Source organism: Netta rufina (assembly GCF_964035555.1).
Source record: "Netta rufina genome assembly, chromosome: W".
NCBI lineage: Eukaryota > Metazoa > Chordata > Aves > Anseriformes > Anatidae > Netta > Netta rufina.
Genome location: NC_140139.1, coordinates 11,344,000 through 11,407,139, shown reverse-complemented (window position 1 = coordinate 11,407,139; position 63,140 = coordinate 11,344,000). Strand labels below are relative to the sequence as shown.

At 49.0% G+C, this 63,140-nt stretch overlaps 1 pseudogene across 1 annotated transcript; it reads right to left on the bottom strand.

The window, feature by feature from the left end:
* Window positions 1–26,320: 26,320 nt before the first annotated feature.
* Window positions 26,321–36,526, bottom strand: LOC311220901 (dual specificity testis-specific protein kinase 1-like; annotated as a pseudogene). The gene is made up of 10 exons (XR_014619369.1): window positions 36,290–36,526; window positions 30,389–30,510; window positions 30,234–30,282; window positions 29,948–30,094; window positions 29,736–29,818; window positions 29,332–29,422; window positions 29,051–29,134; window positions 28,572–28,661; window positions 28,276–28,426; window positions 26,321–28,082 (listed from the first exon to the last, which is right to left on the bottom strand). The product of XR_014619369.1 is annotated as a dual specificity testis-specific protein kinase 1-like (transcript).
* Window positions 36,527–63,140: the final 26,614 nt, after the last annotated feature.

The window sequence follows — 63,140 nt, the reverse complement described above, 5'->3', positions numbered from 1 at the left end:
AGTACTGGAGACAGGAAAAACATTGGGAAAGCCCAACTGGGAAACCCCAGCTAATAAGTAGCCCTTCCCTTGGGGATGTCAGGCAGAAGGCAGCTGTCATGCTCAGGAGTGGCTGAGCGAGCACTCAGCCCAGCTGATCCGCATGTGTGGGCTGGGGGGTTCCTAAAGCCTTGTTGCTAATCTTGTGGGCAGCAGGGCCTGCCTCTCTGGGTGGGCAGGAGCCAGGACTGTCACCCAGCAAAAGCAAGGGCAGGGAACGAGCAGGACACAGTGTCAAAACACAGGCGAGAAGGGAAAGGAGCAGCTGCTGGAGCAGAACACAGGCTGGAAGGGACCACCCCTGGCAGCACCAGTCTGGCTGTAACAAATCCTGCTAGCAGCTAGCACCAGGGATGGGATCTTAGGACAGAAAAGTCCAGGCTGGGAAAAAAAATAACAAGGAGGAAAGCCTGGCTGACTTCAACTAGTGCCTTGGCAGCATCTCTGTGGCTCTCCAGAAGCACTGTGACCATCACTGTGAAGACACCGCCTCGCCCCCCTGCTCCTCCCAGGGCAAGGACAAGTCTACCACAGCATCCCAGGGCACAGCGATGCTCAGGGCTTGGCTTACCTTGTAGTCATAGGGGATGACCAGAAAGACCTGGTGACATGTGAGCACCACGTTTTGCCCCAGCAGCTTGTAGACCATCCAGGTGCGGGGGTACAGTCCATGGTAGAAGGCATAGTGGCTGCAGTAGCCCCAGTTCCAGCCCTGCAGTGTGCTGGGTCTCTCCACGGACAGGACCTGCTGGTAAACTGTCTGCCCCTTGCAATGCAGGCACAGTGTGAACTGGGGAGGAAAGGAGCACAGGGGGATGAGATGAGCCCAGCTGTGAAAGTCTCAGCAACACAGGCTATGTGCAGCATGCAGCCCCACACTGGCTCTGCTCCCCGAGATCGGCATTTTGGGGAGCAGGTGCCACAGAGCCCTACCTGGTCAGCGATAATCGTCCCATAGTGGTATTTCTTGGGGTTCAGCTGCCAGTGGCAGAACTTGCCACGCGTGATGGTGCCTCCTCCAATCCCGCCCAGCGGGCAGCCTGACAGACACAGGGATCAGTACTCCCCTCTTCCCGGCCGCCTCACCACCCCCTCATGCCTCGGCTGCCCCATGCATCTCCCTTCCCACCCAGCAGCACCCACCTCATTCCCCACACAGGTGCCTGCTCCCCAAATTGACCCTGACAAGCCCCTGCTGCTCCCCTGTGGTACAATTGCCTAAAGTAACTAGGAAAATAAAACTAACATTCACATTTTAAAGAAAATGTACAGCATTGAAGAGGCTTTCAGGGTAGGGCGTAGCTGCATTACCTGAGCGTTCCCTAGGCTTCCAACCTTAGATGCTATCGCGCTGGGGGAACCTGCTGTGCTAGCTCTAAGGAACAGTATGGAGCGTAGAGTGGAGTGGAGACACCACGGCTAGGCTCTGTGACCAGGTGGGGACTCAATTGTTCTTGTGCACACCGAGACCGATAAGCCACACTTTTTGCTACCTTGAGCCAAGGACCTGTCATGTTTTGACAAATTCTGTACCCTAGTGTACTTTTGCTCATTATAATATCATTATAATACCAAAACACACCTCCATCTCAAAAGCTACCCGCCTCCAAGGTGCGACCACCCCTCACTGAACATGCACTCTGAATTTCTCGGAGACTATTACCTTAAACGGAGACAGGAGAATTTTTCACCAATCACACCTAAGATATGCTTGACCAGAGTCACTCAAGGTCCACCTAAAAGATATAAAATAATATAAATTGGCCTAAGAGAGAGGGGATGTTGGGGAAGATACCATCGTTAGGGAAACTTAGAAATCTCTATAGAGTCTTTGTGCCTTTTAACGCGTTAATTTCCAGGCTGTGCACCTGTGTCACCTGTGTATTTCATGCATGCTAGCTTGCTTTTGCAGACAGTAACTATTGCTGGCAATCCAAAGAACCTGTGTACTTGTTGCTGTAATAAATTGCACTTGATTGCATTGTTCCTAGTCATGATAGTTCTCATTAAACACGACTAGAGTAAGGGTGGTTATATGTTATTGGTGAATCCGTGACCGTGGTAGTTCAGTGCTCTGAATCCGACCAGACCCCTAACGGTTAATACGTTATTGGTGAATCTGTGATTGTGATAGTTCAGTACCCTGAATCTGACTGGACCCATAACAGTTAATCAGCTACACCCCTTAACGCGACACCCCCTCCCATTTTGCCTGCAGGCTTGGGGAGGTGCCCCCAGGGTCTCCCCCACCAACGGGGCGGATGCTGCCATTGCCTCCCACACCACCCCGTGCCTGAACCGGAGCTCACCATAGATCTGCTGTAGAGGGACCGCACACAAGAAGTCAGTGAAGGCAGATTTCTTCTCTACGCAGGTTTTCTTGTACCACCATCTGAAATACCTGGAAGGAAACCAGAAGCAGTGAAAGTGGGTAGGTGGCAGCGATGCATGGCAGAGCCAGGCAGCACCCATCAGATATCTCTTTGACAAGGATCCAGCCCTGTATGACCAGGCTGTGTTCCTCAGCAGTGGATTACTACTGCTGAGCCACCCTGAGCCCAATGTGCCAGGCCCTGAATGAGCAGACAGAACAGACACACAGCCACTGTCGTGCAGCACCATGCAGAACAGGGGCAGCAACAGGGAAAGACTTTTCCAGCAAATTTAGGGGCAATGTCAACCTGCTCCTTGGTTTGACTGTTTAAGGCCAGCTTTGCTGGTGGAGGTCAGAGGCACCAGAACTGTCTCGTCCCATCCCACTGCTGCTATCTATGGATGCATCTGCTGCTATTTTCTTGGCAGCAGCAGCCCCGGTTCAGCAGTGCGATCCCCCAAGGAAACGTGTCTTCACCCAGCGCCCACCCAGCTGCTCCTCAGTGGGTTTCTGGCTTGGGGAGAGAAGGAGCCCACCCAGAGCTGCTGCTGCCACAGCCCAGAGGCACCCAGCCCTTTAGGAGTGGGGTAGTGGGGGAACTCATGGTGTCGTCCCCCTCCCCCAAGCAACTGTCCCAGCAGCATGTAGTGGAGAGGACTGGAATTTTACAAGCAGGAGAAAGCAGTCCTGCTCTGCACCACAAGCCATGCCAGGTCTACAGGGCATTGCTTTTCATTCAGGCTATGGAATTAAAACCTGTCCAGGCACCCTGTCCTGGTGCTCTGTGTTTGAGCCACCAGTGCATCCTGGTATGCATGGAGCTACAGAGCCCTGCAGGGCTGTACAGGAGCTACCCTGTGAGCACCAAGTCCCACCTCAAGGCTGGCAGCACCCTGCTTTGCATCCTCTGAAGGTCCAGGATGTCCCCTTACGAGAACCTGCTGGGACCCCATGGATGATGCAGGAGCTTTCCAGATGCTCCAAGCCATGGCAACCTTCAAGAGCACCCTGCAGCATGTCCCCCCTGGGCAAGAGGAAGAGATCTCTATTAATTTGACGCCTACACTGGGTGAGGCCACCCATATTGTGCGGCAACACCCGGAATTTAATCAGCTCTGTGGTTGAACACACCCCAAGCCTGCAGTATGTCCCCTTCCTGCTGGTCAGCAGCACAAGGAGTCCAGTGCTGGTGAAAGTAGCTTCAGCCATGTCCTCAGGGCCAATGGCTTGACGTGGAACTTTGTGCTGTTGAATGAGACCTTTGAACCCTGTTCTGGTTTCAGCTAGGACAGAGTTAATTTCCCTCCTAGTAGCTGGTAGGGTGCTATGTTTTGGATTAGGATGAGAAGAGTGCTGATAACATGCTGATGTTTTAATTGTTGCAGAGCAGTGCTTACACCAAGCCAAGGACTATTCAGCTTCTCACTCTGTCCTGCCAGCAGGCAGTCTGGGGGTGTAGCAGGAGCTGGGAGAGGACAGACCCAGGACAGCTGACCCAAAATGGCCAAAGGGGTATTCCATACCATCTGATGTCATGCTAAACGATATATAGGGGTGGTTAGCCAGGATGGGGGGGGGGGCTGGCTGCTCAGGAATAAGCTGGGCATCGGTCAGCGGGTGGTGAGCAATTGCATTGTGCATCACTTGTTTCGTACACATTATTAGTAGTAGTACTATTATCATTATTTTTATTATTATTATTGTTATTATTCTTATTATTATCTTCCTGTCTTAATAAACTGTCTCTATCTTAACCCACAGGCTTCATTTTCCCGTTTCTCTCCCCCATCCCAGAGAGGGAGGGGGAGCGAACAGCTGTGTGGTGCTTAGCTGCCGGCCAGGTTAAACCACATGTGCTGGGTCTGTCTGAGCTGGAGTCACCTTTTCCCTGCAGCAGCCCACACAGTGCTGTGCTCTGTACTCGTAGCAGGAACAGCACTGATATCACTCCAGTGTTGTGTCTATTGCTGCGTAGTGCTGGCACAGCATCAGGACTCCCTCCAAGCCCCCAAGAGCCAGCAGGCTGGGGGTGGGCAAGTGATGGGGAGGGGACATCGCCAGGGCAGCTGACCTAAACCAACCAAAGGGATATTCCCTATGAAAAGAGGGGCTCTCGTGGGGGAAGGGGCTGTTCTCCTGAACAACCATTATGTGTTTTGAGGCCCTGCTTCCCAGGACGTGGCCAAACATCGCTTGTTGATGGGAAGTGGAGAATAACTTTTTTCCCTTTATCTCTGTGCTTCCGCACGGTCTTGTGTTTTTTTTTTTGTTTGTTTCTTTTCTTTTTTCCCATTCCCTTTCCCTTTAATTAAATAATTCTCATCTCAAAACTCGAGCTCTTTGTGTCGTATTTTCTCCCCCTTCCTCTTTGAGGAGGTGTGGTGGTTTTACTCAGGTGGGCAGCCGAGCTCCACCACAACCGCTCTCTCACTCCCCCTCTCCTCAAAGAGGAAGGGGGAGAAAATACAACACAGAGAACTCGAGGTTTGAGATGAGAAAGGTTTAATTAAAGGGAAAGGGAATGGGAGAAAAAAAAAACAGAGACAAAAGAAGCAATCAGTCCGCGCGGAAGCACAGAGAGAGGAAAAATTATTCTCTACTTCCCATCAGCGAGCGGTGTTCGGCCACGTCCTGGGAAGCAGGGCCCCAAACGCGTAGTGGTTGTTCAGGAGGAACAGCCCCCTCCCCCACGAGAGCCCCCCCTTTTATTGCTGAGTGTGACATCAGGTGTTATGGAATATCCCTTTGGTTGGTTTAGGTCAGCTGCCCCAGCAATGTCCCCTCCCCATCACTTGCCCACCCCCAGTCTGCTGGCTCTTGGGGGCTTGGAAGGAGTCCTGATGCTGTGCCAGCACTATGCAGCAATAGACACAACACTGGAGTGATATCAGTGCTGTTCCAGCTACGAGTGCAGAGTACAGCACTGTGTGGGCTGCTGCAGGGAAAAGGTGACTCCAGCTCAGACAGACCCAACACAACTTCCACCCCTTATTCCATAACATTTGTGTCACAATCAGGTACAGTTTAGTATATAGATGTTCTCATCACCATTGTTTTCTGTCCATTGAAGCATTTTTATGTCTGTACTTCTCTTTATTCTATAGGTCTTTTCCCAAAATGCTCATAAAAACTGTTGATGGTTTCGCCTTCATCTGTCAAAGTGGTCACTCAGGGCAGGCGAAGTTGGTTTTCTTGACGCCAGCACCAGCTTAGCTCACATCAGTGTTGCACTTGCCCGGTTCCTTGCAAAGTTGACCTGTCATTGGTTCTGCAGTGTCCTCCTACAACACATAACTTGGATGACAGATTAATTTTCTCCCAGTGTTAAATCTCCTTGAGGCACACACTTGATATCCCCATCTTTCTGCATTACCCACCAGGTATACCCTGGTCCTTGGGCAAAGACAATCCCACGAGTGGGTTTGCCTTTTCCCGAGGCAGGGGCAACCCACACCGCCTTCCCCATCCACTTCCCCACACGCACTACAGGGACTTTAGCTTCTCCCACAGTGTGTAGGGGTTTTGTTTCAGCAGGACCAGGACGGTTTTCAGACCCCCTGTTGTTAACTAGCCAAGTGGCCTCTGGTAGATTTATATCCCAATGTTTCCATGTCCCAGCACCCAATGCTCGCAGCATAGTTTTTAACAGTCCATTGTACCTCTCAACCTTCCCAGAGGCTTGTGGGTGATAAGGGATGTGATACACCCATTCAATGCCATGTCTCTTGGCCCAGGAAGTGATCAAATTGTTTCGGAAGTGACTCCCATTGTCGGACTCTATTCTCTCCGGTGTACCATGTCGCCACAGCACTTGCCTTTCCAGGCCCAAGATAGTGTTTCGGGCCGTGGCATGGTTTACAGGGTATGTTTCCAGCCACCCAGTAGTTGCTTCTACCATGGTGAGTATGTACCGTTTGCCTTGGCGGGTTTGTGGAAGTGGTCCGATGTAGTCAATCTGCCAGGCCTCACCATATCGAAATCCAAGCCATCTCCCCCTGTTCCAGGGAGACTTTACCCTCATGGCTCGTTTAATTGCAGCACAGGTCTCACACTGATGGATAACCTGTGTGATGGCCTCAATGGTCAGGTCCACCCCTCGATCACGAGCCCATCTATATGTGGCGTCCCTCCCCAGATGTCCTGATGTTTCATGAGCCCATCGAGCTACAAACAGTTCACCCTTATGTCCCCAGTCCAGGTCCACCTGAGCTATTTCAATTTTTGAAGCTCGATCTACTTCTTCGTTGTTCTGATGTTCTTCGGTAGCACGATTCTTAGGCATATGGGCATCTACATGACGTACCTTTACAGCCAGGTTTTCTACCCGGGCAGCAATATCTTGCCACAGGGTAGCAGCCCAGATAGGTTTACCTCTGCGCTGCCAGTTGTTCTGTTTCCATTGTCGCAGCCACCCCCATAGCGCATTTGCCACCATCCATGAGTCAGTGTAGAGATACAGTACCGGCCACTTTTCTCTTTCAGCAATTTCTAGGGCCAGTTGTATAGCTTTCACTTCTGCATACTGACTTGACTCACCTTCCCCTTCCATGGCCTCCACAACTTGTCGTGTGGGACTCCACACAGCAGCTTTCCACTTCCGATGGCTCCCTACCACACGGCAGGATCCATCAGTGAACAACACATATTGCTTTCTGTCTTCTGGCAACTCATTGTATGGTGGTGCCTCTTCAGCACGCGTTACTTCTTCTGTCGGTGCTCCGAAATCCCTGCCCTCTGGCCAGTCCATAATCTCTTCCAGGATTCCCGGGCGATTGGGTTTCCCCATTCGAGCCCGCTGTGTAATTAACGCTACCCATTTACTCCACGTAGCATCGGTTGCATGATGTGTAGTGGGGATTTTCTCTTTGAACATCCAATGTAACACAGGTAGCCGTGGGGCCAAGAGAAGTTGTGCTTCTGTACCAACAACTTCTGAAGCTGCTCTAATCCCCTCATATGCTGTTAATATTTCCTTTTCAGTTGGGGTGTAATTGGCTTCTGATCCTCGATAGGCCCGGCTCCAGAACCCCAAAGGTCGGCCTCGAGTTTCTCCTGGGGTCTTCTGCCAGAGGCTCCAGGTGAGCCCATGCTCCCCAGCTGCAGTGTACAGTATGTTTTGCACAGCTGGTCCAGTACGGACAGGCCCAAGGGCTACTGCACGAGCTATTTCTTGTTTGAGTTGTTCAAAGGCCTGTTGTTGCTCGGGGCCCCACTCGAAAGAGTTCCTCTTTCGAGTCACTCGATATAGAGGACTCACAAGCTGACTATAGCCTGGCACATGCATTCTCCAAAATCCCACAAGACCTAGGAAAGCTTGTGTTTCTTTTTTGCTAGTTGGCGGAGACATAACTGTTATTTTGTTGATCACATCCGTCGGAATGTGGCGACGTCCATCCTGCCATTTTACCCCCAAGAACTGGATTTCCTGTGCAGGTCCCTTGACTTTATTCTGTTTAATGGCAAATCCAGCTTTCAGGAGAATTTGAATTATTTTCTTCCCTTTCCCAAAAACTTCTTCTGCTGTGTTACCCCATACGATGATATCATCGATATACTGCAGGTGTTCAGGAGCGTTCCCCTGTTCCAGTGTCGTCTGAATCAGTCCATGGCAGATGGTAGGGCTATGTTTCCACCCCTGGGGCAGTCGATTCCAAGTATACTGAATGCCCCTCCAAGTGAAAGCGAACTGTGGCCTGCATGCTGCTGCTAGAGGGATAGAGAAAAATGCATTAGCAATATCAATTGTAGCATACCACTTAGCTGCCTTTGACTCTAGTTCGTACTGGAGTTCTAGCATGTCTGGCACTGCTGCACTTAGTGGTGGTGTGACTTCATTCAGGCCCCGATAGTCCACTGTTAGCCTCCACTCGCCATTGGACTTCCGCACTGGCCATATAGGACTGTTAAAAGGTGAATGAGTCTTGCTGATCACTCCTTGGCTCTCCAGGTGGTGAACTAACTCATGGATAGGAATCAGGGAGTCTCGGTTGGTGCGATATTGCCGCCGGTGCACAGTTGTAGTCGCAATTGGCACTTGCTGTTCTTCAATCCTCAGCAATCCTACAGCAGAAGGGTCTTGTGAGAGACCAGGCAGGGTAGACAGCTGCTTAATCTTCTCTGTGCTCAAGGCAGCTATGCCAAAGGCCCACCGGTACCCTTTTGGATCCTTGAAGTACCCTTTCCTGAGGTAGTCTATGCCAAGGATGCACGGAGCCTCTGGGCCAGTCACGATGGGGTGCTTTTGCCACTCATTCCCAGTTAGACTCACTTCAGCTTCCAATATGGTTAGCTCTTGGGATCCCCCCGTCACTCCGGAGATAGAGATGGGTTCTGCCCCTTGGTGGCCTGACGGCATTAGGGTACACTGTGCGCCTGTGTCCACTAAAGCTTTATATTTTTGCGGTTCCGGTGTGCCAGGCCATCGAATCCACACAGTCCAGTAAATCCAGTTGTCCCTCTCCTCTACCTGGCCAGAGGCAGGGCCCCACTAGTCCTGGTCGGAGTATCTATCAATTATTTCTTCCAAACGTGAAGCAGAAATCTCTTCATCAGGGTCAGGAGTAATACTATTCCTTCTACTGCCTCTGGGGGACTGTTCAACAGAAACTGGGGCAGCAATCCTCCTAGGGGCCCTCTTTGTTGCTGTTGTATCTTTCCGTAGCTCACGTACCCGAGCAGCTAGGGCCGAGGTCGGTTCACCATCCCACTTCCTCATATCTTCCCCGTGGTCACGTAAATAAAACCACAAGGTACCTCGTGGTGTGCGTCCCGGATTCTCCCTTGTTTGAGCTGGGGACTGCTGGCGCTTGATGGCCGAAAGATTTTTCCGTTTAGGTGAGGACGAAGCTATGTGTTCATCTAACCGTTGGGACAGTTTCTCCACAGCTGAAATGCAGCCCCGTACTGGGGGAGAGAGATTTTCTTCATATTTATGAAGCTGGTTGGACACGGTATCCACAGTTGGCCCCATCCCCTCGTCCCAACCCATGACTGCCAGTGTGCTGGCATGTGTTGGGGGTGCAGCTCGTACAAACTTCCGCCACATGGACGCTGTGCATTGCACTTCATCGGGGTCTTTAGGTGTCTGGGCGTTGTTTAAATCACTATAAAGCATCTCCAGCACAGCTAATTCCCGCAGCTGCTGGATGCCCTTATCCATAGTGGTCCATTTGTTTACTTGGTAGACAATATCCTCTTTGTGGGGATACCTTTCTTTCACTGCTGTTAGGATTCGCCTCCAGAGGCTGATAACTTGTGCCTCTCTTCCAATTACTCTATCAATGAGTCTTTCTCTAGAAAGGGATCCCAGCTGCTTGGCTTCGTTGCCTTCTAGCTGTTGGGTATTGGCCCCACTATCCCAGCATCGAAGCAGCCAAGTGAGGATGTGCTCACCTGGATGGCGACTGAAGTCTTTCCGTATTTCTCGCAGCTCACTCAGAGATAGAGACCGAGTAGTTTCTGATTCATCTATGATTTCAGTCTCTTCTTTGCGATGTTGCCGTGATAACGCTGCTTTAGAGCCACTTGCCTTTTCCTCTTCTCCCTCATCCGTAGAAGGAGCTTCTTCCCTTACTAAACGACCTGATCTCCGTTTCCACTGTTTCGTCTTTACTACAGGGGCGACTGATACCATAGATGGTCGGTCCTCTAGGGTGGTCACATTGTGTGCTGTCTCATTATCAAATTCAGGAACCTCCCTATCCCTTTGAGGGTGCTGGGCAATGTTAATTGACATCTGATAGGCGTAAGCCAGACCCCAGCAGAGTGCAGCCAGCTGGTGGAGTTCTCTAGTATTGCCAGGGTCAGGGCATACGTCTTTCAAACATTCCACCAGTTTTCTTGGATTTTGTACTTGTTCAGGGGTGAAATTTAGAACCATTGGGGGAGAAAACCGTGATAGGTACCTGCCCAAATCCCCCCACACACCTTGCCACCCACAACTTTGTCTGGGGACAGGTCCTTGAATAATATTCTTAATAAATTGCTTTACTTTGGGGAAGATGACAAACACTAGACCTAGTGATAGGAGGATAATATCTGACCAGGGGTATCCAAGATACTGAAAGGCTGCTGTAATTAGCCCACAGGGAGAAAAGTAGAAGGCACTGTAATTCCTAATATTTTCAATAAGATAATCTCCAGGAGACCAGGAGGATAACAATGCCGGGTTTGAATACCAAACAAAACTGAAGGCCAGTATGTTACAGCACAACATGATAAAAAAAACAAGCACAGACTTCAACACTTTCTCCGATCGGATGTAAAGGAAAAAAGAAAACAGAGAGTGGGCTATATACAACATATCCACACAGAAAAGTATTACCAGAAAACCGAGCATTATGACTACCAATATGTTAGTTGTAAATACTTCAATCAATGCTATTGTTATCTCAACCCTCGAGCCCCACGTTGGGCGCCAAAAAGGACTGTGGTGGTTTTACTCAGGTGGGCAGCCGAGCTCCACCACAACCGCTCTCTCACTCCCCCTCTCCTCAAAGAGGAAGGGGGAGAAAATACAACACAGAGAACTCGAGGTTTGAGATAAGAAAGGTTTAATTAAAGGGAAAGGGAATGGGAGAAAAAAAAACAGAGACAAAAGAAGCAATCAGTCCGCGCGGAAGCACAGAGAGAGGAAAAATTATTCTCTACTTCCCATCAGCGAGCGGTGTTCGGCCACGTCCTGGGAAGCAGGGCCCCAAACGCGTAGTGGTTGTTCAGGAGGAACAGCCCCCTCCCCCACGAGAGCCCCCCCTTTTATTGCTGAGTGTGACATCAGGTGTTATGGAATATCCCTTTGGTTGGTTTAGGTCAGCTGCCCCAGCAATGTCCCCTCCCCATCACTTGCCCACCCCCAGTCTGCTGGCTCTTGGGGCTTGGAAGGAGTCCTGATGCTGTGCCAGCACTATGCAGCAATAGACACAACACTGGAGTGATATCAGTGCTGTTCCAGCTACGAGTGCAGAGTACAGCACTGTGTGGGCTGCTGCAGGGAAAAGGTGACTCCAGCTCAGACAGACCCAACACAGGAGGGAGGAGTGAGAGAGCGGCTGTGGTGGAACTCAGCTGCCCACCTGAGTAAAGCCACCACAGTCCTTTTTGGCGCCCCACATGGGTCTCGAGGGTTGAGATAACAGTAGAATTGGTTAAAGTATTTACAACTAACATACTTGCTATTCAGAATGTTCGGTTTGCTGTTAATATTTTTCTGTGTGACTATGTTGTATGTAATCCGTCCTCTATTCTCTTTTTTTCTCTATATCCGATCAGTGAACGTTTTAAAATTTGTGTTTGGTTTCTTCATCACACGGTGCTGTAATATACTGGCCTTCAGTTTCGTCTGGTACTCAGGCCCTGCACTGTTATCATTCTGGTCTCCTGGAGATTATCTTTTTGGAAATATTAAGAATTACACCACCACCTTTTTCTCCCCTAGAAGTCAATTTGTGAATAATATTGGGAGTGGTGCCTTCTTCTTCTCTCCCTGTGGGCTAATTACAGCAGCCTTCGAGTACCCTTGGTTGGATGTTGTTATATATGGAGTTGTTATAAATGAAGTCTCAACTCAATCTGAACTTTGTAATATTTATACTTATAAAAGGTATAAAAGGCAAGTAAAGAGCGCTGGGCATGCAGGGAGTCTACGCTCCACCAACACGCACACACGAACATCAAACATTCTAAATATATAGAACATTGCTTTTACATACTAAACTCGAGTATGCCTATACATACGTACAATCAGGAAAGAACAATCCTTTAAGTTCCATGACTTACTAAACCCGAGTATGTGATTAAGGAGACGTTGAGGAGGCAAGGATAATAGACATTGGGGAGGCAAGGACAATCCCCAGATAAGGAAGCAGCAGATGGACAGAGAAACAAACGTAAGGACTATAAATCTCGAAACTGGACATTGGAATTCATGACAAAGATACAACAAACAGAAGAATTAGCAACAGCCAGCTCTTGCAATTAAGAAACGTGCCAACTCAGCAGAATCCTGACCAAAGGTGAAAAGTACACTGTGAGGAAGACTCGGGGTCTTCCTCCCAAAGACCCCTGCCCGCAATTCTTGGGAGGCTCTACGCAGGCGCAAGGTGCCAAAAAGCTAATTAGCATGAGAAGCGAGGGAAGGCGGGGATAGATAATGAATATGTATAGGCGCTTGTAGAATATTGATAGATTGATTGTATAAATTCAAGACTGCTTTCCGCTTTGGGTATGCACGATAGGTGGAGAGATCCCCCGTGCATCCAGCACTGCAATAAAAAATATACCACTTAAAGGAATTTCGGCTTCGATCTTTGAATCATATGCCTATACATATGTGCAGTCAGAAAAGGTAACAAACAACCCTTCAGGCCTTATGCCAGACAGTGAGGGAGCTGCGGGCTCCTTTACTGATCCGACTGCTACGCCATCGGCACCTCTGCTGCTACAGCCATCAAAGGCTTTTGCTGTTACACCCCCTGCTGACCTGGGCGTGCCTTTTGACCCAGGCCTATTGGCCTTGAAAAGGAGATGGATGTGGAGGAATGGTTAAGTGAAATAGGACATGTGGATGTTGGGCAGTTAGGAGGCAATGGGCTAGTGAAGTACCGTACTCAACTCACATGAGTCTGGGCACGTACGCAGCTGGCTGAGAGCCAATCGGGCTCAAGGACACGATGCCCTTGAGCGATGGGGAAAGTCCCTAAGGCGGGACGGTAGCTAAAAGAAGGAGGAACTAACTGAAAAGAGCGGGAAGTGTTAGCCAATCCTGAGCTTAGTTTTTGCAATATGTATGAGTTGATTATGTTCGAACTAGATAAAAGGCGACTGAGCTATCCATTAAAGTTGAAGTTCATTGTTCACTCATATTGAGCGTCTGTGTCTTCCTTCCGTCGACAACAAATTGGTGCCTGAACAGGGACCGGTCTGAACGGGATTTGGACACTGCTGGCAGTGATCCTGGGCCACGGTTGGACAGATTAAGGGAGGATCCGGTTCTGCAACGCAGCCCAGGTGGTGGAAGGGACAAGAATCCCCGCACCCGCGTCGGGAAGGTGAAAGGGACGTGGAGTCCCCGCACCCAGGAGAGGATCCCGCCGGTCACGCGTCGCCGAGGTCTGAAAGGTGAAAGGGACAGGAGTCCCCGCACCCGCAGCTCGGAAGGTGGAAGGGAGTCCCTGCACTCGGGATGAGCCTATAAAGGGTCCCGCCGGAGAAGCGCCGCCGAGGTCTTTGCAAAGGCTGCAACTGTATATATAAAGGTATGAAAGACAAGCGGCGTATGATCTGCTCAAATGCTTTTTAGAAAAGCGGAGCATTTTAGATATAGATTGTAAAAAAGAATTACCAGGATTATTAGCATATGGAGTAGCGCAGGGTTGTTTTATCAATCCTGATACAGTTTTTGAACAAACAGAGTGGCATAAATTTGGGGACAAATTGTTTGATGAAGTTATTAATGAAAATAAGGCTGCTAAAAAAATTATTGAAGCCTTGGAGAACAGTCACTAGCGCTTTAGCTACACATCAGGCTGAGCAGAGAGTCGCTGCTGCCGCTACAGAGCGACTGGGATTGCCGGGAAGTGCTGGAGCTGGGCATTGCCCACTGCCGCCTTCAGAGAGAATGATAACGCTGCCTCGGGGCTACGGGGCAATGGGAGCCTCCCCCCCCCCTCAGTCACCGCCACGAGCAGCGCTGCGCTTGGAGTTCCGCGGAATCGAACGGCAGCCGACCCTCACCGTGTGGCGAGTCGGCACAGAGCAGAGGGACGGACATCAGGACCCTGCAGCCTGTCTGACATAACCATGGAAGCAGCGGCGGCTGTGCTGCTTCTCTCTGGCATGTTTTTGATCTGTGGAGACCGTGCATGGCAAGGAGTACCAGCCAATGCTTTTGGAGGACTGTGTTACCTAGGGCGACTCACACTTTTTGCTCCAGATTTACACTCGTGGCAGAACTCGACAAGGAGCAGAAGAATTAAATGAGAACTAAAAACTTTGGGTTCTGACTGTAATGATGATGTAGAATTGTGGGGTCCAGCAGAAAGATTCTTTGCTTCTTTGGTGCCTGGTGTGGGAACTGCACACGCTTTGACTAACATTAATAAGCTTGCTTGTTGGGCTGTTAAACAATCAAATGTAACAACACAAGTTCTTTCTGAAATGTCACAAGATATGGAGAGTCTAAGACATGCTGTATTGCAAAATAGGGCCGCTATTGATTTCTTGTTGCTGGCTCAGGGACATGGGTGTGAAGATGTAGAAGGAATGTGTTGCTTTAATCTTTCCGACCATGGTTAGTCAATTCACGGCCAGTTGAAATAGTTAAGGGATCATACTCAAAAAATTGTAGTACAAGATAGTTGGTTTGAAGGTTGGCTTAAATCTGTTTTTGGGAACATGGGTTGGATGGGTTTTCTTAGTCAAAGAGGGACTTTGCTTTCTACTTATAATTATATTGATTATAGTTGCTGCACGTATAATCTTTAACTGCCTAACTAAGAAACTAGAGCAACTCACAGAGAAGGTATTTGTAGCGCAAAATAAAAACAGGGGAATTGTGGAGGAATGGTTAAGTGAAATAGGACATGTGGATGTTGGGCAGTTAGGAGGCAATGGGCTAGTGAAGTACCGTACTCAACTCACATGAGTCTGGGCACGTACGCAGCTGGCTGAGAGCCAATCGGGCTCAAGGACACGATGCCCTTGAGCGATGGGGAAAGTCCCTAAGGCGGGATGGTGGCTAAAAGAAGGAGGAACTAACTGAAAAGAGCGGGAAGTGTTAGCCAATCCTGAGCTTAGTTTTTGCAATATGTATGAGTTGATTATGTTCGAACTAGATAAAAGGCGACTGAGCTATCCATTAAAGTTGAAGTTCATTGTTCACTCATATTGAGCGTCTGTGTCTTCCTTCCGTCGACAACAGATGGATATGCTTTTCTTCGATCTGGGAAGAATGGGATACATAAGGCCCGAAGACCGAGTTGCTTGACAACTTAAAGCGAGACATATTGTTCAAAAGGAATGGAAAATGGAGACTTGTTTGTAGTCAAGAAAAGGAATGGAAAATGGAGACTGTTAAGTTATGGAACTTAAAGTATTGTTTGTTACCTTTTCTGATTGTACATATGTACAATACTTGGGTTTAGTATGTAAAAGCAATATTCTGTATATTTAGAATGTTCGATGTTCGTGTGTGCGTGTTGGTGGAGCGTAGACTCCCCGCGCACCCAGTGCTGTTTACTTGCCTTTTATACCTTTTATAAATATTCTTTTATAAATATTACTAAAGTCAGATTGAGCTGAGACTTAATTTATAACAAGGGGAAGCTCAGCGCCAGGGAGAGCACCATGACCCTGCTGTGTTCCTGCATGGCTATGCAGGAGCGATGGAGCAGCCCCAGCACCTCTAGGCAGCCACAACATCAAGGCAGAGACACTGTTTTTTGGGGATGGGGTGGTTCGAAGGCTGAAGCTCTGCCAGGAGATGCAGCCCCCCCACCCCCACCCCACCCCCCCAGCACCTGCAGCCTGGCAGACGCCTGAGCTGTGGCCCCATCCCCAGACTGCTTACCCCTCAGGCTGGCTGCTCTACCGCGGCAAGTGCCTCTTCATCTTGTTGGAGATGTGGGATGACAGCAGAGCGGAGTGTGAGAAATACTTTCAGGTCCTGGTTACCAAATCCTGGAGTCGCTGGACCATGCGCTACAGAGTGGTAGCCGAGGGCTCCATTTGGAGGGGCCAGACCTGCTGAAGCATTGGATGGTGCAAGGGTCATCCCCGGAGCACGGCGTGGTGGCACAGGATGCTGGCACCCCTAGGTTGGAATGGGGCATCAGAGCTACTCAGCTTTGGTGGGGAGATGAAGATACAACAGCCTCTAAATGCCATGGAAAAGCTGCTGTCCCTTTTGCTCCTTCCCCAGAGCTTCCTGAAGAACGTGGACACTGTGTACTGGATCGGGCTGCAGAAGAGCAGCCTGGTACGGCTGTCTGGAGGAAGGGGAGTTAGGCAGCAATGGGATCACAGATGCCTCTGGTTCTGGGTGGATGGCTCACTTTATGAACAGTACCCATGGAATGGCTGGGCTAACACCTCCTGCCCAAATCCCTTTTCCTCCAGCGAGGCCTTAAGAAACATTTTAAATAGCACCAGTACCCAGTGCCTGGTGTGAGCACTGGGCAGTGGTGTGCTGAGATGCTCAGAGGCCATGCAGAAGGAAAGCCGAGCTTCAGAGGGCTCATGCAAGCAGGAGGCAGCAAGAGAGAACAAAGGGAACTACAGGTTTTATTTGGGATCTAGACAAAGTGTTTGAGCACCACCCCTATCTCCCACACACCTCCCTGGTCCTCCTGGAGGGGGGAAATCAGAGCTTCCCACCTGTGGGGGTATGGGGCTCCTCCCCACCACGTGCATCACCTCCCTGGCACGCCACCGCTTCCTCTTGAGGTGTATGAAATTGATGGGGAGGAACGGCTCTGTCTGGCCAGGTGCCCAGCCCCTGCTTGCCGCATCCTCGGGGAGCAGGGGACTCTCCCTGCCACCCCAAAATGTTGCTGGCTCTGGCTGTCGGCAGCTTCAGCAGAGACTGGATGGGGCAGTGACAGCCCCGACATGGTGTTTTTCCATACAGGCCATGGCACTAGAAGCTGAACAGGTCCTGTGCCATAATAAGCCGTGGGAACATCAAACCAGCGCCACATGAAGGTCTGGATGACCTGCACCTCCAGATCTGTGAGAAGGCGGCAGGGCTGAGCTCCCTTTTCAAATGACAGTGGCCACTGGCCCCAACAGCGTTGCACTGAGCTCAGCCTGAGTCTGCCCAGCTCTGGGGTGTGCAAGGAGGGGCAGCAAAGGTGGAAAAAATGTGGGAAACCCCATCCCTGGGAGCTGGCCTGGCCCCACTGAGCACGTATCCCTCTGCTTTCCCTCACAGAACCCGCAACCCCCTCTGCTTCAGCCCTGCTGTGCCCCACACTGGAGCCTGCCCCATGCACATCAGCCCCCTACTGTGCTGCAGAGCCCTGCCACAACCCCAGCTGAAGCGTTCCAGCAGAGCAGCATGGCCTCACAGCTCAGCCCCATGCCCGCATGAGCAAGCCCCCACAGCCAATGCTGCCACCCTGCAGCAGCCCCAGCCTGGAGGCAGAAGCAGGGGATGGCATGACTCTAGCCTGCCTCTGCCAAGGTGCTCACTACACCGACGTTTAGGCTGGAGCCATCCTGGCAGCAGCTCAGTGCCAGGTTTCAGGCAGTCATAGAATCATAGAATCATAGAATATCCTGAGTTGGAAGGGACCCTTAAGGATCATCAAGTCCAACTCTTGACACCGCACAGGTCTACCCAAAAGTTCAGACCATGTGACTAAGTGCACAGTCCAATCTCTTCTTAAATTCAGACAGCCTCGGTGCAGTGACCACTTCCCTGGGGAGCCTGTTCCAGTGTGCAACCACCCTCTCTGTGAAGAACCCCCTCCTGATGTCAAGCCTAAATTTCCCCTGCCTCAGCTTAACCCCGTTCCCGCGGGTCCTGTCACTGGTGTTAATGGAGAAAAGGTCTCCTGCCTCTCAACACCCCCTTACGAGGAAGTTGTAGACTGTGATGAGGTCTCCCCTCAGCCTCCTCTTCTCCAGGCTGAACAGGCCCAGTGACCTCAGCCGTTCTTCGTACGTCTTCCCCTCCAGGCCTTTCACCATCTTCGTAGCCCTCCTCTGGACGCTTTCCAACAGTTTCATGTCCTTTTTATACTGTGGTGCCCAGAACTGCACACAGTACTCGAGGTGAGGCCGCACCAGCGCAGAGTAGAGCGGGACAATCACCTCCCTTGACCTACTAGCGATGCCGTGCTTGATGCACCCCAGGACACGGTTGGCCCTCCTGGCTGCCAGGGCACACTGCTGGCTCATATTCAACTTGCTGTCTACCACGACCCCCAGATCCCTCTCTTCTAGGCTGCTCTCCAGCATCTCATCGCCCAGTCTGTACGTGCAGCCAGGGTTTCCCCGTCCCAGGTGCAGGACCCGGCACTTGCTCTTATTGAACTTCATGCGGTTGGCATGAAGTTCCATGGCACCAGGCAAAGCATTAGTTCCCAACCCTATTCGCATGTGTACTGGAGTCCTTGGGTGGTCATCCAGCGTACTCTGGTGGTCTTTTGATGAAGGCGTAAGTCTTCCTCGCTGCTAATCTTCTGGCCCTTCCTGTCTTTGACAGACTTCAGCAGTCAAGCCAGTTCTTGCTGGTTCCCTTATCTATGCATACAGTCTCCCTTATCTTTGGGGTCGTTAACATACAATTGTGCTAGCTAAGACCTAGGAATCAACATCCTTTTTCTTGTTCCTTGTCTCAAGTCCCCCCTTTTCTTTATCCTAAGGCAAATTCTTTTGCTTATAGCACTCCTTCTTGATTCAAAGTTTTCATAAAATTCTTACCGGTTTCTACATGGTGCTTGATTCGGTTACACTTCCAGGTTTCATAATCATCTAGTCCTTTTATACAGCACCAAAATGCACACTGTACTAATACACAGGGTAAGAATACTAGTATAAGCAAGATCAATATTCCTATAAACAATTGCTTAAGCCAAGAAAAGTTGGGTAACCAAGAGGTCAGTTTGTTCCATAATTCTCAAAAACCTCACAAGGTGTCATCTTGAACTACCTTATGTAAGATCTTGGTCTTTTCCAAATATTTTTTGAGATCAGTCTCAATTCGTCCTGCCTCATTTACATACATACAGCAACAAATATTTATTAAAGTGCATACTCCCCCTTGGGAGGCTAATAAAAGGTCTAGTGCCTAAAACGTTCTTATTGATTTGTTCTAGTTGCTTGCCCAAAACTATAATATGTTGTCATAAATATTGGTTTCCTACTTGCGTTAGATCTTCTCTTTTGTATGGCATTTGGTAAGGCCTGCCATACAATATCCCAAAGGGGCTTAGTTTTTCCTTGGTCCTAGGCCTAGTTCTAATTCTAAGAAGTGCCGTGGGTAGCGCCTGATACCAATACATATTGGTTTCTTGACAGATTTTAGCAATCTGTTGTTTTATCAAATGATTAATTTTTTCCACTTGGCCACTTGCCCCTGGTCTATACAGAGTGTGTAGTTGCCAGTCAATCCCTAGCACTTTGCTGACTTGTTGGGTCAGTTCTGCAGTGAACTGTGGTCCCCTGTCAGATGACATCACTGAGGGTACACCAAATCTCACTATAATTTCATTCTCTGGCTTTGTTAGTTCTACATGGGAATGCTCCCGGCCATCTGGAAAAGGTGTCTGTTAGTACCAATAAGCATCTAAACCCCTCTTTTCCTGGGAGTTTGAAAAAGATCAATTTGCCACTGTTTCCCAGGAACATTTCCCTTCCCTATTGTTCCCATTTGGGGTTTGATTCCTGTCTGTGGGTTATTTTTAAGATATATGACTGGCACTGTTTTGATACCTGTCTGACAATAGTATACAAATTAGGCCCTATCCATTTTCTACTTAAAAACTCTTATACTACTTCAGCTCCCCAGCATGCTTTATTATGTTCTCCAATTACCATCCAATATAATATGGTATCACGATTTTCCCACCATTTATTTGTGCTAAACCTGTAGGTAACATTTTCCATTTACATCTTCAATTAATTGCTAATTCTAATCGATCTTAGAATATTCTACTTAATTTTCTAAGGTTTTTTTAATGCCTGGTTTTCTCTTCCTAGTACTAGTGCCAAAATTTGACTCTCAGATGCCTGTTCTGCCACCCCTTTGGCATTTGCGTCAGCCAATCGATTTCCTCTTCCAATATCACTATCCTGTTTGATGTCCTTTACAGTGCATAATGGAAACTTTAATAGGCAGGTATACAGCTTGGAGTAACTTCAGTATCTCTTCTGCATGTTTAATCGAGGATGATAAGAGTCCTCTCCCCTTCCAAACTGCCCCGTGTGCATGCACCACACCAAAGGCATATTTCGAATCTGTCCAAATGTTAATTCCTTTCCCTTTTGCCAGCTCAAGAGCTCTTATCAAGGCGATGATTTCTGCCTTAAGTGAACTCCCTGGCAGATGAAGCTGCTGACATATATATAACAATCCTCCTCATCTTCTAGGGGTATATCCTTTAAGTCTGGATGGCTGGAGACCGTTTCCATGGTCTTGATGCAATCACAAATGGGTGATCTGGAAACTGTTACTTAAGGAAAGAGGCTGGGTTCACAGTATTAGTGCCAAAAAAATTTAGTAAACTAATAGTCCATTATACACGTTCCTTTTTTTCTTCAGTAGCTATCAACAGGTGATCTACGTATTGCAGCAGTGTCCCTTTTTCCTGAAGGGGTTTTCCAAAGTTCAAGATTATAGGCTAGTTGGTTCCCGAATATGGTGGGGCTATTCTTGAACCCCTGTGGTAACACTGTCCAAGCAAGCTGAGTTTTCCATCCTCTATTAGGATTTTCCCATTCAAAGGCAAAGAGTTCATAGAATCATAGAATATCCTGAGTTGGAAGGGACCCTTAAGGATCATCAAGTCCAACTCTTGACACTGCACAGGTCTACCCAACAGTTCAGACCATGTGACTAAGTGCACAGTCCAATCTCTTCTTAAATTCAGACAGCCTCGGTGCAGTGACCACTTCCCTGGGGAGCCTGTTCCAGTGTGCAACCACCCTCTCTGTGAAGAACCCCCTCCTGATGTCAAGCCTAAATTTCCCCTGCCTCAGCTTAACCCCGTTCCCGCGGGTCCTGTCACTGGTGTTAATGGAGAAAAGGTCTCCTGCCTCTCAACACCCCCTTACGAGGAAGTTGTAGACTGTGATGAGGTCTCCCCTCAGCCTCCTCTTCTCCAGGCTGAACAGGCCCAGTGACCTCAGCCGTTCTTCGTACGTCTTCCCCTCCAGGCCTTTCACCATCTTCGTAGCCCTCCTCTGGACGCTTTCCAACAGTTTCATGTCCTTTTTATACTGTGGTGCCCAGAACTGCACACAGTACTCGAGGTGAGGCCGCACCAGCGCAGAGTAGAGCGGGACAATCACCTCCCTTGACCTACTAGCGATGCCGTGCTTGATGCACCCCAGGACACGGTTGGCCCTCCTGGCTGCCAGGGCACACTGCTGGCTCATATTCAACTTGCTGTCTACCACGACCCCCAGATCCCTCTCTTCTAGGCTGCTCTCCAGCGTCTCATCACCCAGTCTGTACATGCAGCCAGGGTTTCCCCGTCCCAGGTGCAGGACCCGGCACTTGCTCTTATTGAACTTCATGCGGTTGGTGATCGCCCAGCTCTCCAACCTATCCAGATCCCTCTGCAAGGCCTTTCCACCCTCATTCGAGTCCACAACTCCTCCAAGTTTGGTGTCATCAGCAAACTTGCTCAAAATACCTTCTATTCCTACATCCAGATCGTTTATAAAAATATTGAAAAGTACTGGCCCTAAAATGGAGCCTTGAGGGACCCCACTGGTGACCGCCCGCCAGCCTGACGCAGCCCCATTTACCATAACCCTTTGGGCCCTGCCCGTTAGCCAATTGCTCACCCATCATATGATGTTTTTATTTAGCTGTATGGTGGACATTTTGTCCAGTAGGATCTTATGGGAAACCGTGTCAAAAGCCTTGCTGAAGTCCAAAAAAATCACATCAGCTGGTTTCCCTTGGTCCACCATACGGGTGATCTTATCATAAAAGGAAATCAGGTTAGTTAGGCAGGACCTACCCTTCACAAACCCATGCTGACTGGGACCAATGACTGCTTTGTCCCCCAGGTGCGCCTCAATAAGTTCGAGAACCATCTTCTCCATGATTTTACCAGGCACTGACGTGAGACTGACAGGCCTGTAATTGCTAGGGTCTTCTTTCTGACCCTTCTTGAAAATCAGCACAACATTTGCCAGCTTCCAGTCTACCGGGACCTCTCCAAATTCCCAGGATCGTTGAAAAATAATTGAGAGAGGTTCCGCGATGACGTCCGCCAGCTCTTTCAGCACCCGGGGATGAATCCCATCCGGACCCATGGACTTGTAGGGATCCAGGTGGAGTAGCAAATCCAGCACACGTTCAGGGTCGGTTGGGAGTTTGTCATCCCCACCGTCCCGGTCCTCCAGCTCAGGACACCCTGGGTCCCGAAGCCCATCATCGGCACTGAAGACAGAGGCAAAGAAGGCGTTAAGCGTCTCTGCTTTGCCTATGTCATTGTCTGTGAGGAGACCTTCCCTATCAAGGAGCGGCCCTATGTATTCTTTAGTTCTCCTTTTTCCATTCACATATCTAAAAAAAACCTTTTTATTTTCTCTCACAGACACAGCCAGCTTCAACTCTAGGTGTGCTTTGGCCACAGGAACTTTCTCCCTACAAACACAAACAGCATCCCTGTATTCTTTCCATGACACCTGGCCCTCCTTCCAGTAGCGAAACACTCTCTGTTTCTGCCTAATCTCCATTAGAATGTTCCTGGTCGGCCACGCCGGCCTCCTGCCCCGCCTGCCTGACTTGCGATATTTAGGAATTGCCTGATCTTGTGCTTCTAGGAGGCATCGCTTAAAGAATGACCAGCACTGGTGGACATCGAGGCCTTCAAGAGCAGTTTCCCAGGGGACCTTGCTGACTAGTTCCCTGAGCAGCCTGAAGTCCGCTTTCCCCATATCTAGGGATGAGGTTTTGGTGGCACTTTTCCTTCTGTCACTGTAAATTTTGAACTCAACCACTTCATGGTCGCTATGACCGAGGCGGCCACCAATCACCACATCTCCCACCAGACCCTCTCTGTTTTCTAGCAACAGGTCTAGGAGGGCACCTTTCCTAGTTGGCTCCGTTAGCACCTGCACCAAGAAGTTATCATCTAGGTGCTTCATGAACGTTCTGGACTTGCTCGTGTCAGCCGTGTGGCACTCCCAGTTAACGTCTGGCAAGTTGAAGTCCCCCATAAGGACAAGGGGAGTTAATCTCGAGGCATCTCTTAGTTCTGTAAAGAATAATTTATCAGCGCTATCGTCCTGGCCAGGCGGTCTGTAATAGACTCCCACAACGACATCCCCTTTATTCGTTCGTCCCTTGATCCTTACTCAGAGGCTCTCAACTTTGCCATTGCCGACCTGAAGTTCCACACAGTCCAGCCCCTGCTTCACATACATCGCCACCCCACCACCTCGCCTACCCTGCCTGTCCCTCCTGAAGAGCCTGTAACCATCTATCGCAACACCCCAGTCACAGGACTCATCCCACCAGGTTTTGCTTATGCTGATGATGTCGTAGTTGCGGGACTGGGCCAGGACTTCTAGCTCATCCATTTTATTCCTCATACTGCGTGCATTCGTGTAGAAGCACTTCAGGTGCGTCTCCTTACACTCAGCACCTTGTGGATCTGACCGAAGGACCTCACTGGCACACAGCCCCTCTGATTCTAGCGTACCATCCCTTAGGTCTTCACCGGCGTGCCTGGTTTTAGCCCCTTCCCCCTTCGACTCTAGTTTAAAGCCCTATCTATCAGCCCTGCCAACTCCTGACCAAAGATCCTTACCCCTCTCCGAGAGAGGCGCATCCCATCCGGTGCCATCAGGCCCGGTGTAGCGTAGACCTTCCCGTGATCAAAGAACCCAAAATTCTGCCGGTCACACCAGTCTCGAAGCCACGAGTTTATGTGAACAGCACGCCTTTCAGCTTCGATCCCCCCTATCGGAAGGACAGAGGCAAACACAACCTGCGCCCCTGATCCTCTAAGTAGTCGCCCCAAATCCCTAAAGTCTCTTTTGATCGCCTTCGGACTTCTCGTTGCTACTTCATCGCTACCAGCCTGAAAGACCAGTAGCAGGTAGTAGTCAGTGGGCCGTACCAGGCGCTTGACTTTCTTGGCAAAGTCTCTCACCCGAGCCCCAGGGAGGCAACAGACTTCTCTGCGGGTTGGGTCCGGTCGGCATATCGGTCCCTCTGTCCCTTTCAGAAGGGAACCTCCCATAACAATAGCCCTTCTTTCTTTTTTGAAGGATGATGTGGCAATGCGATGTGTAGGTCGCCTTGTCTTAGGCGCCCCCTCCAACTGGGATGGGTTTTTATCTACTTTGTCATTCAGATTGTCTTGTTCAAGTCCTTCATATCGATTATTTAAGGGTAGATGAGAAGGTGAGGTGGGCAGAGAGAGGGCTCGCCTACCACCCCAAATAGGCACCTGCCTCCATTCCCCCCCTTGATCTAGGTCTCCTCCTGCTGCCTGGCAGGAGGAGGGAACCTCCGTCTTCTGCATAACAGGAGACGCCTGTGCTGTGGCAGGCTCGTGAGCCTGCCTCAGAGAGGGTAGAGTGCACCTCCACCAGTCAATTTCCCTCTCTCATTCCCTGATGCTCCTGAGCCTGTTCACCTCCTCTCGGAGCTCCGCTACCTGGCTGAGCAGTTCTTCAACCTGGGCACACCTCCCGCAGGCATACCCACCACTGCTGTCGGAGACCGACAGAAGGCTGGGGCACACTCTGCAGCCCAGGACCTGGACCGCTGCGTGTTTCCCCGAGCCCTCCGTCTGAGTAGCCACACTGGTGACCGTGGCTGGAGATGCCGCACGAGATGCGGAGGCCACGTTTTTCTGCCTGTTTGATACCATGGTCAGGTTCTACGCGAGCAGGTTACAAGCACCGAAGGGAGAGGCAGCTGCAACAGAGCGACGATGGGCCCCCCGCTCGCCCTGCCCGCGCCAACTGCCGCACCAACTGCCGTGCCACGCCCTTCGACGTGCCACGCCCTGTTTGCCCGTCCTGTTTGCCGCGCTCCTGGTCGGTCGCGCTCCCTAGGGGCAACTTTTAAACAGCCTGGGAGGGGGTGTTGCTGGCTCCGCCCGCGCCTCGTCAGCCTCCCTCGCGAGGACTGCCGGGTCCCGGCGGCTCCCCCGAGTGGCCTCGATGCCGGACAAAAAGCCCTGCCCGCCTCGGTCCCCTGCTCCGCTGCAGAACACGTCTGCCCCGGAGCCGATCGCCTCAGCAAAATGTTTCTGGCTTTCAGTCACCACGGGCAGGCAGAAAAAGGCATCCTTTCAATCTAGTACCGTGAACCAAACTTGACTGTTTTCTAATTTTGTCAAAAGGTTATAGGGGTTGGCTACTACAGGGTATAAATCTTTTGTGATCCTATTGATGGCTCTTAAGTCCTAGACTATACGATAGGTTCCATCTATCTTTCTAACTGGGCCTATATGGAGTACTATATTCTGACTCACATTCTACTAATAGCCCATATTTAAGAAAGTTATTAATTATTCCTTCCATTCCCCTTCTGTCTTCTACCTTTAGTGAATATTCCTTTTGTCATACCTTGAGAGCATTTTCCTTTAAACCAATTTTTTTTTTTCAGGTACTCTCCCAGGTACTCCTGTAGCCCAAACTCCCATATACACTTGGTTCAGTTCTTGCTGGTTCCATTATCTATGCATAGTCTTTTACTCCCTTATCTTTGGGGTTGTTAACATACAATTGTGCTAGCTAAGACCTACAGAATCAACGTCCTTTATCTTGTTCTCTGTCTCAATACTGATTAATTAGTATGTAAACCACTTTGCTTGAATAGCACAGGGCTGTTAAAGGCAGGTGTTTTGGAGGTCCACCACTCCTCTGTCTTGTCCACTGGCTGAACCTACTTTGTAGCAAATAGAGACGGCCTGTCTGCTGTTTGCTTCTGCCTTTACCACCCCGACACAGACTTCAGGACACAAAGCCAACGATCCCAAACCAGAAACTGGAATTTCACTAAAGCTGCCTCAATTGAGGTTGCCACTTCAGAGGAACTGAGCCAGAGCTGACTCACGGTCCCCAGGGGACACAGCCAGACCAAGTCCCTGTCACCCTTAGGGTCTGGACTCCCCACCCTTCTCAGTACATTCAAGAGACACATGCGGCAGCCTGGCTCGCTGGGACATTACTTCTTTATTGAACACTTTAAATAAGCTGGGTATATATTACTAGCAATTATTATTAACATTAATAAAAAAACGCAAGAGTTTTACATTCACCAGTGCATTGTGTAGGAGGGAGGAAAGCTGGCTCCCATCCTTGCTGGGCATATCCCCCCTTGTCCCCCTGGCTACCCAGGAGGCACTGGGGGGGGGCACGGGGTACTCACTGCTGGTGGGGGGCAACACAGATGTGTCCCCGCAACCCTGGTGTGGTGTTGGGGCAGGAGGGTGTCCCGCATGCCAGAGGGCTCAACACCCAGGGAAACCCAAGCAGTGGCACCCTCCTGCTGTGCTGCACCCCCCTAACATCACCACTCTGCATGCCCCTGTGGGGGACTAGGAATGTTCCCCACACTTGTGGGGAGGCAGCGGGACATCCCCCCCTATCCCCCATCCCAGGGGGCTGCAAGAGCCCACTGAGGGGTGAGCTCTTGGGGATAGAGGATGGGCCCTGCCGCCTGGGGCAGCACTGTTATTGCACTACAGCCCAGCCCCACTGGGACCTCTGCAAAAAGCCAGCCTGCTTGGGTGCTGCCTGCAGCCCCCCCAAGGCCAATCCCATTGGAACAGGCACCTCAGCATTACCATCACGGCCACCAGGTGAGCAAGGACAGACTCATTGGAGGGGGGAACAGGACACAAAACCCCAGGCTCACAAAGCCACCCCACACACAAGGGGAGCTCCCAGGAGCACCTGGCTGCAGCTGTGGTCTCCAGCACTAGGACTGCACTCCTGGCAGCTTCAGGCTGGGCTCCGCCAGCATCAGCCCCTGGGCTTTCTGGAGGCGGCTGTGGTCGCAGCAGAGGAGGCTCTTGGCCTAGCAGTTGAGGTTCTGGTAGTGGGGAGGGCTGGGCGCAGGCCAGTGGAAAACGGAGGTGAAAGTGAAAGGCCCCAAGCAGCAGCCGGGGCAGTACAGCACTTCATCCTGCTCCAACAGTGCCAGTGCTATGCCCAGGCAGCAGGGCCACGTGTTCCGTCTGCTCCAGCGCTGCTGCCGCACAGGGGATGCTGAGCTGGGAGAAGCCACTTTTCAACCTGCTGCCCCCAGCCAGTGGCTTGCTGACCACCACATGGTTGTTGTTGATGAGCAGCACATTGGGTGCCCATGGCTCCATTTATCAGGGCTGGGCACCTGAGGCTGTCACGTGGATGAATTTGCTGGCGGCATGTGCCAGATCACAGACCTACAGCAGCTTGGGGCTGTGGGGGCTGCAGTCCATCTGCTCCTCTGCTGTGGGACCAGGGGGGGAGGCGTGAATCCCACTTCCCAGCTCCCCAGCATTCTCCCGGCTCCACTTCGAGCTGGGGGGCTGGGCAGGAGACTCCACACCCAGTGCCAGGCCCCCATGGCAGGGCAGCTCAGGGGAGGTGGGCAGTGAGTGGCACTTGTGGGGGGCTGCAGCAGGCACCAAGAAGTCACACTGCACTTCTACGACTGGCTCGGGCGTCATGGGGGAGCAGAGCTGCAGCGAGGCCGGAGGGGGCAGGTCAAAAGTGAACGAGATGACAGACTTGCTGGGCATATCAAAAAGCTTGATCTTCCCCCCCTTCAGGTCTTCACGCTGGGAGAAGGGGTTGATGTGAAGTAGTGTCTCCTTTGTCCTGGCCCTGCCACAGGGCTCAGGCAGCTGTAGCAAGGTGGGCAATTTGGAGGGGAATACGTCGGACTGGCTGCAGGACAGGTGCTGGTCCAGTTGCAGGTGCTGCGTCCCCAACTCATGCAGTAGCAACTGTTTGGCATGGCTGGCTGGCCTCCTGGCTACTCCTGAGCAAGAGCACAGGAGTGTGTGTGTCTCACTGGCACCCTGGGTGTGCCCAGGCACCATGGGGCAAAACAGGAAGCAGCCCAGGCAGTGAGAAGTGGGGCTGCTTCCTACAAGCCTTCTACCCCAGCCTGCTCCCCAATAGCTGGTGGGGTGGTAAAGGGGCACCCCCCCGCCCCCAGGACACACACATACCGTTGAGCATGGGTGCTGTGCTGGGCACAGGCAGGCTGTCCCTGGCGCTGAAGAGGGGGGCCCCCAAACCCTCGGTGCCTAGCTGGTGCTGCAGGATGCCCTCCAGGCACTGTGAGATTTCCAGGAATGAGGGGCGGGAGGTCGGCTCCATCTGCAGGCAGGATGGGTCCCCATTGAGGGCTGCAGTCCACCCCCCAGCCCTTGGGGTGCACCACCTGGAAGCAGCTCCAGTAGGCAGGGAAAGGCAACCCCCGATGGGACACCAGGATTTGGACATCCCCGCGGCAGGGGCTCACACTGCAGCAGTGGAAAGCCATCTGGAGGAAGGCCGCTGGGCAGTCAAGTCCCACCATGGTGTGGAAAGCAGTGACATTCAGGCCAAAATCCTGTGCCAGGGAGATGGGGAAGAGTGAGGCCAGGTGCCACAGGGTGACACGCCATGGTTGCATAAAGGAAGGAGGGACCCTGTGGTAACCCAAGCAGGGGGAAGGTTGCAGGGTGCTGGGACACAGATCCCTCCTGCTCCCTGCCTGAAGGCACCCACCCTCCTCTCTGGGCTAATTCTGGGCTCCAAAGACAGGTTATGGGCATAGAGCATCCCTCTTGCTGCCAGGAGACATTGGGGATGTGGTATCCCCACCCCAAGATGTGGGGCAGCTCCCCATAGCCTCTGCCACAGGCAGGGAGCTCTGCTCATGTTGGTCCCCCTTGTTTGGTGACATGTCCCCAGGTCCCACCGCGTGTCATCCTTGCTCCCTCTGTCCCAGTGAGTCACCTCGGTGCGGGGCAGGTAGTCAGGGTCCACGGGGACACGAGCAATGGTCTCACACAGGATGATGCCATATGCAAACACATCAGCCTGCAGAGAGAGGGGAGTCATGGGGGGTCCTGCAGCCCAAGGCGACATGCCTCTGCTTCTGTGAGCTCTCCCTGCAGAGCGACACTGGGTCCCCACCTCCTCAGCACCCTGGGGATGCCTGTTCCCATCCCTCCATGCCCGTGTGCCCAGCTGACCCCAGGGCTGCAAACCCTGCAGATGGCCTCATGCAGCATCACCTTCTCATTGTAGAGCTCCCCTCGCAGCACCTCGGGCGCCATCCAGTACGGGGAGCCCACCACAGCCAGCGGCTCCTTCTCACTGCCCTCGCTGGGGGACACAGCAGGATGTCAGGGGCCCCCATCCCCCCCAAACCTCCCTCTCCCTTCCTGTGCCAGCAGTCCTCCATGCACCCCATGACTAAACTCCCTGCCACCAGGCAACCCACACCATGCCCTTTCCCCATCCCCAGACGTATTCATCTGTCCCGTGGGTCCCCAGCACATTGGAATCACCCCACTGCCCCCATCCCTGCCCTTCTAGCTGGACCCCAAAAGTCCATCCCTCCCCAGCTCCTGCTCCCATCAAGCTGGAACCCCTTGCTCCAAAGATGGGGACAGACAGGCAGATGCCACCCATGCACCTGTAGGTGGTGATCTTCTCCGCCAAGCCGAAGTCGCCCACCACAGCTGTGTAGCCGTTGGCCTCGCAGCGCACCAGGCAGTTCTGGGGGGACAGGGGGACCCTGTCACACTGCCAGCCCCCACCTCACCAGCCGCCACTCCTGGGATGCCCTGGGCACTGTGCAGCTCCTCAATGTGTACGGGGAAGCTAGGGCAGCAGGATGGACCGTACCTTGGAGGTGAGGTCACGGTGGAAGATGCCCTTGGAGTGCAGGTAGTGCAGCCCACGGGCAATGTCGAGGGCCAGCTGGACGCGTGTGGACCAGGAAAGGGGCACAGGGCTGTCCAGCAGCTGCTCCAGGTTGCCGCCGTTGATGTACTGGTGGAACAGCCATTGCCTCACTGCACCCCCCTCTCCATCCCTTAAAGCTGGGTCCCCACCTCTCTTCCCACCCCATGGCACAGCCACCCTGTCCACATGGAAACCCCTAGACTCACGGCTGCCATCCTGCTCTCACCTCTGTCAGTGCGTGTAGCTGCCCCTGGTGCACACACACCCCCATGAACCTGCAAGACAGAGAAGGGCTGAACGTGGCCCAGGGGGCGGTGGATAGACAGGACACAAGCCCCAGGAGCTCGTCCAGCCCCCCAGGCTCCAGGGAGTGGGACCTACCTGAGTATGTTGGGGTGCGAGAGGCGGTTCATCAGCTGCACCTCCCGCAGCATGTTGCCCCGGTTGCTTGTCAGTTTGTTCATCTTCAGCACCATGATCTGCCCTGACTGGCGGTGCCGCACCTTCAGGGGGGTACAAGGGAGGGCTCAGTACCCCACACGTGGAGCACCCCAGGGACTGACAGAGTTTGGGGGGGAGGCTCTCCCAGCCCAACAGCACCCCAAAGCCAATCCCACCCTCCCTGAGGCACTCCACTTTTTGTGCTCCCCCCAACATGCGAGTGCGGGACCCGCTGAGTTCGGCACGGGGAAGCAAGTGATCAACTCAATATGAGTGGTAATACAAGCTTCAACTTTATTGCACAGATATCCGTATATTTATACAAACAGTTATAATTATGCCTACTGGTCACTATCCTATTGGCTAAGCCTAGAAGCGTTGCAAAAAATACTGTTCCTCCTACTTGCGGTTACAGCGCATAAGCTACTTCCTTATCTTCCCGGGCCTCAGATCCACCTGTTTATCTCTCTCTCAAGGACAGAGTGCTCCTTGCATATTTCACAAGAGTACTTCTCATCCGGCCTACTCCATGGCTATAAACTCTGTATTTTCTTTGCCTTGCTTGTACAATTCCTCTAGGGACCCGTGCCCTTGCTCTTTGAGCCATTCTTCAACACCAACACATGCCCAGACCCCCAGAGACATGCTGGCAGTTACTGCAAGCCAAAAGCTCAGCCCCAGAGGTACAGGACTGGGGCACAGTCAGGTGTGCAGCACAGGCTGGCTTTTTTGGCTCAGCATCACAAGCCCAGCCAGACCCCAAACAGCTGGTGGGGGGTGAGGGCAGAGGGGATGCATCCTGCCCAAATCAGCCCTGCAGGGCACAGCACTTGGCCGAAGCCATATATTTAGCTGGCTCCAGCCCAATGCTGTCGCATGAACCAGGAGTTGGCCCCCTGCCAGGAACAGCAGCTGGGAAGGCAGTCAAGCCCGGACACCCCTGCCCCCCCACACCCTGCATGGGGGGCAAGGGACAAGCACAGGGGCCCCAGTTCCGTTTAGGGGACAATACCGGGGATCCCCTCCTGAGCAGGTGCAGGGGGTGGGATGGGACCCTGGTAGCAGCTGCCCCCCTGGCACACGGGGAGCTGCACACAGAGGCACAGGCATTCCTCAGTGCTGCTGTCAGCTCAACACTCTTCTCCTTTTTAGTCAATGCTGGTTGAAGCTGCTGTGCCTGTGCCAGCCCCTGGCCTTCCCCATGCTCCGCCCTGCCCCCCTCCCCCTGGCAAAACACAAAGGGCATCTGCAAAACAACAGGATCCCCAAGCACATGCTGCAGAGATAGGGACAGGAGGGACATGTGCCAGGGATGAGATGTGTTTCACTGACACCCCCAGCCCCACGAGCTCCTGGTGGTGGGCACCAGCATCTGGCACATGCATGCAGAGCCAGCTCATCCAGCAGGCAGTGCTGCCCTCCCATGTGGCATGGGGCTGGCGGGACCAGCTGGGTCACTCCAGCTTGGCACTAGCAGCTGCCGGGTGCTGACACCTGGCTCAGTCCCATGATGCTGCCTCACACAGGGTTGCCACTCAGCTGCAATTGGAACGTCCAGTGGCATGCACTGTGGCACTCCCCAGTTGCCATCCACTGTGGGAAGGGCCGGATCCAGGCCAGCAGCAGTGGGAAGCATCCCCTGGTGGGTGGTGGCTCACTCCAAGTGGCTAAGTTGCACCCACAGCCCAATTCCTCACTAATAAACCTCCTCCCATTGCAATAGCCAAGGTCAGGCCTGAGCACAACACGTGGCGTCTAATGTAATCCTGGAGGATCCTGTAGGAGGGAAGCTCCGGGACCCCTCCCCCCCCACCGCCATGGGATCTCTCCCAGGGATCCCAGTGAGTCCCCCGGCAGTGCAGCCTGGCCTTGGTGCTCAGAGGGTCCCAGCACAGCCCCACCCACAAGCCCACAGGGTCATCTAGCACCCTGAGCTTGCTCATAAGCTGTCCTGCCATCTGTCCTGCCTGCTCCACGGCTGGAGGACACCCCTGGTCATGCAGGAGAAGGGGTGAGGGTCCTCTGGCCTGGCAGGTGGCTTTCCACACGCACTGTCCCCTTCACCCAGCATCGTCAGGGGCTGGAACCATCCCAGCACCTTGAATGCCTTCCAGAAGCAGTGACAGCCCCTAGACGTAGCAAGCCACGGCCTCAGGTGACACAGGCCCACGCTGATGGGGTTTCCATCCCTTTCCTGTCGTGTCCACCCCCCCCCCACCAATGCCAGCATCGAAGGGAGTGGACAGCAGAGCCTCCCCAGGAAGCATGAGTTCCCCCCTCACCTCTCCACACTCTGGCCTTGTACACAAGAATTCCAGCACATTCCCCGGAGCTGAGCTCAGCCTGGCACTGGGGGAGGCAGCAGCCCACCGATCCCTACCTGGGAGCCAACCCTCACCCTCCGCTGATGCCTCCCAGCACCCCGTGGAGCCCCCGCATCATGCACCTAGCAGGAGACACCTCACCTGACCCACAGGCCCCTGCTCCCCATCCCATCTGCTGCCAGTGCCGCCCACACGGGCTGGGGGAAGGGATGGGGCTGGCTGCAGCCCCAGCCTGAGCACAAGGGATACGGGCCCTTTTAACAGCAGAAAACAGAGTTTTGTTTAAAGAGCATGTTAATCAGAGTGAGCAGAAGGCCTGGGTCCTCCCCACAGCTGGCACTCCCATTTAAACGCAGTGCAAAGCCCCCAGAGGGGCTCAGTACCCCCCCCCCCCCCTCCCCCAGCACTCCTCCAGTGTCCCAGCCCAGAGCTGTCTCGCAGGGGCAGCATCCTGCACCCCTGCTCCCCATTGGGCAGCATAGGAAGGTGCTGAGGGCAGGTAAAGGAACACACAATGCCACAGACAACTCCATAGCAGCTGTGCCTAAGTTCCCAGGTATCCCAGTAGTGCAACAGGTCTTCTACTGGGCAGGACTGGAAAAGCTGCTCATCATGCAGAAAAGGCGGATCATTCAAGAAAAACTGAATTGCTGCTCCTGGGCCTGCCTCAGCAAATTTGCTTCCTCCCTGCCTGCCCCTCCCCAATCGGTGCCACACCACTCCATCCTGCTTTGTGAAACAAGGCAAGGTCCATCAATGAAGGGCACCAGATAAGAGCAAGCATGCCATTAGGAGTAAATAGAAAATCTCAAAGGTTCGCAGGGAAGCTGACAGAGACAGGCAGGCAAGTGCCATGTCACAGCCCTTGTGCAAGGTCTAGGCATGCCAAAGGGCTGCATCCTGGAGCCAGCATCTCCATGAGGACAGTGATGTCCAGGCACAGCCCCTGGGGGGGGGGGGGGGGGGGGAGGTGAAGCTAGGATGCTGCCTGCAGCCTCCATGCCTGCTGTGGATGGCACGTGGAGAAGCAAGCGAGGGATCTGGGAAGGAGATGCAACAGTGGTTTAAAGGATGGAAAAAGTGTCTGACACAGACACACCAGACTCAATCTGCTCCATCTATCAGAGAGATGGAGAAGCAGCTTGTGTACTGGGTCTGGCTGGAACGTTAACTTTCCTGGCAGCAGCCCATTCAGTGCTGTGCTCTGTACTTGTAGCTGGAACAGCAGTGTTATCACACCAGTGTTGTGTCTACTGCTGAGCAGCAGTGGCACAGCATTGGGCCTTTCTCTAACCCTCCTAGGGGGTGGGCAAAAAGTGAGGAGAGAAACATCACTAGGGCAGCTGACCTAAACCAATCAAAGGGATATTCCATACCATGTGGTGTCACACTCAGCAATAAAAGGTGGAAACAGGAAGAAGAGGGGAGGGGTGGGCTCTCGTTGAGAAAAACGTCGGTCCTCCTCTCGAACACCGGCTGCGTGCGTTGAGGCCTTGCTTCAAGGACGTGGTCAATCATCGCTCATTTGTGGGAAGTAGAGAGTAATTTCTTTCCTCTGCACTTCCATATAGCCTTCATTTATTTTGTTTGTTTGTTTTCCTCCCTTCTTTTTATTTTTCCTTTTCCCCTCCCTTTTCCCCTTTCCCTTTTTATTTCCCCTTAGTTAAATTGTTTAGTTCATGGTAGTCTTTATTTAATTATTATAATTATTTCCCTTTAATTAAATTATCCTTATCTCAACCCGTGAGTTGTTCTTTGCTTTACTTCTCCCCCTCCTCATCTAAAGGAGGGGGAGTGAGAGAGCGGTTGTGGGGTTTAGCTGCCCAGCACGGTAAAACCACCCCACAGCTTGCTGCAATGTCCACGCACACTAGAGAATGGGTGGGCCTGGCGCCTCCAAAATCACACTGGGGAAGGAGAAGAAAACCAGCTGTTGGGGAGAGAAACCAGGCCCAGCTTTGTAACAGTGCAGGGCCTGGCAGGAAGCAGCCCCCAGGGACAAGGGCAGCTTTGTATCGTCAGTGATCCTGCCTGCTCCACACGGCCTCTCCAAGAGATGCGCTCGGGCTCTAGCTGCACTGGGAGTGATCCTGGGAATGCTGACAGATGGCTGTGCTGGCACCCACTGCCCTGCCTGCCCCTGGGCCAGCTGTGTGCCAGGGCATGGGGATGGAGGCTCAGGTCCCCTCCTCAACCCCCCCTTCACCCACCCAACCACTACAACTGAAATGAGTCAGGACCTGGTGTCTGTATGGAAGAAGGAGCTGCAAGCACCCACGGCCACAGAAAGCGCTGTGGGAACAAGGGAGGTGGGAGAAAAGGGGATCCTGTGCTGCCCTGACAAGCTGCATCCTCCTCACGAGCTTCACCAGCCCCAAACCCCAAGCTCAGAGGCTGGGCCTGCTCCACCATCCTGCTGAGATCTTGGCCTCAACCCACCATGCAGCACATAACCCCATCTGGCCTCCTCCTGACCCTGCCTCCCACTGCTGCCTGCTCTAGGCTCCAGCCCCAGCCCCTCCGCAGGCATAGCCCCACCGGGGGAAGCAGTGCTGGAGCGCAAGGAGCACACTGCGGCTCCTGGGGGGGAGGGTGAGCCAGGGGAGCAGGGAAGGTGAACAAGGAGACACCTTAGCCTAGCAGAGACAGGGCAGCATCCATTATTAAAGAGCTGTATCCACACCTGGCATTATTAAATCCCTCTGCTCCCAGGTGCCGCCACATGCTTCCAGCCAGGAATCGATAACAGGAGCCCAGACAATGGAGAGGCCATGGCCTCGTGGGAGCAACCATGAATGAGTGCTCCCCCTGCGTCCCCACCCTGGATCCCCCCTCCCCACATGCTGCTCCTCCAACAGGCAGGATCCCAGTGATGGCAGCGGGGTCCTGGCAGGGCAGAGCTGCTCTCGAAGCTGCTCAAAGTGTAAGGGCAGCACTTGCCCAGTGGTTTACGGCATGCTGAGTGATGGCACTGAGGACAAAAACAACACGCACGTGCACTTCCCCTCAGCTGGGACACAGCGGCAGTAGGTGGGTGCCACTGCTAGGACCCCAACCTGTGCATAACCACATGAAAAGCGTCCCTGCTCTGGCAGGCTGTGCCCGTCCACCCTGAGCATCAGATGGCTGTAGCATGAAGGCAGCTGCGGGGTGACAGCCGGGTAGGCTCTGCACTATCACCCCACTCCTACCCCTCTCACTTTCAGCGAGCTCCCTGTGTACCTCTAACTGAGGATTGCCCTGGAGCGGCTGCACCTCCTGCCACCAGCACACCTGGACCCCACAGCGGGCTCTGGGCATCCCCCAGGGGCTGTCTCCCCCGGTAACCCCAGTGCAGAACAGATCTGCCGCTACCCTCCACCCTCCGATGGAGGGACAACAGCAGCGGCGGCTGCCGGGCTCCCCAAGCACCTCCACCAGACCCCCCCCCCCCCACTAAACCCCATCGCGGCAGTACAGGGGACGCCCGGACCCCTCCCCAAAGACCCCCGGCGAGCCCCCGGGGGGCGGCGCATACCTTGAAGACCTCAGAGAAGAAGCCGGCCCCGATCTTCTCGCAGTAGAAATCGTCGATGCGCGCCAGGGTGGAGACTGCGCTGCGCAGCGCCTGATACGAGGAAGGCCGCAGCCTCCCGCAGCCCGGCCACGGCCCCGCTACCTCCCCCTCGTCTTCCTCGACCCGTTTCCCCCTCAGTGCCAGTCCAGGCCTTCGCGGCTGCTTCTCCCACTCCATATCGGCTCCACCGAGCACCCCCAGCGCCGTTCACATCCCCCCGGAGCACGGCGCTTGGGGAGCTCCGCCGCCACCCGGTCCGGCTTAACCCAACGCTGCTAGTGACAGAGACAAGGAGCCGGTGGGGTGCGTGGTGCTCATAGCCCAGTGGCAAAACCCCAACCCCCGCCACGACACAGCGCTGCGCCTCTGCCGCCCCGAACGCAGGCGCAGGCGCCGGCAGGGCGGAGCTGGGGCGGGTTCAGCCCTTAACTCCTTGGCGGCCGCCGGAATGGGCTCTGGTCCCTGCTTACAGCCAACCAGGATCGGATGGAGGCGGGGGGGAGTGTGGGGGGCTTTTGCCTCTCCTTGCATGCCCACCCTTGCCCGAGTGGTGCCCCTGAGGAAGTGGGAAGCGCAGCTAGAACGCCCCGTGTCTCTTGCACTCTGCCACGTTTCTCTTTTTCCCGAGCTCCCTAATGTCTCCCCATTTTCCTCCTTGCTGCTCCCGTCACAGGCCTTTTTTCTGCTCTGCGGGTGATCTGCCCCGTTCTTCCTGCCGCGGGGCCTGCCTGTGCTCCGTTCCACACGCCTTGTACCCACCCACCTACCTGCCTGCCTCAGCCCTTCCCGGGATGCTGTCCCACTGCTGCCAACCCTGTTGGGAAAGGCAGTCCCATGGAGTGTCTCCCAGCATGGCATTTTTGGCCAGTGCTTGGCTCCAGGTACAACAAACACAGCACAGACCAAGAGCCCTGGGTTTTATCCCAGGAGGGGAGGACAACCTAGAGCAAGGGACCTGAGCTTCTGATTTCTTTGCAGCAGGAGCAGCTCATCGGTGGTGGAGGGAGCTGCTTAGAGGAGCAAAGCCAGCTCAGGTGGGGCCAGGCCTCCCCATCTCTGCCCTTCCCTTGAGCACACACGAGCAGCAGCCCCAGCAGGGCCAAAGCAGAGATGGGGAGGCCTGGCAAGGCATCTTACAGAGGGAAGCTCACAGGACCACACCTGTTCCGGGCTCCTGCTGCTTACAAGTGGCTGAGTTCACATCCAATTAAGCTGTAACAGATAAATGAAAGCTCCGGAGAGGGTCCTGACTGTGGAAACTGTTGCTGCAAGATTTATGGTCCCTTCTCTTAAAGCCAGGGATAGAAGAATGGGGGCTTGATTAATTGCTTTAAAATAGATATTGCTGAGTGTCTTTGCTTACTACTGTGCAAATTAACCAAAATGAGGAGTCTTGGGGCCCCTCACAGAAGATGTTTCCTGACAAAAATGGGGAACCTGTCTCAAAAAACAGCTGAGATCGACCTTGTGGTTTGGACCTTGTGGTTTGGTTTGTGGAGTCTCTAATATCCAGCCAAGATGGACAAAGGAGAAAGACAAGGACAAAGCCTGGGAGGAAGACTACGAGCCTTCAGCACAAGAGACCCCCAGAGGGACCACCGGAGACTGATACACATGCACCAGTGGGAGGGTTCGGATTCCGGGAACTAATTATAATAACCCTGTTGCAGGAAGAATGGCTGAAAACATGACAGACGCCAGTATGGTCAGATCATGCTCTCCCTTTATTACCTGAATAGCCTGACTTTTATAGCAAACTTAACATTGGTCAAAAGCACTGTGAGAAACACTCCATAGCCAATAACTTAGGCTCAGGCGAGGATCTCAGTGAAGTAGTAATTTATTCGCGATTGCAATGGCGGGCGCCCCACAAGCAGGAGAGAGCGCATCTACTAGCTCCAAAACACAGTTTATATACCTTTTGATGGCAGGACCCTCCCCTGTTTCCCCACTGAGTGGGTAATCCAGGTTCACAATCTATCTGATGCTTCACAAACAATGCATGGCCTTCAGTTGCCGGCCTGTTAAATTTCAATTTTCTTTTGACATTTTTACTGCTTGAAGTGGTAATGTTTCTTCACTTATCTGACTTGACTTGACACCATGATTTTCACCTAATTGTGCTAAGGAGTCTGGTTGTCTGCATTTTACAAGGTCGCCTGCTAAGCTTTCATATCATTGTAAGCATATCTCAGTACCACATTCCCTCCTTCCAAACAATGTAACTCTGCAAAAACAACATTTCTATTCCCACAGCACTCAGACAAACAACTGCAAGAAAACAACCCTACCTGCAAGAAAACAACCCCCTTGTGATTAGCAGTCACGTAGATCCCGTCCTTGAAGCCAGCTGCTGGCAACAATATTTTTAAAATTCCTCATTCAGGAGGAATGTGGGAACATTGTCATGGAAACTTCTCATAGTCGTCCTGGCAGCTTGGTTTGCTCAGCTGCAGCAAGTCATGGTCTCCTTGCTGTTTCAAAAATTCCTCAACAATTCCCCTTTTTTTTTTTTTTCTGAGCAAACCAAGCCCAATGTAACAGTTTTGCAAGTAACCTTTTAACCACATTTATTACAATACAACACGCAATGATGATTAACGCCACAACAAACAGAATCCTTAATCCCTCTTTGATTAATCCCAGCAACCATCTATGCATTGTTTCAAACAAATCAGTGAGCCATTAATTGAAAGGATTGATACCATATTGAATCTTTCTCATGAGCTCTTTCAGGAAAGTAATGGATTTGTGAATTGACTCATTATGATCAGAAAGGTTCAAACAGCACATTCCCTCAAAGTCCTCACACTCATGCCCTTGAGCCAAAAGCAAGAAGTCAATAGCAGCTGAATCCTGTAAGAGCGCATGTCGCAGACTATTTTGATCTGGTAACATCTCCTCAAGTATCTCTGTCGTGGCATGGGCTTGCTTCTTGGCCCAGCATACCAATTTTTCTAAGTTGTTAAGTGTGGCCGCAGAGGCCACTCCTGGCACGAAAATTGCCAATGCTGCTCTAGCTGCAGCACCAAGCAATTCAACATTATCATTGTGTTATAAATAGCTCAGTCCCAAAATAGGATTATAATCGAAGTTTACAATTTATTAAAAGAATAGAGGTAAGCAAACAGCGCTGGGTGTGCTGGGAGTCTCCGCTCCACCTAGTCGCACACCCGTTACATCAAGATGCTGATTTTTTATGCTCCTAGACTAATACATATTCATTACTACTTCTAAAAAAAAACGGAGTTATTATAATTAGTTCCGGAATCTGAACCCTCCTACTGGAGCATGCATATCAGTCTCTGGTGGCCCTCTGGGGGTCTTTCATGCTGAAGGCTCATAGTCTTCCTCTCAGGCTTTTTTTTCTTGTCCTTCTTCTTTGTACTCCTTGTCTGTATGTCAAAAGCTTGCACAGCGTTCCCTGCAAGCTTTGTCTTTTAGCTGTCCTTCAGCTTTTCCCTTCTCCTTAATCTCCTGGCCAGATATCAGGGGCTTGCATAGTGTCCCATTCAGAAGTCATAATAGTTATCAGTTGTTATCAGTTGTTCTGAAACCCCCAGATATCAGAGACTTCAAGGAAAGAACATACAAATACATTTTCTTTCAAGCTCTCTTGTTGTCGACGGAAGGAAGACAGGGACACTCAATATGAGTGATCAGCAAGCTTCATTTTATTGCCCGAATAGCCTAACTTTTATAGTGAACTTAACAGGGGCGGACAGTGTTTCACACAAGATCATTGGTCAAAAGCACTCAGACAAACAACTACAAGAAAACAACCCCACCTGCAAGAAAACAACCCCTTGTGATTAGCAGTCACATAGACCTTGTCCTTGAAGCCAGCTACTGGTAACAATATTTTTCTGAATTCCTCAATTGGGCGATGTGGGAACACTGTCATGGGAACTTCTCGTAATTGCCCTGGTAGCTTGGTTTGCTCAGCTATAGCAAGCCATGGGATTCTTGCTGTTTCAAAAATCCCTCAACAATTCCCCCCCCTTTTTTTTTTTTTTTTTTACTTTTTTGAGCAAACCACGCCCAATATAACATTTTTGCAAGTATCCCTTTAACCACATTTATCATAATACCACATGCAATGATGATTGACACCACAGCAAACAGAATCCTTAATCCCACTTTGACTAATCCCAGTAACCATCTATGCATTGTTTCAAACAAATCAGTGAACCATTGATTGAAAGGATTGCTACCATATTGAATCTTTCTCATGTGCTCTTTCAGGAAAGTAATGGATTTGTGAATTGACTCATTATGATCAAAAAGGTTTAAACAGTACATTCCCTTAAATTTCTCCAAGTGGCTACTTCAAACAATGACTCCGTACTTGTGAAACATGATTTTGCTCGACCGATCGCAACTAGTCCTGCTAGTTGCTTACAATCGACTCCCCATTTTTCTAAAAAGCACTGTAATAAATCTAGGGCTACTTTGTCCTTCATTTTCCTATGATTTTTTGCTGGCACTAATTTCCTATGATTTCAGCCTGCACTATGGCAATAAGCGCGCTCTCACTAACACAGTACACAGCACACTCGCACACACACAGCACAATTGCACACCCAGAGGCCTCTGGCACATCTCAATCTCAATCATACCACAATCTCATTCACAAGAATATAATTTAGAATGATAAGCAAACAAACAAGTATTGTCTCTCTTTGTGTTCCTCGTGAAGTGACTTGCAACACTTTGTTTTAAAACCTTACCCTTACACAAATACTTCCAACACAAAATACCTGGACATTTAAGAATAACACATACAATTATTAACACTCCAGTTTGTATCCCTCCAGCAGCCAAAAACATACTGTTTGTCGGCAGCTTCAGGAGATCTTTGCTCCTGTGGTGAGCAGCTGAGAGTGGAGTCCCCTCCGAGCAAAAACGCTCAGGGTGCACCTAGGGGCGTCCACGCCGCAGCTGATCCCCGCAGCCGAGCAGTGTCTCCTCAAGTCTGCCGGTGGTCATTTGGCAGTGTAATCTGCGTCTCTGCACTCCTGCCCCGCAATAGAGCTAAATCGTCATTAGTAATCCGTAGAATGTGGCAACCCCACGGAATGTTATCCAGAAACATAGTTATAATCCCGATCTGGGGACGAATAGTCTTTTTTGCATTGCAAGATAAACCTCTTATACAAAGAATGCCAGAGAGAAGCAGCACAGCCGCTGCTGCCTCCATGGTCAGGTCAGACAGGCTGCAGGGTCCTGATGTCCGCCCCTCTGCTCTGTGCCGACTCGCCACATGGTGAGGGTCGGCTGCCGTTGACCACTGACGCCTCTGGTCTCCCGTAGCAACTCGATCTCGGATGTCCGGCATCACACCGCGATTACTTCAATTTCACGCGATTACTTCAATTTCCCGCGTTTTCCACGGCTCCGTTTCCCACGTCCCTCCGCGATTCCTTTTTCCGCATCCCTCCGCGATTCCTTTTTGCAGTCTATACCCTGCGTGCTCCTCTTTTCTAAAAAGCACTTGAGCAAATCATACGCCGCTTGTCTCTCCATACCTTTGTTTACGTCAGCGCTGTTGCAGCCTTTGCAAGACCTCGGCGACGCGTGGCCGGCGGGACCCTCTATAGGTGCTCCCGGGTGCGGGGATTCAGCGTTTTTGTCCCTTTCACCTCCTAAGCTGCGTTGTAGGACTGGTTCCTGTATTCCGTCAATCCGTGGCTCGCAGGTTCACCCCCAGCAGGGTCCTGTTCGGGCGCCATTTGTTGTCAACGGAAGGAAGACAGGGACACTCAATATGAGTGATCAGCAAGCTTCATTTTATTGCCCGAATAGCCTAACTTTTATAGTGAACTTAACAGGGGCGGACAGTGTTTCACACAAGATCATTGGTCAAAAGCACTCAAACAGCTACAAGAAAACAACCCCACCTGCAAGAAAACAACCCCCTTGTGATTAGCAGTCACATAGACCTTGTCCTTGAAGCCAGCTACTGGTAACAATATTTTTCTGAATTCCTCAATTGGGCGATGTGGGAACACTGTCATGGGAACTTCTCATAGTTGCCCTGGTAGCTTGGTTTGCTCAGCTGCAGCAAGCCATGGGATTCTTGCTGTTTCAAAAATCCCTCAACACTCTCTATTGACACGAATTGTTAAAACATTCCTCACAATTGCAATCTGGTGCGAGCAATGCCCGTTTATGTCTGGTGATCTCATGCAACTGTGACAAGCTAGAAGCAAATATAGTAAGATTATCTAAATAACATGGACCTCCAATAGCATTCGCAGGGATACCTTACCAGGCCCTATCCTCGCAAATCAGAAAAACATCAGGAGGTAAGGCCATAGCTGTATGATTGTTCCAAACGCTATAGTTGTTACCCCGTGTCTCCGCACCATAAGCCCCTAAACCCTGCCTAGCAGTGTCATTGTAATCACAGGTGTTACTTGTATTTCTGTATCCATATGGCCCTTTCCAAGTTCCTGTAGCAGGATCTCGGTAATTCACTCATTTGTGGTATCACATTTGGTGCTGCTCTATTTATTGTTTGAAAATGAATACTCACAGGAGGGTCTTCTCGGTCACCAGTCAAACATAAATGATTCAAGACAAACAGCGCCTTGGACAACGTCTCATTGATGTCCTTGATTTCTTTTAATCTCGCTAATTGTTCCTTCAAAACCTGATGTGATTGTTCGACAATCGCTTTGCCCGTGGGAGAGTATGGAACACCTGTGATATGCTTTACTCCCCACATTTTCATAAATGTTCTAATCTTTTTGCTGACATATCCTGGGCTACTGTCCGTCTTGATCTGCTATGGCACTCCCATAATGGTAAAACACCCCGTGAGATGTCTGCACACATGGAGTGCTTTTTCTCCCCCCTGCGCCGTTGCCCATATGAATCTTGAAAAGGTATCAATACCCACATGCACATATCTTTTAGTACCAAATTCCGGTACATGCATTACATCCATTTGTGATTCAATGATCGAAGCCGAAATTCCTTTAAGTGGTATATTCTTTATTGCAGCGCTGGATGCACGGGGGATCTCTCCACCTATCGTGCATACCCAAAGCAAAAAGCAATCTTGAATTTATACAATCAATCTATCAATATTCTACAAGCACCTATACATATGCATTACCTATCCCCGCCTTCCCTCGCTTCTCATGCTAATTAGCCTTTTGGCACCTTGCGCCTGCGTAGAGCCTTCCAAGAATTGTGGGCAGGGGTCTTTGGGACGTGGGCAGGGGTCTCTGGGAGGAAGACCCCGAGTCTTCCTCACAGTGTACTTTTCACCTTTGGTCAGGAATCTGCTGAATTGGCAGGTTTCTTAATTGCAAGAGCTGGTTGTTGCTAATTCTTCCGTTTGTTGTATCTTTATAATGAATTCCAATGTCCAGTTTTGAGATTTATAGTCCTTACGTTTGTTTCTCTGTCCGTCTGCCGCTTCCTTATCATGAGTTCCAGTGTCTTGTTTCGAGATATACAGTCCATGTCTGGGGATTGTCCTTGCCTCCCCAATGCCTCCCCAGTACCTCCTTAATCAATCCCCCCTTTTCTTTTCCCATGCAAATTCTTTTGCATCAGATACTTTCATTATTTACAGTAACACAACAAAGCAGGCATCTAAACAACATGCACACAAATATTCCTAACACTACTAATGCGATTAGAGCAATGAACACTTGTTTCAACCATTGAAAATTGGGCAACCAGGAGGTTAACTTATTCCATATTTCACTAAAACTCCATGAAAGATCATCTTTACTGATCTCATGTAGGACCCTTGTCTGCTTCCATATTTCTTCCAGGTCGGTAGAGATCCTTCCACTCTGATCTATATACATACAACAACTTGTGTTTATTACTGTACAGACTCCCCCTTGAGCGGCCAGTAACAAGTCTAGGGCCATCCAATTTTGTAATACTACCTGTGATAAACTAGATATCTCTTCTTGTTGAGCCTTTACAGCATCCAGAGTCTTGTTTTCTAACTTCTCTGTAATTGCAGAAATATTAACTATCGCCTTTTCCAATTCACTCACTCCTAACCATGGGATAAACCATCGAACAAAACTATGAAAAGCGGTGTGTCTCTCTATCAATGGATTGTTAATTTTTCGTCTGATTCTCTGGATATGATTTCTCAAGTAGGCTCGAGGCACTACATCGTGTACTGTCATATTGGGGACTACCGCTCCAAGAGTGCAAGTTCCCTTCCAATTCTCGGGCAAGACCTTACAGGCTGTATCATTGCATAGCCAATACCACCCTTTTCCTTCTGGTACTGGCCAGCTGGTTGAATTTGCCCAACTGCTAGTTGTACTAATATCAATTGTTCGATTACAAGATGTCTGATTCCCCACATAAGTAGTACCTGTATTTATACAATCCTGTTTTCCCATACCCTTAGGCGGGTTACACCTTTGTACACATACATAGTAAGATTCCAACGGCACGAAGCTACTAACTTCTAGTTCCAAAACTTCTTCATATTTTCGACCCCAAGATGTGTTTTCCCACAAATTAGTCCAAGATAAGTTTGCAGGCAAGGGAATCCCGATTAACGATACACCCTTATTCCCATGCTGTGGCAGATGGGTGCATACCCAACAGTTCGTCTTATTAGTTACTTGAGAAATTGTTTGTATTAAGGTCAGGTGTAAGTTCTCATCCCAAGTTGCCCACCCCGAATCCGAGAACCGCACCTCTGCAATCATTAGGATCTGGAAAAACAGAAAACTTTTTCTGGAAAACTTTTGTTGGTCCAATTGGAGTGGTGGTCCATATCCTCGCCAGGGCCTTCTTCACCCTTGAATTGTGGATCCAAGCTGCTTGCTCCTTAGTTTTAATGGCGGTATGTGTTGTCAGTAATACTTGGTATGGTTCCGTCCACTTTCCTTCCATTTTTCCTGTAGGGGTTGTCCTGAAAAAGTCTTTATATATATATAATCCCTGAGCTTAAAGGGGTGGATTGGTTGATCCAACCCTCTAGCCCTGATCCCTAAAACAAATTTATGTACTTTATTTAATTGTTTCTGAAGTTCAGTTATATAAGCATATAAATATTCTGATCCTAACTGCGTTAGGTCCTCTCCACTAAATAGAAATTGCTACGGCCTTCCATATAAGATTTTGAAGGGACTCAAATTCCCTTTTATTCTAGGTTTAACTCTAATTCCAAGTAATGCTAAAGGGAGGGATTGAGGCCATGACAAATTAGCTTCTTATCCAATTTTAGTTATTTATTGTTTAATTAAATGGTTCATTTTTTCTACCTGTCCACTTGCCTGTGGTCTATAAGGAGTATGCAGTTGCCAATCTATCTTTAGAATCTTACTTATCTGTTCTACCACTTGTGCACAAAAATGTGAAACTCTATCAGAAGACATTGCTACTAGAATCCCAAAGCATGGTATTATTTCATTTAACAAGACTTTAACCACTTCTCTTGCTTTGTTTGTTCGACAGGGAAAGGCTTCAGGCCTTCCTGAAAACGTGTCAGTCAGAACCAGTAAATAATGATACCCCCCTTTTCTAGGGAGTTCTGAAAAATCAATTTGCCACTGTTGCCCCGAATAATTTCCTTTACCGATTATTCCAAATTTTATTCTATTCTTGGTATTGGGGTTATTGTGTAAGCAAATGCTACATCGTTGAGTTACTTGTTTTATCATATCGTCCCACTAATGTCTGACTCAGGCTCTTATGCAGTGTGCCAGCTCCCCAATACGTTTTATTGTGTTCTGTAAGAACTATGGGCCATGTCAAACTAGAGGGTATTACTATGTGGTTATCTTTTAAATATACTCATCCATCTGGTTTCATTTTACCTTTCAAATCTTCAATTAATTTTAAGTCTTCTTTTGTATAATTTGGATATAGTTTGGATTTTACCGTCTGGTATCAAAGACAATGCCTTCACCTCAGTTATTTCAGCTGCCTGCTTAGCCTCTGCCAATCGATTTTCCAATTTCAAAATCGGTGTTCCCCTTTTGGTGTCCCTGACAATGCATGATAGCTACTTTTTCTGGTTGTTTTACAGCCTCTAACAATTTTAAAATTTCTTCAGCATACTTTATGTGTTTTCACTGAGCGGTCAGCAATCCATGTTCTTTCCAAATTGCTCCATGAGCATGTGCCATGCTGAATGTATATTTAGAATCTGTCCAAATATTTACCCTTTTTCCTGCTGCCAGTTCCAATGCTCTCGTGAGAGCAACTATCTCTGCCTTTTGAGCTGATGTTCCAGGGGGTAAAGGCTTAGACTCGATTACCTGCTGAGTAGTTGTTATAGCATATCCAGCTTTACGTTGTCTTTGCGTAACAAAACTGCTCCCATCCGTGAACCAAGTTTCTTCCGCATCTTCCATAGGCTCCTCCTTAAGGTCTGGTCGGCTGGAATACACAGTCTCTATAGTTTCTAAACAATCGTGAATCACAGGTTGTGCCGGAGCATCACTAAGAAAAGAGGCTAGATTCACAATATTAGTTATCACAATTTCCACGTTGTCCTGTTCTACCAATATTGCTTGATATTTCAAAATCATCGATTCTTGTTTAAGTTGTTTAAAGACTTTTTGTGCTTCTCCAGTCCAGACTAACTTTGACTGGTTAATCTTTATCAATTCACATAGAGGCTTTACCAATAGTCCATAATTATAAATCCAAAGGCGACACCAACCTGTCATTCCTAAAAAGGTTTGTAGCTCCTTTACCATTTGAGGTTCTGGAGTCTGGCAAATGACTTCCTTATGTTCAGTTCCTAGTTCTCGTTGTCCTTCCGAAATTTCAAATCCCAGATAGGTCACACTTTGTTGAGCCAGCTGGACTTTCTGTCAAGAGACTTGATATCCATTTAAACCCAGAAAATTAAGACGACTTATAGTCCATTGAATACAACTCCCTTTAGTCTCGGTAGCTATTAAGAGATCATCTACATATTGTAACAAAGCACCTTCAGTGTCCGGAGGCATCCATGTTTCGAGTTCCCTTGCTAATTGGTTTCCAAAAATAGTGGGGCTATTCTTGAATCCTTGAGGTAGTAATGTCCACATAAGCTGCATCTTTCTGCCTGAATCGGGATTTTCCCACTCAAAGGCGAATAGGTTTTGGCTTTCTGTGGCTAAGCCTAGGCAGAAGAAGGCATCTTTTAAATCCAGTACGGTAAACCAGACTTGACTATTCTTTAATTTAGTCAGCAAAGTATAAGGGTTTGCCACTACTGGATGTATATCCTCAGTGATTTTATTTATGGCCCTCAAATCCTGAACTAGCCTATAGCTTTTTCATCTGCCTTTTTAATTGGCAATATGGGTGCATTGTATTCTGATTCGCATTCAATCAATAATCCATACTGTAAAAATTTATTAATTATCTCTTTAATTCCTTTTCTATCTTCTATCCTCAAAGGATATTACTTAACCTTAACGGGTTTCTCTCCTGGCTTTAATTTAATAATTATTAAGGTCACATTTTTAGCTCTTCCAGGGACTTCGGTAGCCCAAACTCCTGGACATACTTGATCTGTGATCTCTAAAGGTATTTCACTTTTAGGGTCAGTTTGTATTAGTGCCAAGCTTAACACATTTATTAGTTGTTCTTCTCCTGTTCTTAATTCCATTTTCCCTTTTTCAAAGACAATTTCTGCTCCTACTTGCTCTAATAAATCTCTACCTAAGAGTGCCCATGAGGAGCTAGGCATATATAAAAATCTGTGTATGCCCCATTGTTTCCCTAACTTGTACTTCAAAGGTTCACAAAAATAAGCCTTTTTGGTTACACCTTGTCCTGGTTTCAGTTAGAACAGAGTTAATTTTCTTCCTAGTAGCTGGTAGAATGCTATGTTTTGGCTTAGGATGAGAAGAGTGCTGATAACACCCCGATGTTTTAATTGTTGCAGAGTAGTGCTTATACCAAGCCAAGGACATCTCAGCTTCTTGCTCTGTCCTGCCAACAGGCAGGCTGGGGGTGCAGTAAGAGCTGGGAGGGGACAGACCCAGGACAGGTGACCCAAACTAGCCAAAGGGGTATTCCATACCATCTGATGTCAGGCTAATACCATCTGATGTCAGGCTAAACAATACATAGGGGTGGCTAGCCAGGGGGAGGGGGCCGGACTGCTCGGGGTTAGGCTGGGCATCAGTCAGCGGGTGGTGAGCAATTGCATTGTGCATCACTTGTTTGTACACATTATTAGTAGTGGTACTATTATCATCATTGTATTATTATTATTATTATTATTATTATTATTATTATTATTATTATTATTATTATTATTTTGTCTTATTAAACTGTCTTTATCTCAACTCACGGGCTTCACTTTCCATTTCTCTCCCCCGTCCCAGAGAGGGAGGGGGAGGGTGAGCGAACAACTGCGTGGTGTTTAGCTGCCGGCCGGGTTAAACCACAACACACCTTATACCCTAACATAATAATTCTGTGAAGGCATTAATGCTTGATTTAGAACTGAATACGTTGCCCCATATCAATAAGAAATTTCACTTCCATTCCTCCCCTAGCTTCATTATAACCAGTGGAGGATCCGCTAGGGTAGATTCCCCAGGTCCCCGTTATTCCTGTTGAAATCAGGGGTCGATTACCCTAGGAAAAGGCTAGTCAATTTGTCCTCCGAAGCCAGGTCCAAACCGTTTTGTTTTATTTATTTATTTATTTATTTATTTTCATTACATTTCAGAGTTGGTCCAAAAATTCCATAGGGGTTTCTTTTAGACCTTGTTGGAAGCATATTCTCAATTCCCAATTCGTCCAGATTTTAGTATTTACTTAACCGTTCATAATTTTCAGGATGATTCGGGTCTTAGTGGGGGTCGGTCAGGGGAATGCAATTGTCCACAGTTCCCTGAGCGGTCCCATCGGCAATCTGAGCTCGCACATGAACTCAGGTTGTTTTAAGAGTTAACTGCTTTTCTGTTTCTGTGACAACTCTCTCGGACTCATCATGGTCCCTTTGCCCCAAAGGGCTAACACCCATGATTTTAAGATCTCTGCCTCTGGCAGAGGCAGAACTATTATCATTCCTACATCCTCTTTCCCTGCTCATTCAACTTCAAACACCTTTAACACTTTCAACAACCCTTTTAACACTTCCTTTATCTTTCTCCAGCCTGTACTTTTCTAATGCCAACATCAAAGGCGCAGTCAGGGGCCAACTTAATTCTGTACCTTTTCCCACCAAGATGCTGAAACATCAGTATACAACATTTCATCCTGTTCTGCTTCTCCAAAAACAACACTAACTGTAGCAAAATATTATAGTTTAAAGTTCCATTTAGGGGCCACTTTTCTCCACATTCCAGCTTATAAAGCGGCCACCACTGATTACGATATTTTATCAATGTTTTCCTGTTCACACTTCCACCGGCAGATCCTCCAATATCCTTCCAGTGACTTAAAATACAACCCAGCACACTTTTCTTAGGAATTTCACTGCTTACTCGCCCCCCCATTTTCCAGTTTACACTTTCAGAATACACGTGTTACTTACAAAAGTGTATCACAAAAATGTATCACTCACAAAATTACAGGCACGCAATATCTTTCAGTAGCGATGTCACAAAGCTACTATTACCAGCAATATTGCTAAAATCACAATAACAATAGTCAGAGTCAAATTCCACATGCGATAAGTCAGAAAACCGAAATATGTAACACCGTAACGATATCTCTCTTATAACAATGCCACGAACCTACTATTACCACCAGAAAAATAGCCAAAATCACAGTAACAATAACCAAAGTTAAATACCATACTCCATGAGTCAGAAAACCGAAATAGACAACACAATTCCAGATGGACCTTAAAGCGAGCTCCTTCCTTAAGGTCCCCAAATATACTTATGGTGCTAACCACAAAGTATATACCAAACACTGCCTCGCAGAAGATCACCTTCTGACTTACAGACAGTTCCAGATACAGATGGACCCCAAGGTCCCCAGATATACTTGTGGTACTAACCACAAAGTATATACCAAATACTGTCCTGCAGAAGTCACCTTCCGACTTACTGGACAGTCCCAGATGACCGGTCTACCAGAAAACCAAACCAGAATAAAGAATATACTCACTTACAATGATGGGGTCCTTGTCTGCCTCCGCAGTGATCTGGTGAGTCGAGGAGTCCCTCCGGGAAATCCCGGGGGTACCCTAGGGAGTCCTGTCCCCAGCGGGTCCTGCAGTCCGGCAGAGAGGTCGTCCCATCTGGGTCGCCAGATTGATTCAATGATCGAAGCCGAAATTCCTTTAAGTGGTATATTCTTTATTGCAGCGCTGGATGCACGGGGGATCTCTCCACCTATCGTGCATACCCAAAGCAAAAAGCAGTCTTGAATTTATACAATCAATCTATCAATATTCTACAAGCACCTATACATATGCATTACCTATCCCCGCCTTCCCTCGCTTCTCATGCTAATTAGCCTTTTGGCACCTTGCGCCTGCGTAGAGCCTTCCAAGAATTGTGGGCAGGGGTCTTTGGGATGTGGGCAGGGGTCTCTGGGAGGAAGACCCCGAGTCTTCCTCACAGTGTACTTTTCACCTTTGGTCAGGAATCTGCTGAATTGGCAGGTTTCTTAATTGCAAGAGCTGGTTGTTGCTAATTCTTCCGTTTGTTGTATCTTTATAATGAATTCCAATGTCCAGTTTTGAGATTTATAGTCCTTACGTTTGTTTCTCTGTCCGTCTGCCGCTTCCTTATCATGAGTTCCAGTGTCTTGTTTCGAGATATACAGTCCATGTCTGGGGATTGTCCTTGCCTCCCCAATGCCTCCCCAGTACCTCCTTAATCATTTGCCATACCTCAAGTGCCTTAACAACCCGTGGATTAATACCCAAACCTAACCTTGGTCCATGATGACTACAGGAAGGGCACACTCTTACTATTCCTTTCGCCTCTGTCCAAGTAAATCCAAGCATTCTCCAAAGACCCTTTGCATTCTGATGTAAAATTTCGTGTAACACTCGCGCATGTGCAAAATCACTCCCAGGCCCCTTTGTGACTATAGTCACCAACTTGTCTGCTTGTGAATTACCTTCTGTTAACCCAATCAAGAACTGACGACTACGGATATGGATAACACAGTAAGGTGCAGTTCTCCCCTGAATGGCATCTCGCAACTGCAGAAATAATGGCAACAATCTGTCCCTCTTAGTGTGCCATATCAAAGCATCCTCTATCCGTTTTACCACATTGACAACATACAGAGAGCCTGAGACTCTGCACTCCTGCACCGCAATAAAGGTAGTAATATAGCTAAGTCGTCATTAGTAATCCGTCCAATGTGGCAACCCCACTGAATATTATCCAGGAACATTTGTACATCTGTTAAATTGTGTAACACCGTAGTTATATCACCTTTCTGGGGACGAATAGTAGAGTCTGATATTTTCCATCCCAAGTATAGCCATGGCTGTTTCTGTTGAACCTTCTCTGGGGCTATCTTCAACCCTTTTGCTTCCAAAGTATCCTGAATAAACTTTAAATCTGAATCATGGAAGCATTCTGGCCTACCAAACCGAATGTTATCCATATAATGGTAAATAATTACATCACACCATGCTGTCCGAATTGGTTCTAATGCCCAGGCCACATATAGTTGACATAATGTAGGGGAATTCTTCATCCCCTGCGGAAGCACTAGCCATTCATAGCACTTTGCTGGGGACTGTTTGTTAATGGAGGGTACCGTAAAAGCAAATCTCTGACTGTCCTGTACAGCCTGTGCCACCACATCTGGTTGCCTGGACTGATCAGCTCTTTGTACCCTTTCCAACATGTCCTCTACCGGTGCAGTTCTCAGCAGTGTAACTAAGATGTTTTGAGTTTTTGGGTTTGCATCATCAAATGCAAGCATTTTAAACACACTGCTTTTAGACTCTGCTGTTAGATCAGGATGATCAGGAATTGCTGCCCACAACCAATCGATAAATTTAGCATATGGTTCCCCAGGGGCCTGTTCTACAGATGCAAATGGAGGTGCTTTCTTTTCCCCTGGGAGACTAAGAAGAGCCCTCAGTGCGAGCTGTGCAGCTGTTTGGTGAATAATCGCAGGGAACTGCAACTGAATCTGGGTATTGAGATAAGGACACGTCCCCTTTAACATCTCTGCAGTAATCCCATGCAGAGGGTCCCCCGGTTGACGCAGTTGACCCGCTTCCCCCTGTGCTAACTGCAACCATTCCCTTTCAAACAATAACAATGGGGAAGGAGTTAACAATAAGCGTGCCAAGTTTCGACAGTCAAGTGGACACATTAGTTCTGCCTGGAAAATCCATTGGATTATCTGTCGAGCCGCCTGGGATTGTAAACCGTAGTCCATAACCGTTTTTCGAGCTTGTTGTAAAAGCTTGCAGTCATGCGGCTGCCACAACTTGGTGCCTTGCACGGGGTTGATAATAATAGGGCAGGCCAAGGATGTAGCATGCCAATGCCCTTCTATGATGGCGTCACGTATGACATCGGAACACCTGTCCCTCCTTGGTGCTGACGGTGTTGTAGCAACGGATAATGAAGGAGTTGGCTCCAGTGGGGCAGATGAGAGAGGAAGCTCCTCCGAATCCGTAATTTTTAAGTTCTCCAATTTCCCTAGCAGTTCTTGGAACAACTCCTCCAGTGAAGGTCGATTTCCGCAAGCTGCTGCTGCACCTCTCATTGGCGAAGCATCCCAAGTGGATTTATTGCTGCCTGGCAGCGGCACAGGTGCAGGCAGCGCAGCTTCATCAAGATTTTCTGGCACGGGGGGTGGGGAGGGCAGCCCCCACTCCCCATCAGCACTCTGCTCGGATAGTCCCTTAGTTATTTCTGCTGCTGATTCCTTTATTGAAGAGGTCATACCCCGAACCGGGGTGGGTGCAAGAACCGACGAAAAAGATCGTGCCAACCGCATTCCTGAGGTCTCAGGTTTTGTACTCGGTGTTCTGTCAGTCCCAGACGGTACTGACAAAGCTTGCGCCACCACCATAGCCAGCTGCTGTTCGGTTTTCATACCACACAGAACATTAATCACTGTGCACCACGTCCAACTTACATCTAGCTTTCCACTGGAGATGGCTTTATCCCATAAACAATCTCCTACATGCTGCCACTCATCTGGGCAAAACATTAGAGCGATTTCCTTCAGAAAACCCTCCTTCTGAGCCCAGTGCACCAAGGGTTTGATCTTTTTTACATTGGAAGATACACCTGTCTTAGAATACTAGAGAGAAGCTGGACAGCCACTTCCTCCTCCATGGTTACGTCAGACGGGCTGCAGGGTCGTAATCTCCACCCCTCTGCTATGTGCCAACTCGCCACACGGTGGCGGTCGTCTGCCGTTTTCACTGACGCCTCCGATCCCCCGTAGCAACTCGACTCCGGATGTCCCGCGTCTCACCGCGATACGTCACTTCTCCGCGTCTCACCGCGATTCCTCTGTCTCTGCGTCTCACCGTGATTCCTCTCTTTCCGCGTCTCACCGCGTCTGTCCAGGTCTGTACTCCGAGTCTGTCAGCGTCCCGCGTATTACCGCATCTCTGTTCCTAGGCTCTCTGTGTCTCTCAGCGTCTCTCAGGTCTCTCAGATCTCAGCCTGTTCGGGCGCCATTTATTGCAGGAAGAATGGCCGAAAACACGACAGACACTAGCGTGGTCAGATCATGCTCTCCCTTCATTATCCGAATAGCCTAACTTTTATAGTGAACTTAACAGGGGTGGATAGTGTCTCACACAAGATTATTGGTCAAAAGCACTCAGACAACTGCAAGAAAACAATCCCCTTGTGATTAGCAGTCACATAGATCCTGTCCTTGAAGCCAGCTGCTGGCAACGATATTTTTTAAATTCCTCAATTGGGCGAAGATTTTCTGGTGCGGGAGGCAAAGAGGGCAATTCGCAGGCCGCATCTGCACCGTGCTCGGATAGTCCCTTAGTTATGGCTGCCACTGATTCCTTTATTGAAGAGGTCATACTCCGAACCGGGGTGGGTGCAGGAACCGATGGAAACAATTGTGGTCCTGAGGTGTCGGATTTTGTAGTTGATGTTTTGTCGGCCCTGGACGGTACTGACAAAGCTTGCGTCACCGCCATTACCACCTGGCGTTCGGCCTTCAGACCGCACAGCGCATCAATCACCGAACGCCAGGTTGTACATAGATCTTTATCGAACTTTCCACTTGTGGTGGTTGTCTGCCATAAACGATCTCCTATGAGCTGCCACTCATCTGGGCTAAAGGTTTGAGGGATTTCCTTTAGAAAACCCTCCTTCTGGTCCCATTGTACCAAGGATTTGATCTTTTTCGCATTGCAAGATACGCCTCTCATAGTGAGAATGCTAGAGAGAAGCTGCACAGCCGCCTCCGTCTCCATGGTTACGTCAGACGGGCTGCAGGGTCGTGATCTCCGCCCTGCTGCTATGCCAATTCGCCACACGGTGGCGGTCGTCTGCCATTGTTCAGTTACGCCTCTGGTCTCCCGTAGCAACTCGATCCCGGATGTCCCGCGTCGCACCGCGATGACGTCAATTTCCCGCGTCCCACCGCGATTCCTTTATTTCCCGCGTCTAGCCGCGATCTCTCCCCGCGTGTAACCGCGATTTTACCCCGCGTCTCCCCGCAACTCCCAAATCTCCCCGCGACTCCCGCGTCTCCCAGCGATTCCCGCGTCCCCCCGCGACTCTCGGGTCTCTCGGGTCTCTGAAATCTCTCTGTTCCTCTCAGCATCTGTCAGTTCTCTCAGCGTCTCTCCATCTGTCAGCCTGTCCGGGTCTCAGCCTGTTCGGGCGCCATATGTTGCAGGAAACACGGCCGAAAGCATGACAGACACCAGTATGGTCAGATCATGCTCCCTTTTATTGCCCGAATAGCCTAACTTTTATAGTGAACTTAACAGGGGTGGATAGTGTCTCACACAAGATCATTGGTCAAAAGCACTCAGACAAACAACTGCACGAAAACAACCCCACCTGCAAGAAAACAACCCCCTTGTGATTAGCAGTCACATAGACCTTGTCCTTGAAGCCAGCTACTGGTAACAATATTTTTCTGAATTCCTCAATTGGGCGATGTGGGAACACTGTCATGGGAACTTCTCATAGTTGCCCTGGTAGCTTGGTTTGCTCAGCTGCAGCAAGCCATGGGATTCTTGCTGTTTCAAAAATCCCTCAACACCCAGCTGCTGTGTGCCCCAGCATTTTTTTTCCCTGACTTAAATATGCTCTCACAGAGGCGCAAAACAACATCACTTATTGGCTCGGCTCTGGTCAGCACCAGGGCCCTTACCAAACATGGGGCAGCTTCTAGATCCTTCTCACAGAAGCCACCCCTATGGCCCCCTGCTACCAAAACCTTGCCACTTAAACCCACTACATAGGCAGGTGAACTCCACCACCCCCGCTGTCTCATTCCCCCTCCTCAGAAGAGGAGGTGAAGAAAGAAAGGAAAGAACGAACTCACAGGTTGAGATAAGGATAATTTAATTAAAGGGAAAAATAATTATTAAGGGAAAATTATTATTAATTAAATAATTTAACTAAAGGGAAAAGGAAAAAAACATAACAAAACAACAAACACAAAACAAACAAGCAAAGACTGTGTGGAAGTGCAGAGGAAATAATTTGTTCTCTACTTCCCACCAACGAGCGATGATTTGACCACGTCCTGGGAAGCAAGGCCTTGACGCATGTAGCCATTGTTCATGAGGACAGATGTTTTCGCAACGAGAACCCACCCCTCCCCTCTTTTTTGTTTTTCCACCTTTTATTGCTGAGTGTGACATCATATGGTATGGAATATCCCTTTGGTTGGTTTAGGTCAGCTGCCCTGGTGATGTTCCTTCCTCACCTCTTGCCCACCCCCAGCCTGCTGGCTCTGGGGGGGTTGAAGGGAATCCTTATGCGGTGCCAGTATTGCTCAGCAGTAGACACAACACTGGTGTGATTTCAGTGCTGTTCTATCTAAAAGTACAGAGCCCAGCACTGTCTGGGCTGCTGCAGGGAAAGTTAACTCCATCCGAGCCAGACCCAGTAGAACAACCTATCCGACGCTTCACAGATAATACATTTTACACCATGCCAACCTTGTAAAATGCAGACAACAACCAGACAGAACCTAGTGCAATTAGGTAAAAATCATGGTGTCAAGTCAGATAAGGGTAGAAACATTATCACCTCACAGAGTAAAATGTCACAAGAAACTTGAAAAATAACAGGCTGGTACTTAAAGCCATGCATTGTCTGTGAAGCATCAGATATGGCGTTAATAGAATATTCATTGTTTCGCTGTATAAATATGAGATAGTTTGTCACTTCGAACATGCACGATAGGCGGAAGGATCCCCCGTGCATCCAGCGCTGCAATAAAGAATATACCACTTAAAGAAATTTCGGCTTTGATCTTTAAATCAATTTGGCGACCCAGATGGGACAACTTCTCTGCCGGTCTGCAGGACCCGCTGGGGACAGGACTCCCTAGGGTACCCCCGGGATTTCCCGGAGGGACTCCTCGACTCACCGGATCACTGCGGAGGTAGACAAGGACCCCATCATTGTAAGTGAGTATATTCTTTATTCTGTTTTGGTTTTCTGGTAGACCGGTCATCTGGAACTGTCTGTTAAGTCGGAAGGTGATCTTCTGCAAGGCAGTATTTGGTATATACTTTGTGGTTAGCACCATAAGTATATTTGGGGACCTTAAGGAAGGAGCTCGCTTTAAGGTCCATCTGGAATTGTGTTGCCTATTTTGGTTTTCTGACTCATGGATTGTGGTATTTAACTCTGGTTATTGTTACTGCGATTTTGGCTATTTTCTTGGTGATAATAGTAGTTTCGTGGCATTGTTATAAGAAAGATATCGTTACAGTGTTACATATTTCGGTTTTCTGACCTATCACATGTGGAATTTGACTGATTATTGTTATTGTGACTTTGGCAATATCTCCTGGTAATAATAATAGTTTTGTGACATCGCTATTGAAAGATACCTGCGTGCCCGCATTTTTCTAAGTGATACATGTATTCTGAAAGTGTAAACTGGAAAATGGGGGAGCAAGTAAGCAGTGAAATTCCTAAGAAAAGTACGCTGGGTTGTATTATGAGTCATTGGAAGGATATAGGGGGGGCTCCGGGTGGAAGTGAAAATAAGAAAACTCTGATAAAATATTGTAATCAATGGTGGCTGCTTTATAAGCTGGAATGTGGAAAAAAAGTGGCCTTTTAATGGAGCTTTAAACTATAATACTTTGCTGCAGTCAATGTTGTTTTTGAGAAGGAAAATAGGATGGAATGTTGTATACTGATGTTGTTTCAGCATCTTGGAGGGAAAAGGTACGGAATTAAGTTGGTCCCTGACTGCGCCTTTGATGTTGGCATTAGAAAAGTACAGGCTGGAGAAAGATAAAGGAAGTGTTAAAAGGGTTATTGAAAGTGTTAAAGGTGACTGAAGTTGAATGAGCAGGGAAAGAGGATGTAGGAATGTTAACAGTTCTGCCTCAGCTCGGGGCTGAGACCTTAAAATCTTGGGTGTTAGCCCTCTGGGGCAAAGGGATCATGATGGGTCCCAGAGAGTTGTCACAGAAACAGAAAAGCAGTTAACTCTTAAAACAACCTGAGTTCATGTGTGAGCTCAGATTGCCGATGGGATCGCTCAGGGAACTGTGGACAATTGCATTTCCCTGACCGACCCCCACTAAGACCCTAATCATCCTGAAAATTAGGAACGGTTAAGTAAATACTAAAATCTGGACGAATTGGGAATTGAGAATATGCTTCCAACAAGGTCTAAAAGAAACCCCTGTGGAATTTTTGGACCAACTCTGAAATGTAATGGGGAAGAAAGGAAAAACAAAACAAAACAAAACAAAACAACAACAACAACAAAAAAAAAAAAAACGGTTTGGACCTGGCTTCAGAGGACAAATTGACTAGCCTTTTTCTAGGGTAATCATCGGCCCCTGATTTCAACAGGTCTAACGGGGACCTGGGAAATCTACCCTAGCAGATCCTCCACTGATTATAATGAAGTTAGGAGAGGAACAGAAGTGAAATTTCTTATTGATATGGGGCAACATATTCAGTTCTAAATCAAGCATTAATGCCTTTACGGAATGATTATGTTAGGGTAAAAGTGTGCAACCGAAAAGGCTTATTTTTGTGAACCTTTGAAGTACAAGTTGGGGAAATGTTATATATGGAGTGGTAATTCGTGTCCAGAAAATGGTTGATATTAACAAAGAAGGGTGATTCAGGAGACTCAATGCAGTCTGGGGTTTCTTGTTCTCCAGGTGGTTTCTTGTTCTCCAGCCCTTAAGGCATGGATGTTTCTGGGCGTTTGCTGTTGTTGTTACATTGAAAGTTGTTTGACCAATTAAAAAGTTGTTTTGAAAAGAACTGCTGTGGAGAGAAGGGTATTAGAGGGGAGCCTGCCCTCAAGAAAGAAAAAAAAAAAAAAAAGCAACACTATGAAGTTACATCAGTAAAGAAGCAGGAAAAAGAAGTGAAGAGGAACAGGCTGGCAGAATGGAGACTGTTAAGTTATGGAACTTAAAGGATTGTTTGTTACCTATCCTGATTGTATGTATGTATAGTCATACTCGGGTTATTATGTAAAGCAATGTTCTGTATACATGTATTTAGAATGTTTGGTGTTTGTGTGTGCGTGTTGGTGGAGCGTAGACTCCCCGCACACCCAGCACTGTTTACTTGCTTTTTTTTATACCTTTTAGAAATATTTGTTTTATAGATATTACAAAATTCAGATTGAATTCAGACCTCATTTATAACAGGAAACAAATGGGGATACATAGGTTTTTATATCTACCTGGATCTCCAAAATCTCTATTAGGTTGAGATTTGTTAGAACAATTAGAAGCAGAAATTATCTTTGAAAAAAGGAAAATGGAATTAAGGATAGGAGAAGAACAACTAACAAATGTGTTAAGCCTGGCACTAATACAAACGGACCCTAGAAGTGACCCTTAGAGATCATAAATCAAGTATATCCAGGAGTTTGGGCCACTGAGGTCCCTGGAAGAGCTAAAAATGTGACCCTAATAATTATTAAACTAAAGCCAGGAGAGAAACCCGTTAAGGTTAAGCAATATCCTTTGAGGATAGAAGACAGGAAAGGAATTAAAGAGATAATTGATAAATTTATACAGTATGGATTATTGATTGAATGCGAATCAGAATACAATACAGCCATATTGCCAATTAAAAAGGCAGATGGAAAAAGCTATAGGCTAGTTCAGGCCAAGGATATACACATCCAGTAGTGGCAAACCCTTATACTTTGCTGACTAAATTAAAGAATAGTCAAGTCTGGTTTACGGTACTGGATTTAAAAGACGCCTTCTTCTGTCTATCCTTAGCCACTGAAAGCCAAAACCTATTTGCCTTTGAATGGGAAAACCCTGACTCAGGCAGAAAGACACAGCTTACGTGGACAGTGCTACCTCAAGGATTCAAGAATAGCCCCACTATTTTTGGAAACCAATTAGCAAAGGAACTTGAAACTTGGATACCTCCGGACACTGAAGGGGCTTTGATACAATACGTAGATGATCTCTTAATAGCTACCGAGACTAAAGGGAGTTGTATTCAATGGACTATAAGTCTCCTTAATTTTCTGGGTTTAAATGGATATCGAGTCTCTCAACAGAAAGTCCATCTGGTTCAACAACACGTGACCTACTTGGGATTTGGAATTTCGGGAGGTCAGCGAGAACTAGGAACTGAAGTCATTTGCCGGACTCCAGAACCCCAAACGGTAAAGGAGCTACGAACCTATTTAGGAATGACAGGTTGGTGTTGCCTTTGGATTTATAATTATAGACTAATGGTAAAGCCTCTATATGAATTGATAAAGAGTAATCAGTCAAAGTTAGTCTGGACTGGAGAAGCACGAAACGCCTTTAAACAACTTAAACGAGAATTGATGCAAGCTCCGGCTTTGGGATTACCGGATCTCTCAAAACCCTTTCGGTTGTTTTCTCATGAGAGACAAGGGATAGCTTTGGGAGTACTAGCACAAAGATTGGGTCCCTATAAACGAGCAGTAGCTTACTTCTCTAAACAATTAGATGAAGTAAGTAAAGGATGGCCCGGATGCCTTCGAGCTGTTGCAGCTGTTGTTATCAATAAATAATAATATAAATAATATAAAAATAAGCCTTTTCGGTTGCACACTTTTACCCTAACATAATCATTCCGTAAAGGCATTAATGCTTGATTTAGAACTGAATATGTTGCCCCATATCAATAAGAAATTTCACTTCTGTTCCTCTCCTAACTTCATTATAATCAGTGGAGGATCTGCTAGGGTAGATTTCCCAGGTCCCCGTTAGACCTGTTGAAATCAGGGGCCGATGATTACCCTAGAAAAAGGCTAGTCAATTTGTCCTCTGAAGCCAGGTCCAAACCGTTTTTTTTTTTTTGTTGTTGTTGTTGTTTTGTTTTGTTTTGTTTTGTTTTTCCTTTCTTCCCCATTACATTTCAGAGTTGGTCCAAAAATTCCACAGGGGTTTCTTTTAGACCTTGTTGGAAGCATATTCTCAATTCCCAATTCGTCCAGATTTTAGTATTTACTTAACCGTTCCTAATTTTCAGGATGATTAGGGTCTTAGTGGGGGTCGGTCAGGGAAATGCAATTGTCCACAGTTCCCTGAGCGATCCCATCGGCAATCTGAGCTCACACATGAACTCAGGTTGTTTTAAGAGTTAACTGCTTTTCTGTTTCTGTGACAACTCTCTGGGACCCATCATGATCCCTTTGCCCCAGAGGGCTAACACCCAAGATTTTAAGGTCTCAGCCCCGAGCTGAGGCAGAACTGTTAACATTCCTACATCCTCTTTCCCTGCTCATTCAACTTCAGTCACCTTTAACACTTTCAATAACCCTTTTAACACTTCCTTTATCTTTCTCCAGCCTGTACTTTTCTAATGCCAACATCAAAGGCGCAGTCAGGGACCAACTTAATTCCGTACCTTTTCCCTCCAAGATGCTGAAACAACATCAGTATACAACATTCCATCCTATTTTCCTTCTCAAAAACAACATTGACTGCAGCAAAGTATTATAGTTTAAAGCTCCATTAAAAGGCCACTTTTTTTCCACATTCCAGCTTATAAAGCAGCCACCATTGATTACAATATTTTATCAGAGTTTTCTTATTTTCACTTCCACCCGGAGCCCCCCCTATATCCTTCCAATGACTCATAATACAACCCAGCGTACTTTTCTTAGGAATTTCACTGCTTACTTGCTCCCCCATTTTCCAGTTTACACTTTCAGAATACATGTATCACTTAGAAAAATGCGGGCACGCAGGTATCTTTCAATAGCGATGTCACAAAACTATTATTATTACCAGGAGATATTGCCAAAGTCACAATAACAATAATCAGTCAAATTCCACATGTGATAGGTCAGAAAACCGAAATATGTAACACTGTAACGATATCTTTCTTATAACAATGCCACGAAACTACTATTATCACCAAGAAAATAGCCAAAATCGCAGTAACAATAACCAGAGTTAAATACCACAATCCATGAGTCAGAAAACCAAAATAGGCAACACAATTCCAGATGGACCTTAAAGCGAGCTCCTTCCTTAAGGTCCCCAAATATACTTATGGTGCTAACCACAAAGTATATACCAAATACTGCCTTGCAGAAGATCACCTTCCGACTTAACAGACAGTTCCAGATGACCGGTCTACCAGAAAACCAAAACAGAATAAAGAATATACTCACTTACAATGATGGGGTCCTTGTCTACCTCCGCAGTGATCCGGTGAGTCGAGGAGTCCCTCCGGGAAATCCCGGGGGTACCCTAGGGAGTCCTGTCCCCAGCGGGTCCTGCAGACCGGCAGAGAAGTTGTCCCATCTGGGTCGCCAAATTGATTTAAAGATCAAAGCCGAAATTTCTTTAAGTGGTATATTCTTTATTGCAGCGCTGGATGCACGGGGGATCCTTCCGCCTATCGTGCATGTTCGAAGTGACAAACTATCTCATATTTATACAGCGAAACAATGAATATTCTATTAACGCCATATCTGATGCTTCACAGACAATGCATGGCTTTAAGTACCAGCCTGTTATTTTTCAAGTTTCTTGTGACATTTTACTCTGTGAGGTGATAATGTTTCTACCCTTATCTGACTTGACACCATGATTTTTACCTAATTGCACTAGGTTCTGTCTGGTTGTTGTCTGCATTTTACAAGGTTGGCATGGTGTAAAATGTATTATCTGTGAAGCGTCGGATAGGTTGTTCTACTGGGTCTGGCTCGGATGGAGTTAACTTTCCCTGCAGCAGCCCAGACAGTGCTGGGCTCTGTACTTTTAGATAGAACAGCACTGAAATCACACCAGTGTTGTGTCTACTGCTGAGCAATACTGGCACCGCATAAGGATTCCCTTCAACCCCCCCAGAGCCAGCAGGCTGGGGGTGGGCAAGAGGTGAGGAAGGAACATCACCAGGGCAGCTGACCTAAACCAACCAAAGGGATATTCCATACCATATGATGTCACACTCAGCAATAAAAGGTGGAAAAACAAAAAAGAGGGGAGGGGTGGGTTCTCGTTGCGAAAACATCTGTCCTCATGAACAATGGCTACATGCGTCAAGGCCTTGCTTCCCAGGACGTGGTCAAATCATCGCTCGTTGGTGGGAAGTAGAGAACAAATTATTTCCTCTGCACTTCCACACAGTCTTTGCTTGTTTGTTTTGTGTTTGTTGTTTTGTTATGTTTTTTTCCTTTTCCCTTTAGTTAAATTATTTAATTAATAATAATTTTCCCTTAATAATTATTTTTCCCTTTAATTAAATTATCCTTA